This window comes from Cibotium barometz, chromosome 13 (genome assembly GCF_041138505.1).
Source record: "Cibotium barometz isolate CiBa-2024 chromosome 13, ASM4113850v1, whole genome shotgun sequence".
In the NCBI taxonomy this organism is placed as follows: domain Eukaryota; kingdom Viridiplantae; phylum Streptophyta; class Polypodiopsida; order Cyatheales; family Cibotiaceae; genus Cibotium; species Cibotium barometz.
In genome coordinates this window covers 4,898,657-4,970,745 of record NC_141058.1, presented here as the reverse complement: position 1 = coordinate 4,970,745, position 72,089 = coordinate 4,898,657, and the positions used below count along the sequence as shown (strand labels likewise).

The following is a 72,089-nucleotide window of genomic DNA, read 5'->3' as shown; positions in this document are numbered from 1 at the left end:
GGGCATTACCCACCTAAGTAGTTGTTGCGTGAGGACGAGGTGGGCTTTGTTGATGGCATTGCTTTGGTGGTGGCTTTCACCAGATGTTCTCCCTGACCATGTGGGTTTCGGGATGTACTGATGTGAGGTTCTTTCTGGCAGTGGCTTTATGGGTCGGGGCTTTTGAGGTTGCCAAGGTTTGAGGGGAAATGTGGGATCTTCGGGGGATCCATAGGGTGGTAGTACCCTCATAGTAACTATGTGCGACAAGGACCTTCTTGGGTACCCAATTGTTATATGTACATTATGTGTGCTATGTTATATACACATTATGTGTGCATATACTAGGAGGCTAACCCACATTAGGCTTGTGAGCATGGGAGCATGGGAACAAGCTCTAGTGGAGCATGAGTTAGGGCTAACCTTAAGGGTTAAGGTTAGGGTCAGGCATCCAAGGGTCACACATGGGAAATGGAGAGTCAAGAGTCACTTGAGGACCCTCCTATATAATAGGGACATGGGGCACACTCAAGGGGGCTTGGAGGTTTGGGCTCCATGAGGCCAAGGCTATGTTATGCTCTCTTGTGTAAAGGTTCATATCTACTCATCTACCATTTCACACTATAGCTACATGCTATTGGATTGGAGTTATACCTCTTGATGGTATGGGACATCAAGGTAGAGGTATGATGTATTTCATTTATTATTCATGTGTACATCCCTTGGGCTCGGGGGTGGTTGGGTGGTTGAGTTTATGCCTGATTTATGCATGTTTATGCATAACAATTATCTAGAGAGATCTTAGGGTCTTAACAGTGGTATCAGAGCAATCTCTATTTAATTGTTGTTGATTTTTTTAGTAAATTTTAATATTTACTAATAAAATGTTATTTTTTGTTGATTTGTGTTGATGAATTGCACGTGGATCATCGATTTGGTGATTGGAACGTGTGTAACTACAATTCAATGGACGAATCGACGTTGCGGGAAAATTCCGCGAGTTAATGCTATTTTTTCCTATTTTCTATGGTTAAAATCAAGCATTAATGGAATTTTTTACAAAAATAACATAAAGTTTATGGTGGATATTTTTGTAGAATGGATTCCTTGAATTTCTAGAATTTCTAGAAAATTTTCCTAAATTTTTAGGAATTTTTTGAGCATTTTTTTGATTTAAAATATATTTTTATACATTTTTTACGGGTTTTTTCCACGGAAATGTGATCAAATTTCTATCAATTTCTACTGAAATTCAGTAGGGGACAGCGTGTTGATGCATGAGATGCTCTCCCGTGTGCGTGGGACTCTCTCCCCCTCTCAAATCTGATTTTTCCTTCTTTTTTCCGTGAGAAAATCTCTTTAAAATGATTTTTTTAAAACATTAATCATAATTAATGATAATTATGATTAGAAAAAAGTTTAATTAAAAACTTAATCATGGATTAAGTTAATCTCTCTGATTAACAGAGAGAGAGAGAAGAGATTGGAGGAGAAGGATTGTAATGGAGAGGAAAGGAAGGAGAGAGGGGAGAAGAGAGAGTCCCTCTCTCTCTCAGATCTCTACGCGCAGGCGACGGGGAGGGGGGGAGCTGCTGCGCACAGCAGCCAGCGGAAAAAAACGCCCCCCCCCCTAAAAAAATCAAATTGATTATAAGCTGCAAAGAAAGCTTATTTTTCATTTTTTTTTCATTTTTTTAAAAAAAATGAGTTTTTTTATTAAAAAAAGCTTTTGAATTTATTTCAAAAAAAAAGCTTGAAAAAAGCCTGAAAAATATGGGATTTGAGCAAAAAAATCCCTGAAAATTTCTTCTTGAAAATTCTTGGCTTTCAACTTCCGGAAAACCTTTGGCTTTCCGTTTTCCCGAAACCTTTTGGCTTTTCGAATTCCAAAAAAACTTTTGACCTTCCGTATTCCGGAAACTTTTGACCTTTCACATTCCGATTTTTTTTTGTCTTCATTTTCCCAAAACTTTTGGCTTTCCGTATTCCGAGAAAACCGTTGGAATTCCGAAATTTTTTGACCGTTCGTATTCTAAATGCGTTCGGGGTAATTTAAAAATTTCAAAAAATTCCTGAAAATTAGTGGAAAATTAGACAAAGGTTATTTTAAATTTTGGAAAAATGTGGGGTTGGTGTTTGGCATGTGGTGTGTCCATTCGGGCGCCCGTCACCATTCAAATTCCTTTAAAATTATATTTTTTGACCCAGAAAATTAGAAAAATCCATTAAAATTATAAATTTTCATTGGATTTGAGAATTGTCGGGCGAAATTGGAAATTTCGTGAACGATGGGATTCTTGGGAAAAACTAGGAAATTTCTAGAAATTATTTTTTAGAAATCCTAAAAATTGGTATTTTTAAAATATCAATGGTATTTTGGTAAAATTAATTGCTAAAAATTTTCTGGAAAAATATAGGTTTGGAATGCCATGAGATAGGTTTGGTGGAATTCAAAATTATTATATTTTGAGACCCTATAAAATTAGAAAAAATTAAGAAAAAGTCATGATAATTCTTTTTCTCGAGAATTTAATATTTTTGAGGGTTATTTAATGTTGAAGTACGTTTTCTCGTGCTGACATTAGATAGATGCGAGTTATTCGCATATTATTAATACGATTATACCTCGTATTAATGGATATTTATGTTTGGATTAATTCTAAACGATGTATTCATGATTTTTTACCATTGTTTAGCCATTCTTTTTGGACATGTTTCTTAATTTCTTTTGATGGCTATAATTTGTGTTCAAAGTGTGTTTCACCTTTGACACTTTTCCTTGATAACTTATTTTGTACTTTTTTAAGTGTGGTTTGTGCTTAATTTCTTAAGCCTCTATCATGGGTTAGTTGATCAGTTTGTTTTGGTGGATTTTACTGGATGTTTTTCAAGTTTATATAGACTCATCAGGTGCTGCCTAGTTCACTTGTATCTAGGGGTTTTTTATTGAGTGCTACACACATGTGAACTTCACTTTCTTACTTTGGAGTTTTATTTGAATAACACAATGTTCATATACTCCGGATTGATGAGTTGGCCACCAATTTTAATGCTTCTTTTGGCATGATTTATGTCCATTAGATGGTATGCATTGATTTTTTATGATCAACTATGGTTTTTATGGATTCGAGGAGCTTCTATGCTTTTATCCATGGTTTTATAAGGATCTTTTGATCTTTTGGATAATATCATGTGCTTTGAAGGTAGCATTTGCCTTTGTTTTTTGCACATAATTTTGGAGTATATTTCTTATACTCTTGAATATATTCCAACTCGGATGCCTAGTTGCTTATATATCTAGGTGAGTTATTTTTCTACCCTAACTTTATTGTGTTTTGGGTAGTTATCATTAGAAAGGCGCCAATAATTCAATTTCTTTTCTAATGATGTACTCGGAAGGAGTTATTCCTTGATATAGTCTCAAGTATATAGAGACAGGTTTAGTATGTTAAAGTCTGGATAAGGCCATCTTATTCCTTTTATACAGGATTTTATTCATATTTTCCTAGATGGCATACTAGGGAGTTTCAAATTGTTAAGGTATATATGGGTGGCATCATGGTGGTATGGGACGCTAGTGATCCCTCACATATATTATCTTATGGGATAATTTGGGCTCAAGATTGTTGCTTTGCTTACATCACTTAGCATGTTGACCTCAATATTCAAAGACAATCTTATTTTCTAAATTCACTAGAAGTTATATTGTGGGCATTCTCTAGATAAATTTCCTTTATCTATAGCCTGCATGTTTTGATGAGGAAAATCTCGTCGGCATTTTCACTTGCTGAAATCTCTTTCTTTAGAGTTCAAACAAGTTTATCTTATTGTGTTTGGATAAGGAAATTTGAATTCTTCCTTTGTTGGCATTTCTTTCTCTAGTTCTGTACTTTAGGTGATTTACACAATCAACCTGATAAGTTTACGGATGGACATATGTAACTCATCGAGACGATGATTCTCTATGTTGATATGGGTAACTCGAGACGTCGATTATTCCATATGCAGATGTGGGTATGTTGGGGCGCCGATGAATCCCTGGTTTCTGCTGTTATAATGCCATGCTTTCCTACTTTATTCCGAATGGTTTACAACGAGGAAGTTACTTTGAATGTGAATTGCTTTGATCATCCGCACTCTGCTGGGAGTGTATGAACCAGATTGTAGAGTATATGCTTCGCGCATATGTCTCTAGAAAACCATCATATTGGAAAAAATATCTTCCAATGATGGAATTTGCCTATAAGTTCTAAATTTACGGCTATTATTTTTTAGTCCGTGCATACTTATGTATAGTGATGCATCGAGGGATTTCTTACAAGATATGCAGGAAATGCTGACCGAAGCTCGGGATTCTATCAGGAGTGCTCATGATAGGGTACGGTTTTATGCTGATAGGGGACGCTCATCTCGGTCTTTTGAACCAGGAGTGTCGGTTTATTTTAATGTTCCTAAAGATTTTCAGACTTTGTCAATGGAAAAATGCTCAAATTTATCTCCTAGATATTGTGGTCCATTTCGAGTTATGCATCGGATTGGCACGGTTGCGTAAGAACTAAAACTACCTCCAATTGTTAGAGTTCATCCAGTCTTTCATATCAATAGATTGAAAGGGAAACTGGGAGGTGAGGATAACAGAGTTACTCCTCAAGAACTCGTTGAAGTCGAAGATTTATCCTATGTTCCACATCAACCTGATATGGTACATGAATTCAGGGAAAGGAAACTTTGTAGTTGACTTATCCTTGAGGTTAAAATTAGGGAAATTGAGAATTCGACTTGGGAGTCGGTTGAGATTGTTCAGCGCAGTTCTCCTTCTTTTCATTGCAAGAGTGCAATGTTTTGAGAGAGGGAAAGTATGTTATATGTACATTATGTGTGCTATGTTATATACACATTATGTGTGCATATACTAGGAGGCTAACCCACATTAGGCTTGTGAGCATGGGAGCATGGGAACAAGCTCTAGTGGAGCATGGGTTAGGACTAACCTTAAGGGTTAAGGTTAGGGTCAGGCATCCAAGGGTCACACATGGGAAATGGAGAGTCAAGAGTCACTTGAGGACCCTCCTATATAATAGGGACATGGGGCACACTCAAGGGGGCTTGGAGGTTTGGGCTCCATGAGGCCAAGGCTATGTTATGCTCTCTTGTGTAGAGGTTCATATCTACTCATCTACCATTTCATACTATAGCTACATGCCATTGGATTGGAGGTATACCTCTTGATGGTATGGGACATCAAGGTAGAGGTATGATGTATTTCATTTATTATTCATGTGTGCATCCCTTGGGCTCGTCGGGGGTGGTTGGGTGGTTGAGTTTATGCCTAATTTATGCATGTTTATGCATAACAATTATCTAGAGAGATCTTAGGGTCTTAACACCAATAGTGAGTATGGGTGGAAGAGGTGTGAGATAATACTTGCTAGTAGTTAGTGGTGTTAGTAGTGTTAGCCGGGTTAGCAGGCAATGTTGGCGAGGTTTGACATGCTGCAGAGTTTAGCGGCACTGATGAGGATTTGTTGGATGGGGGATCTTCATAAAGGAAAGGCCTCTTCTTGGGTGGCACCATTCTATCTTTTGTAGTAATCAGGGGAGTTATGGTTGGTGAAAAGGGTTTTACACCTTGTGGAGGTGAGATTGGCGGCTCCAGCTCTTCATCTGTCATGAGGACAATAATTTGCCACATGAGGCTAAGTGTAGTGTTGCTATCTCCTTGCATCCCAATCAATGTGACACCAATTGTGGCCCATCCAACCTCTACCCATGAGGATTTCTTTTTGCATTATCCCTACAGGCATGACATAAAACTTTCCTTCCAAGGGGTTGTTTCCAATGTGAAATAAAATTATAACTGCACCTAAGCACTTAATAGAATGTGAAGCGACGGTAGTGATAGTGGTTATGGTGTGGAGTAAAGTTTGTCTCCCTAGAGAGTCCCATGTATCATAGGACGTTATATCTTTTGCGGTAATTAGGGGAGTTGTGGTTGGTGATAAAGGTTTACACCTTGTGGAGGTGAGATTGGCGGCTCCAGCTCTTTGTCTATCTCATGAGTGATGAGGACAATAACTTGCTGTGAGGCTAGTTGTAGTGTTGCTATCTCCTTGCATCCCAATCAATGTGACACCGATTGTGGCCCATCCAACCTCTGCCCATGAGGATTTCTTCTTGCATTATCCCTATAGGCATGACATAAAACTTTCCTTCCAAGGGGTTGTTTCCAATGTGAAATAAAATTATAACTACACCTAAGCACTTAACAGAATGTGAAGCGACGGTAGTGATAGTGGTTGGGGTGTGGAGTAAAGTTGGTCTCCCTAGAGAGTCCCACGTATCATAGGACATTAAATTATGGTTAGCACCCGTGTCTATAAGTGCTAACATTTGGGTGAAACTTGTCGGAGTGGTCATTCCTAACCATAAACGACAGGTTTAACTTCCCAATCCTCTTCTTCGAGATCCACTACCTGAGCCATGTTTACGAAGATTTGTTAGCCTCTAATTTTAGTTTGTTATTCCCTAGCTTCTCGTTGTGCTTCCTTTTTCATCTCATTTCGTTTTTGTTTTTCCTCCTTTTTGAGGCAAATTTCCTTCAAAGTGTTTTGCATGAGTGGTCCATAGTAGCAATTTGCTACCATTGAAATAATCTACCATCTCGACACCGTCGGGAGATTCAATGTGCACTGCGCCCTATGGGGTTATTTTGGTCACTACTAGGAAAGGTCTCAGCCCTCTATATTTAAGCTTTTTCTTGTGATTTTTTTTGCTATAAAGAAGGGCCATGTCCCCCTAATTCATCTCTTTGTACTTGAGCTGGTCATCCAAACCATTGTTTGCGCCTTAGGTTTTCGACAATCATACCATACACAACCTTTAGATGCGTTTCATCTAGTTTTTCTCAATCTCAAAGAGTCGGTCGCTAAAATATTGTCAGTGAGTCTTTCTTGTACAACTACCCTTAAGCTTGAAACCAAGAATTCCATAGGCATAACCGCTTCAGCAGTTCCATACGTTAGGCTAAAGGGTGCAGTGTTAATGGCCACTTTGTATGCTATGCGATAACCCCACAGTGCAGCTAGCAACTTCTATTCCCAATCATTTTGCGACTTGCCTCTACGGTCTTAGTCAAGATGGCGCATAGGGGCTTGTTAGTAGTTTTTGCTTGGCCATTAGCTTGGGGGTAGTAGGTTTACAATGCGTGACCAAGAATTCTTGTAGCAAGAATTGGATTACCTCATTTATTAAGTGGGTGTTATTGTCTCGCTAACAAGCTCAAGAGGAGACACCCAAAGCAAGTGATCACACACTCATGAAGGAATTTAGCCGTGGACCTTGCATCGGATTTTTTGGTGGCTTGAGCTTCAACCCATTTTATGTAGTAGTCTGTGTTGCTATGATATATCGGGCTTGGGTGTGTCGAGTAGCCGGGCTAATGGGACCCACAAAATTGATGCCCCATTTCTCAAATGCTTATAAGGACATGACGGGGTAGAGGGGCATCCTGTCCTTATTGTGTGGAATTGTCGTCCATTGGCATTCATCACATTTTTTGACATATTCGGCCGCATCTCTAAACAAGGTTGGCCACCATAAGCTTGCAAGAAGGATCTTCCGAGCATTGGTGTCTACTACAAAGTGTCCACCTGTGACCTCGAAGTGGGCTTGATCCAAAATAGAGACGTATTCATCCTCGTAGGACACCGCATCTTATTATTCCATATTTTCCTTGTTTGTAAAGTTGTCGTGCAATCAATTGATAAGAGGCATCTTTCTTGAGGCATCTTGCCCAATCCTTGTTGCTCGGCGCTTCGGTGGATAGGCCATTAGCTAGAAAATGTGCAACTTCCTCTCCCCATTCAGGAATCAAGCATAGTTGTAACAGGGGGGGTATCTAGCAACTCATAATCAACACCTACTGATGGTTCCCCATTAGGAATGCATGACATATGGTTGGCCAATACCATGAGAGTAAAATCGAATTCTAACATAATTAGGAGCCACCTGGTGATCCTACTCGTGGTGCAAGGTTTATTTACCAGATAAAGAAGAGCTTGATGGTCTACAAAGAAAATAATTTTGGTTGTCATGCCTAACCCTTCTCTTTCTGTGGTGTTGTAATTTCGCTCTACTTTGTTCAATTGGCACGACTGAAAAAGCTAACAAGGAAGTCCCTATTGTGTTCTCCAGGTTGAGCCAACACACAACCAATTGCAAAAGCATCTATGTGGAAATGAAATATGATTTCCAAATTGGGGGATCTTAAAATGGGAGCGAGTGCCAGTGCTTTTTTGAGGGTATCATACGCTTGTTGGCACTCCTTTGTCCATTCAAAAATAACTAGGAGCATGTAAAGGGGATGCGCTATGTTGGCATACATAAAGATGAAACGTCAATAATAACCAACATGTCCCATAAATTGCTGGACTCCTCCATAAAGACTTTAAGAAATTTTCGTAGATACTCCTTGTAAGCGGTGCACATCAGACGTTGGAAGGTGCATGCGGCATCGGTGAAACTGAACGGCATAACATAGTATGCATGTGAAGGGTTGTTGGTGGCCGGACAACTGCAAGCGGTCAGCCACCTTATCGGCTGAGTCAACTCAGTGTTGCTGGATGTCAAAGACGGTGGAATGTCAGAGAGTGGAACGATGCACTTTACTATAGAGCCAACGTGCCAGAGTTAGGTGTGCCCACCTACCTTATATTCAGGGTGCATTCAGATCATTCACGTTAGTTGTTGAGTTGTTTGAGTAGTTGGTAGAGTGTGTGTGTGCGGGCGCGTGCTTTATGAGAGATATTCACGATTATGGATTTTGGCTGAGCAGCAATGGAGACTCTCTCTCTTTGTTTTCTCTGTGTTTTTGTTCCTTTTTCCTGTTTCTTTTTGGTTTTCTTTGTCAGGGCAGAAATGCTGCTCACACTTTGGCGACCCACGATAGAGAACCCCACATTGCTAGCTGCAACACCTTGTTGGGGATGACGCTACGTGTGCAACACGAACCATGATCCATCGCTGTCCTTGCCTCACCTACAAAAAGGCTCAAGGGTATTAGTTGCCTCGCTTCCTCAGTGAAACTGAGGGGGTCGTGCGAAGGCGCTACCCATTCAATGGGGTCTGAGGGAGACCTTGCAAAGAGGCCCTCTATCCAGCCATTGGGCGCATAGGGCGAAGAGATTTCTTGGCCGATCAAATATCATGCCGGTTGATTGGCTCTCCGAAACAGGTAAAGGGGTTGTGTCAAGCACTTGATGCAACTCGAGGAGAGGAGAGAGCAGAGCATCAACACCTTCATATAAAGAGGCAAAACATGGTCAAGCCAGGCGAAGGGTGAGGAAGCCATCGCACCCCGGATCCTTGTCTGTTCATATTTTCCTGTGAGCATCTATCTGGCACACCTTGGAGCTCCTTTGATCCCAGAAGGATCTGCCAACTGGCAGGTGAGGTCGGGGTTTACTGAAGGTGGAACGGGCCCACCGCCACCCAGAAAGATACGCCACCCAGCAACATGCACCCGCCAACAATTCACAACCCAGAACCCGGATGACGACCTCGGATGCATGCATCCCAGACTGCCGTCCCCGCGTCCGCCACCCTATTGGTCCTTCCGCAACACACCTGGATTCCCTCCCGCCAACCACAGGGTGGGGATATAATTTCATGCTCTCCCCCTTGTGGTGTAGCGGCGGAGTGCATGAAACACTTTCCCTCAGCCGGGCTCATCCAAAAATGCTTTTTTGTCCTCCCAAAAAACAGCCCAAAACTAAAGAATAAAAAATTTAAAACTCTCTTGCCTCCCTTGCTCACTGTACACCTCTTTTATTTTAAAGGAAAAAAAAAGCCCACAACTCATCAAAAAAATGCTTTTTTTGTCCCCCCAAAAAACAGCCTAAAATTAAAGAATAAAAAATTCAAAACTCTCTTGCCTCCCTTGCTCTCTCAAACAGAGACCAAAAATGTATCAATGCTCTATCATATACACTCCAAACAAAGAAAAAAAAAAGCCTCAAAAGCATGCATTCACATGCCCCCATAGTCCCCACTAATTAATGAATGCTCGCCAAGGTTATTGCGATTAACAAAATATTTAGTAATACCCAATTAAGTCTCGTTCACATGTCCACATACACAATCGGCATAATACACAATCAATTGAGTCTTGTTCACATGCCCACATTCACAATCGGCATAATACACAATCGCCAAGGTGCTTTTTATAAGAAAGACTTTCCGATCAACATGCATCAATGCTATACATGGTTCAAAAAAGTTTATATCCATTAAAAGGAAGCTACTTGAAAAAAAGCACTAACGTAAGCATAATGAAGAACATAATTAAGCCCAAGTGTTTCATGTCACTAGCTACAATGATCACTCTGCATCCCCATCCAAAGCTTTGGCATCCAAAGTTGCTTGCATGGAGTGTTTTTTGGTAGCTGCGGGCCGTGGAAAAGGAAGAGCACTATTTTCTGTATATGCTTTTCTCCCAAGAGGACGCTCAATGAATGGTCTTGCTTGTTGTATAGAATTTCCAAAACCATCTTGTACAATTTGAAAATTCTCAGCACGATGCAATTCTCCATGCTCGTCCCTTGCTTGCACCTCTTGCATTTGAAGCAATAACCTTTGCTTGGTTTTCCTTCCACCATGTGTACAATGCGCTCATAGAAATCTATCGCATTAGGCTTCTTCGCATTTGGCTCTTGAGTACCCTGTTGAGAATAGTCTACATTCTCAATGCTATGAGTCTCCTCCATGACAGAAATACAATTTGAGCCAATACATGTGTCATGGCCATTGTCATACAACTCCAAACACTTACCAATGATAGTATTTAAATTAAAACCCTTTAGTAGCATGACCTTTACTTGGTGCTTACACATATTGCCCTTCATTGCCCATCCACAATTACAACAACCCCAATCACAATCGGCATTATACACAATGTAATGGATCTTGGCGCCCGAGGATTGACTTTTTACCTTTGCCATAACCCTTGTGCCTTCATTAAAAAATAGTACATCTCTATCTGGGATGCTATGAGCTCTTTCTAGTGAATGCTCAATCAATCTTTTTATGGCTTTATTTGTGACAAAGCCACCCTTCTTTGCCTCATCTATATACCAAAAATATGACAAACATGCCGTCATAAGTTTGTGCAAAAGCCAATCAATTCTACGTCCCCATATGTACTTCTTGTCACATAAGAAACGAGACTTTAAAGTAGCATGATATGACTCGATAGCTCCATTTGTATCTTGATTTGCATGTGGAAGCATCCTCATGCTTCTTGCCCCATCTCTACAAAAAGATAAGGCCCAAGTGGAGGCTTTTTTTCCCCTTTAAAATAAAAGAGGTGTACAGCGAGCAAGGGAGGCAAGAGAGTTTTGAATTTTTTATTCTTTAGTTTTGGGCTGTTTTTTGGGCGGACAGAAAAGCATTTTTGGATGAGGCCGCCGGCTGAGGGGGGGTCTAGGTGGAAAGTGTTTCACGCACTCCCCCACTACACGACAAGGGGACTCTAAAGCTTTTGATGCTAATCCAAAAGGTGACGATGGTTGCCATGATAATGCAGCCGATATGGCTGCAATTGACCATCCAAATGAAGAGCTTTTGGCTACCTGGAATGTCCTTAAAGAGCATGGTGGTGATCAGCAACAACACATTGATTATATCCCCCATGTTAAGTATGGTGCCTGGTGCCTGGCACATAAGTTGAATGAGCAGCCTGTCCCCCTTCCCGACGAGGATAATGCCGTATCACTTTCAGAAGAAGGCCATACCAATGATGAACCCAATGTATGGCATATGTTCTTGCCAAGCAGGGCAGTCGAGGTCATGAACCTGTGGGCTGAAATGTTTCCAGATTCCGGCATCCCCATGATCAAATTGGATTAGGTTTTGGCCAAGTATGGCCGGATGGACAAGGTTCCAATGTGGTGGAAGAAGATGTTGTACATGAGGATGACCATCTGCTGGCCAATAGCCCGTCAAAGCAAACTTTTCTGGAATCTCCATCATATGCACTGTTCATGGCGGAATTCTTGGATGATCTGGAAGAGAAAGCTCTTGCTGCAGATACACATGGTGTATCCGGAGAAGGCTTGACTTGGGATATTTTCAGTTTGGTTGATGATACCCAGATGGAAATGGTAGCCCATTTGGAAATGCCCCGGTTGCATGCAGTAGCGGCACATACTCATGATGCAGTTTATGGTGATTTGGCTAACTTGGTGATTAATCCGGAAGATGTGGTGCCCAAACAAAACGAAGCGGAATCAGTAAAATTTGTCTCTCCCGGATGCTCAAACATGGAAGAGAGAGGAGGAAGACGGAGATGTCCAGGCAGATACACTGTTAGTCTGGAAGGTAGTTTCTCACAATTCTTTGATCTCTGGATATGCTGATAAAGGGATAAGTAAGCAAGAATTGGATTGTTTGGAACACGTGCAATGTGCCATGATGGCGGAAGGAAGAGCAAAAGACAGACAATCAACAGAGAGAATTCCCAGAAGGTATGGCTGCCTTGAAGCAACATGAGAAGGTAGAATTTCCTGTATGGAAACTTGAACCTATTGAGGAGCAGCAAGCTCTTTGTAAGATAGAAGAAGATGCCGATCTAGATAAGTAGAGGTAGCTGGACATCCCCATGACACCAAAAAAAAAAGCTCAAAGACCAGCATATTTGCCCGAATGGCTACTCAAATGAAGAAGCAGGATACATATATGATGAATGCTCGCATGAATGAGCAAAATGTTCACTTTGAGGATGCTCGGATGGATGAGCAAGACAAGTTGAAGCATGCACCCATGGATGAGGAAGAGGGTGAAGCTGTGGAGGAGCTATGTGGATGAGAGAGCTCAGAAAAGTCCTCGCATGTCGAGAACCCTTAGATACATATGCCGGAGAGCATAGAGGAAACAGAGGAGCTATGTGGCCGATTGAGAGAGCTCGAAAAAGACTTCGCATGTTGAGAACCCTTAGATACATATGCCGGAGAGCATAGAGGCAACGGGCAAGCTCTATGGCCGAGATAGCCCAGAAAAGCACTCACATGCTGAGACCCCTCAGACGAATATGCCGAGCAACATGGAGGAAGATTGTTAATCCAGTTCTAGGATTAACGCAAGAGCTACTGCCATTATCTTACATCAAGGAGTTACGGTAGATACACCAAAGGGTCATACATTCATGATATGAAGCAATAGTGTCCAAAGCTACAACTTGGACGGGCGCCTGTAATGGTATGACGGAGTATTTATAGTGATTTCCGCTTCAATAACGTGTGGTAGCAAGATAGGATGAAGTCCTAAGTGATGTACTTCATGGATATATGATGAGAGTAGTCATTGTAATAGCATTAGGCCTCTTATGAACCTAAAGTGCCCGGTCGGCCATAGTTTAAGTGAGTGTGAACACTTATGGCCATGTATATAAGTGAATTTCTCTCATAATACAACATACTCTCCCATTGTGCAATTGAGTCTTGCTCTTGCTAATCTTCTTGCTAATCTCTCTCCCTAATGCATGGTAGTGAGTGTGTGTGAGTGAAGTGAGGTGAGAGGAGGGAGGAGGACCCGTAGTGTAATGCGACGGTATGACAACGCTCGCGGTAAGAGACGCGATGGAATTGCTTCTCAAGGAGTTGTAGAGCTTGGAGACCTCCAAGGTTACGAGCTCGGCCATTGGAAAGATCCTCACGACATTTGCGGTTCACTAAGTAATCTCTTTTTGGATGTGTTTTAAGGAGGGTTAGAGTGAGCCATAACATTTTTGGCGCTGCTGTCGGGGAGCCATCCCTTGGCTTTTTCCATTGTTTTGTCTCTAATCTATGCATAACTCATTATCTTGATTAGTAGTTTCCCATGAAAAAGATGTGGATTTGATGGTGATTTGTATGAGATTTGGCGTAGAATAGCTCTCTTTTTTGTTTTTGAAAAGAATGCTTTTTGCTTAATTTTTAGATTAATTTGTTGTTTTTATGATTTTTCATGTTCTTAGGGCTTGCACATAGTTTGTATTAGGCTTAGTTTGTATCCATTGCATCAAACAATGCAATTTTTAGTGAATGTTAGCTCGCTTAAGTTTAAACATAGATCTAAGATCATTAATTCTAGTTTAATTGTGTAATTTTTTGTTGAAATTACTTGGATTAGAGTGTTAGCAAGCATTAGGAGTAGCTTAATCTTTCAAAAAAAAATTTAAAATCATAAAAAAATCCTTGAATTTAACTAATTTCTCTTAATAGATTGGTTTTTGTCATTAAGGGTGATTAATCTTGTTTAAGAGGCTAAAAAATTAGAAAATGTATTAATTGGGATCTAAATTGATCATATGAGTAGTTGAAATTAGAGTTTTTGAGTGTTTTGAGAGCATCTAGATACATCAAAACACCTAATCACATCAATGTTTCCATCAATTGGAAAAATTTGACTCTCTTTACTTGATTTTGCCTTAAAGAGGAGACTCTAATTAAGAGTCTAATTAATCTTCTAATTTAAATTAATTTACACAATTATTGATGCACAAAGATTAGTTTTTTCTTGCTCTATCTAATGGTGTGCTCAATTGTGTGTATTAATTAGAGATTAGTGGTTAATTAGAGTCCTTGATTAGTATAAAAGAGAAAGATTAGTAAAAAGATTAATCTTAGATTAATCCTTAATCATCTTTTTACATAACTCATTAAGGCTAATGAGCACTCAATGAGAAGATGCTCATGAGTTGTGAATTTATCCATTTTGGGGGTCATTTATGAAGGGTATAAGGTGTGTCATTAAAGCGTTGACTTTTTTGATTCCACTTACCTTTTTTGAAAAAATGCCCATATCCCTTTCATTCTAAATTTAAAAAATATTTCCCTCAAAATTTTTTTTTGTATTTCCCACTAGTCTCTGAAAAAAATTAAAATTAAAATTAAAATAAAATAACGAAATTTAATTTCCGCGTGTAAAGTCCGGTTTACGCGTGAAAACCAGTTCACGGCATGAAACACTAGTTTACGATGCGGCCAAAAAAAAATTAAAAAAAATCAAAATTTAATTTATGCGTGAAGTCTGGTTCACGCGTGAAAATCGGTTCACGACGTGACACCAATTTCACGTGGGAAAAACAAGAGACTCTGGAAAACACCCCTATTTGGAGGCCCGTCTCCTAAACCGTATATCTGTTGAAGACGCTCTAGGGCTCATCGGAACGCTGACATCAAGCTCTTCGACTTTGGACCCGCTCATTCGAAGTCAAAATCGATCATTTTGGCCTCCGACCAGCAACCTCAAAATTCGACCCAAAAATCGAGACAAAAAACAACCCAAAAATCGAGGCAAAAACCCAAAAATCACGAAAAATCGTAAAAAACAACGCGAAAACGATGACGAGCCATATTTGGGTTACTTTATGAGGGTCTAAATGACAAAATCATGGACGACTCAAGAAAACAAAGTTGTAGTACTCCAAAAATAATACAACTCCCTTATACAAAGTTTTTTAAAATTCCTTTTGGAACACCCTAAAAAACGTGCTTCAAAACAGGGAAAAAATTCTCGAATTTTTTTTCCGTCTTGAGACAATGATGGAGAATAGGTTTTAGGACCTCCTCTTCCATCTGGGAAGTTCCTAGCATACGCTTTTTTTGAAAAAATATCTCAGGTCGTTCGTGCATATAGTGCCTAAGCTAATTACGGTAAACGGACACCCGTTTGATAAAACGAAGAGTATGCCAAGCCTCTTGAGACTGTAACGGGCTGAGGGAAAGTATAAAAGGTAAAAAAACAAGTGTAATTGCTCATTAAGGAGCATTTAGGCACTCCGACATGGCCACGATGAGGGATTGCTAGGGGTCACGCAAGGACTGAACCCAATGGTGGCTGACATCTTCGAGCCATTGAGATCCATGCCACAAATTCACCTCCCAATGCCATTGGCCATGCCTATAACAAGTGTGTCATCGGGTTTTACAACCCCTATGCCACCAGGCTTTGGTTCCTTGCCTAACATTCCTGCACATCCTATAAGTACCAACCCCTTCTTGGATGCCCATATCTTAGACATACTGACTAGTCTAGAAAGGGGGGTGGTCCAAGGACTCACTGAGTCTCTTTCAACAAGAGCACTCACATACGGCCTCAATGATTCATACTGAAATACGGCCATACAAATTTTCAAAATTATGGACAAATATGATGGAATAACAGACCCTGTTCAATTAATTCAAATATTTAAATAGAGATGTGGTCTTTGGAAATCCCAACTACCCTACTAAGGTACATGCATTGAACTTATGCTTAGAGGGAAAAGCTAGTCGATGGTTCATCACATTGATGCCGGCAATCAAGACCAACTTCAAAACCTTGAAATCAGCCTTTATACATGGCTTTTCCAGACAAGGTGATCGATGGAGTGTAGTAACAGAACTCTATTCAATTGAGCGTCAACCCAATGAATCCATTCGAGATTTTATCCTTCGGATAAAACTCTTAGACTCACGTTGTGAGTCATGGAAAAAGTTTAACGATGTTCAATTGAGGAGATGTTTTATGATGGGCTTGAAGAATAACAGCTTACACAACTTGATCATTGTATCCAATCCGGAAGCATTCGATCAATGTTGTAAAGAAGCAATACGTTTAGATGACAACATGCTAGAAGATGATTATGCTACGAGGTGTTTCTCATCTAAACCAGGCGAAGCAATGGCAAAAGAAAGATCAATCTCGAAATTAACATTCCTCGCATTTTTCGCAGCCTTGCTTAAAACCTTACAGCCAACATCTGTAAGAGAGGATGAAAACCTTCAAAACCACGAGCGAAATGCCTTGTGTTGAATGCAATCACTTCTATGACCATCCCAATCCTCATTGTGCATACAAGGCACCTGTCCTTCTATTGCATATATTGTAAAACCTTTGACCATGATACTAAAAAGTGTCCAGCTTCATCCACAATGGACTCAAAACCTCAAAGAGGCATGCACCAAACAGAAACAGTCCAAAGGGTAGAAATTGCTCAAGAAGTAGTTAATCGGACAGTTTAGTGTTTCTATTATCATGGACCTCACAAGGTGGTAGACTGCACAGTTTGGAATACTTCCATGTCCATAGTCATTGACACCTTGCGAGACAACCAATGTGTGAACGATGTGGCATTGATCACATGTTCCAAGATTTCCCAAGACGAGTTGCTTCAATGCAACTTGTCTCACAAAATACAACTCTTAACATCTTAAGTGTACAAAACGGGCAATTGTCTACGGTACCCTTGAATGTGCTTACACACTTACAAGCCAAGGCACAACAAACAGTCAAAAAGAATGTAAAAGACAATACCTCAACATGGGTAGAAGAATATGCTTTAAAATAGAACCCAAAAGAAGGAGCAAAACCTTCTAAAACCAAGAAAAACAAAGGATAAAAAACTATCGAAACTAAGGTCGAGTGAAAAGACAGGGAAAAGGAGTCTGTGAGACGGACTAAACCCAAATAGGGTCATAAACACAAAAGAACCAAAAGCTATACATGATGCAGAAGCATCCACATCAAAAGACACAACACGAACCACAACACCATATGTGCGACACAAGATATAAAAACCCAAAAGAAAACTCGATCTCGTCGCATGGGTAAACACAGTGAAAAACTGACAAACCAAAGAAAGTCACAGAATGAAACAAGTTCTAGTACATCACTAAGTGAGGATGAAACAAGTTCTTACTCTCCGCTCAGTGCGTTACATAGACCAATCAAGAAACTAGAATCCACCTAACCACCCTAAATGGATAATAATGATCACATGACATATACGAAACCTCATAGGGTCACCGGTTGTGATTGAGTCTCATAATGCTAATTCTAAAAGAACAACTAAGATTCAAACCCTAGAGGAGTACCGCTTCCCCTTTTCAAGAGGAAAACATACTTTCTATAGAAGATTCATTCAAAATAGACTGTACAACGAACTATAGGCTTGAGAAAGCACGTAAGAAATTCAATAATTCCCTTACAAGATTAAAATAGTCTCTCAAAACCTCATTTAGAGGAAGGCTCTTCTCTCATGAAAAAGCCAGAATCACATCAACACTTGCACCTTTAATGGCTCAACCTGAGTTATACAAGGACATAACGAACTACATAAAACAAGACTGTCAGGATTCGCAAGTTTCCAAATAGCCCTCATTAAGAATTGTCAAAGGGCCAAGTGTGCCATTGTATGCATTGGGTACTTTTGAAAAAGTTGAGACCCAAACAGAGGATGAAAGTGAATGGGAATATGAAACAGACATAGAATCTGAAGCTGAAACAATAACCGAAACACCCATGGTTCCTTTGGAAGATTCTATCATGGTATGGTTGGATTTCCCTATAGGCAATGATGTTCAGTGCAAACGCGCATTGATTAGCTCTCGAGCAAGCCATAACATCATGACAATAGACACTTGGGTGTCATTGGGACAACCTAAACTCACCCCGACAAGCAATAGTCTTGCAAAAGGAACCAATGAATAAAACATTGAAGTTCTTGGTTACTTTAGATACACTACTCGAGTGGCGATATGGAATTTACATTTCATGTCACCCTAGATTTCCTTGACATTGGCAGACCTTAGATAAGTGAATCATTGTATTCACTAGATGAATCCATGCAAATAGTCACCTTCAACACTCCTGCATGCAATGTACAATTGCTATTTACGGGAGAGAAACCTTGCAGGAGCCGGAACTTCCAACATATCTTACAGAAAAGATTCCTAGGATTCTGGTTGGATTGGAAATTGTGAATAAAATCACCACAGCTCAAGCATAGCTTTATTTAACACGAGAACACAATCTCATGACCCTCGAGCTATGGGATTTATTAGGTCAACCAACACTCACGGCACATCCTGAAAGGATTACCTTTACACAAGACTTGAACATGCCATGTTTGGGGTACTTTGAACATACAATGCATATTGAAACTAACCCCCTCACTTGTAAGTTTTTTGTGGTTGAGTAAGCAGATTTAATCTTGGGGCATAAATAGATTGTTGCTGCCCAAGCACCACTGTGCTTTGCTAGTGATAGAGTCATCATGATGGTCAACGACAAAAAGTTGACAGTACCATACTGTGAGGAAGAGGATCCAACTTTAATGGATATCTATGATACTGAACGCAAAAGGATACAAGCCTCTTCCACAAAAGCCTCTCTACACAATGACCTACCATCTGCGTCAACGACTGACTCGGATAAAGTATCTACTCCTTCAATCCCATCCTCACCTACAAAGTTCAATGCCAAGACCTCGCAATCAACATCTATTCCTGAAGAAATTCCACAGCCAAAACCATCTATCTCTAATAGGGAACTCAAAGGAAAGGTCCCGGATCCTATGCATCTTCATCGATAAACCTCATCAAAGGGGATAACCACATGCTGAAAGACCTCATCATCGACAGCCACTCCACAAGAGACTCTAACCTCATCATCATCAACAATGCCCATGAGTCTCAAACCCGCAGCCTCAGCGCTAGCCAAAGTCAAGGAGGGTCCCAAACCTTCGACATCACCCCAGAAGAAAACTCCACCACGACAACCATAATCAAGATATCTTAATAGTATCAAAATGTGGGTGGAGAAGTAGCTACTTGTAGCTCAAGGCTACTACTAAGATGCCAATCAAATTTGGGTGCCTCGACAATCAAAACCTCTTCCTCAATATAGCCCTCGGAAGCCAAGGAAGAAGAAGAGTACTCCACAACATCGTCCACAAGAGCCTATGCGAGTTCCTTAAAGAACTCCACCAATGCAACAAGTGTGGGTACCAAAAACACTGCTGCAAGCACAAGGGTACTACCAAAGAAATACCAAAGCTTGGGTCTCCAAGCGCATCACAAAGTCCCCTAAGCAAAGTCCCCTAAGCTTGCACAAAGAAGAAAGCCTCAACACCAAGCACATCGGCAACCAAATTATAGTGTTCGTCAAAGATGGGTGCATGTGCATGTACTTCAACAACAAGGATACTATGATGGTAATTCCATTATATGGTTGCCAAAATCGAACAATGTGAAGAAAACCTCACCACCACTGACTTCAACCCCAACAACTTCACCTATAGTACGACAAGAAATGGAGGCCCAAGAAACAGTAAGCAAATCACTCAACCACTCTCGTGCATTCAGCACCAACACAAGAGCTTGTATGTTCAAGCAAATAATCAATAGTTTTTCCTACTGCCTCGACAGCATTTCAGCAATAAATTCAAGATCAAATATGAAGATTTAACAGCACATCAAGAACAAAATAACAATGCTCTTATCACTCCTCTTGGGAATGAGAAATGAGCGCACAAGAAGCTGTTTGCAAATCATGACCTAGAATTTTTTTTAAAAAAAAAGGAGAGAAAAGAAAATAAAAGAGGGTCAAAATTTGTAAATTCACGGAATCCCATCTCACGGAATTACAATTCAAGGAGTTCCAACTCACGGCTTAAGAACTTGCACTTTCACGATTTAAGCCTCATCACCGATTAAGCCATATCACACAATAGCCACTATATATTTGTTAAGCTTATTGTTTACTATTCTTTTGGATAAATTAATGTAGCAGCTGCTCCATGAGTACATATCCATACTCATGCACTAGAGAACATTTGCACCAAAGCCTCACCATTGACAACTTCCAGATACATCTCTCGATGGGGGGGCCATGGTGGGCGAAAGCTTGGCCAATATGGTACAACCCATCGCCTGGAATTTTCCTACAAATTACAAAAACCTCCAAACGATGCCACTGCATGAAGAATTGCCAACATCTCTTGACCATAGACATGCATAACCATCTCTTTCTCATCAAGCTTTTAGCTCTCAAATGTAATTACTCCATGTTCTTGGAACAAAACAGTCCAAATGCCTCTTCCACATACATCGGCTTGAACCAAAAATGGATTCATGAAGTTCCGGCATACAAGTAAAGTGGTTGATGTGAGCGTTTTCTTGAGCTCTTGGATGCTATTATTGGCTATGGCATCCCAAAAGAAATCCTCTTTCTTAAGCTATTTGTAAGAGGAGCTGTGATATCAGCACATTACTTGATAAACCCCCTATAGAATGATGACAAGCCCAAGAATCCCCTCAATTGAGTGGAATTTATGGGCTTAGGCCAATTTTTAACACATTCCACCTTCTTTGGATCTACCATAATGCCTTACTTGTTCAATATGTGTCCAAGATACTCCACCTTTTATGCCATAAAGTGGACTCACTCTCCTTTACATACAATTTATTGGCTCTTAAAGCATCCAAAACAGATCTTACATGCATCTTTCTTGCTATATATTAAGATGTCGTCAAAGAACATAAGCACCCGTTTATAAAGGAGAGTTCTAAGCACTTTGTTCATTAATGCTTGAAATGTGGCTGGTGCATTGCACAATCTAAACAACATAACCAAGTAGTGGTAGAGACCCCTCTCGGTTTGAAAAGCCATCTTGTACTCTTCACTCTCTTTGATTCTCAATTGGTGATACCCCGATCTCAAATCAATATTGGAGAAGAAACATGCACCCTTCAACTCATCAAGTAGGTCATTAATCCTTGGAATATGTAATCTATTCTTGATTATTGTGACTTATTCAAACCCCTATAGTCTACACACATGCGAAAAGTGCCATCCTTCTTATCGACCAAGAGTACAAGTGATGCAAAAGGTGATTGACTAGGATTAATCCATCCCATGTCCACGAGGTCTTGCACTTGCTTCGCTACTTCATCATTTTCCACTTTTGACAACTTATAAGGTGGTTTGTTGATGGGTTAAGTATGTAGCTCAAGCTCTATCCTATGATCTAGCTCTCGTTTTGGCGGTAAGCACTTTGGCATGGAACACATCTTCATACTCCCTTAACAATTCCTTCATACCTTTATGCATAACTTCACCCTTTTCCCCATTGCTCTCTTCCTTGCAAAGTTGTAATACATATATGCATCCCATTTTCTTTAGCTCTCTCTTGAGTTGTGTTGTATTGATCATCTTGATACTTGACACATGCATTCCGGTCAATGTAACCTCATCATTTCCATGCATGAAACTCATATACCCTTGCTGTAAATTTATGGTAAATAACCCAAGAGTTGCCAACCAACACGATGTCAATGGGACTCGTATCTAAGATAAGTAATCACATTCCAACACGATGTCAATGGGATCCATATCTAAGACAAGAAAATCAGCCTTACATGCATAATCCTTTGTAAGTACCAAACCCACATCTTTGCATACTAATGTGCAATCCATTTTTGCCCCATTAGCTACTTGAACTTGATGCCATGAGGGTAAGGCTAAAGGCCGTAATTTAAGACTGTACATGTGTTCACCTAAAAGAGCATTCTCCTTGCATGAGAGAGGGAGGGGAGAAGAGAAGAGAGAAGATGTCATCGAGAACATGCACTTAGCCAACCTAAGAGGTTTAACTCCTCGATGGTGAAGCCGCTAGGGGCTCACACCACCACTTATGTCACCCAAGTGGAGCTTTTCATGAGCTAGGTAGAGAGCAATGAGAGAAGGAGCTATGGAAAGTTCAACTCCTATCTTAGTGCCTTCATGTGTGCAAGATGGAGGGAAAGATAGATGAAAAAGAAGAAGAAGATGGAGAGAGAGTAGGGAGCACCACTTACAAGCACACATTCACAATCAAGAAAGCAAGCAAGCATGCGCCAACACACAAGCTCACCACCATAGCCACAAGAGAGCAAGAGGGAAGAAGAAGAAGACTCAATTGTGATAATGGGATTGTATCCTTTTCATATTTCATTAAGCCACTTATATATATGAGCTCTTTTTTTATAATAGTCGACCACCCATTAACAAAATCGGGGGCCCAAAACTGGTTCTCTAGCTCTATGTACACCTAGGCTCTGTAGCTTATGGCTAGCATTACACATGTTGTAAGCTCGGTCATCCAATATCTTTTTATATAAAGCGCTTACTGCGGTTTTGCATAAAAATAAATTACATAAAGCGTAACAACGCTTGATAAAAAATGGTAGGAGTAATGTTAACCATTGTGGTTAACATAGCCCCCTCCCTAATTCGGGTTCGTCCTTGGAACCGGCAAGAAAGCTTAGTGGTGGTAGTAGAGGGAGTAGGTGTGGAAAAAATCGTACCTCAATGTTGGGTATTGGGGGAATAATGGAAAGCTTTGTAGCTTGTCCAGAAAGTTGTCATCCACTAGATGCACTCGTAGTAGCCAAATAGTTTCTTGAGTGTGGGGCCTTTGTGGTGATGTCAAAGGCGAGGCCTTGGCTCCTTCATCATAGTAGTGCCAAGTAGGAAATTCTACCAAGAGGGTGATGATCAGGTGGAGGAATTGAATGGTGGGGATTCGGGCACCTGCTCATACTTGGCGTTGAATGCGTGCATCCGAGTGATCATGCTTTCTTCTGTGTATGTATTGCCAAAAGTGGAAGAAAAGAACCAAGGGAAGTTAAACTGAAGCTTCGGGTTCTGCACTGTTGTAGAATAGGTCCCATGCTAGAAGTGGAAATGATAAACCAAGGGAAGTTAAATTGAAGCTTCGGGTTCTGCGCTGTTGTAGAATAGGTCCCATGCCCATCGAGACGGGCAGTTTGGGAGATATATTAGGTTGATACGGAGATGGCATGGGGCCTTGTAGTATTCTGCCCAGATGTGAGGCTTAAGGAAGAAGAGGCACTGCCAAGCAGGCTGTTCGCCCATAAGGTCGAATGTGATAGGTCAGGTGTCTGGGTTGGGACGTATGTAGCCTCCGCATTGTCGATGCGGGTGTTGTCTTTTCCAGGCATCCTGCTTGGCATCAATGTAAAGTCGAAGGACATAAATGTCCATGCAAGAAGTGACTTTCATCAAATGCATTTATTGGAGTTGTCGACCAAGAAGGTTTCGGATTGCTTAGTCAAATTCAGTGTGGTCCAGAGGGTCATGCTAGTTGAGGGGATCATCCTTTTCTTGTGGGGGTGGGGAGCGGGGGGGGGGATTTCGCCTTCCTCCAAGGGAATAGGAGTAGGGAGGTCGGAGGGTTAGGGATCTTGGTGGGGAGGGGTTTTCAATGTAGAGGGTGTGGTACCGAGCGAGGCATCAAGGAGGGGTGGTGGGCGCACTGACAAAGAAAGTTAGTCATGAGGGAGTAGTGACGGGCCCAATCCAAGATGGAGGGAGGAAGGTGGTGAGGGTGGCATTAGAGAAGGGGGAGGTGAGGGTACACGAGGCGGGGTGGTATGTGGTGAGGGGAATGGGGGAAGGGTGGTCGGGGAGGAGGTGGGATGGGGGAAGCTGGTGCCGAAGAGTTTGGCGTGGAGAGTGGGGGGTTTGAGGCGATGTTCATGGGCACCAGTTGGCACAGTGGGTTGGGTGGCAGGGGGAGCCTCCATGGGGAACGAGGAGGGTGCTAGGGGTGAGGTTGCAAGGCATGTGGGTCACCACGGGTGGGGGGATTATCGTTGTCATCGTCATCATCATCACTATCATCTTCATCATCTCTCACGAGGGTTGCACAGGTCGTTTGGAGAAGAAGAAGGCTTTGGTTACTATCGAGCCTATTCAATGGTGAAATCTTGGGGGAAAGCCACATGTGAGTCATCAAATTGGATGATGGTGTTGGCTTCTATGATTTCCAATTGATGGTAGATCCGGCTGTACAATACAAGGAGGCCTTGGGAGGAGTATGGTTCGATGGCACGGTGAAGAAGGGCTTTGTAGGCCATGTAGATGTGGGGCCATCATTGCCGTTCCATGTAGGTGAGGGTAGTAACTAACTTGGAGGAAGCTTATGGGTATCGAAAGAGGCTAGGGGGTACAGTGAGCTCAATGGTGTGTCGGCGTCTGTGGCTTGTCTGTACTCTAGGAGATGGGCCCAAGTGGAGAGGTTGGCAGTGAGAGGATGGATGGGGAGGGTGAAGAGGATTGTGGGAGATTTGGCTCTAGAGGAAGAGGGTGACAAGTAAGTTAATGGAGTGTGGAGGGATTTTGGTGATGAGGTAGGAGAGGGTGGAGACGATGATGGGCTCATTGAGAAAGAGATTGTGTTGGAGAAGGTTTAGCTGCAGGGCTCGGAAGTTGAGCTCGAGGATGTGGGTGGGGGAATAGGAGAGGGTGGGCAGCTCGGTCGCAGCATCCATCAAGGTGTTGACCTTGTATTCTGTTGCGAGGAATACCTACCCCGGAGCTGTGGGCTATGCTTGGCTAGCGTGTTCCTCAGTTGCCCACAGTTGTGCATCATTTTCTACCATTGTCTTATCCGTGACATGTTTGTAGGCCTTGAAGGATGTGTGGATCTAGTCGCAACCATCTTGGGGATTTGGGCAATTCGGCACATCTCTTGTGCTTCCCACCGAGCGAGACAGCAGTCACCGTGGGCTGACTTGGCTTGTTTTTGGGCTGTGCATGTAGACAATCTACAACATTCAGGGCTTTGGCAAGGCTTCGCTCTCCGTCTACAAGAAGCGAGGCTTGCATTTGGGCATTGGCATGTAGAGCGGCCTGGAGGTCCTACTGGCTTTGGATGAGATCGGCCTAGGCTAGGAGCATGGCCGATTGCATGTCGAAGTGTTGACACTTGGACGGAGGAGTGGTGGGAGGAGGTTTGGGCTCACGGATGGGGTGAGGAATAGGGGTGTCTCCCTGTATAAATGGATGGGCTTGGGAAACTCTTCCCAACCTGCCAGCATGATATAAGACTTTGGTGAGTAGGGAGGAGGCTATCAACTTGCCTTGTGGGTTTAAACAGATGGCATGGAGCTCCTTGTGCAGATACTCTACCCATTGATGGGTGCACCTTGATAGACTCTGGTAAGGGTGGAGAGGTGGTAGCAATTGGAACGATCCACCCAACAATGTAAAAATCGTACCTGAATGTTGGGTATTGGGGGGATAATGGAAAGCTTTGTAGCTTGTCCAGAAAGCTGTCATCCACTAGATGCACTCATAGTAGCTAAATAGTTTCTTGACTGTGGGACCTTTGGGTTGATGTCGAAGGCGAGGCCTTGGGCTCCTTCATCATAGTAGTGCCAAGTAGGGAATTCTACCAAGAGGGTGATGATCAGGTGGAGGAATTGAATGGTGGCGATTCGGGCACCTGCTCATACTTGGCGTTGAATGCATGCATCCGAGTGATCATGCTTTCTTCTATGTATGTATTGCCAAAAGTGGAAGGGATGAACCAAGGGAAGTTAAACTGAAGCTTCGGGTTCTGTGCTGTTGTAGAATAGGTCCCATGCTAGAAGTGGAAATGATAAACCAAGGGAAGTTAAATTGAAGCTTCAGGTTCTGCGCTGTTGTAGAATAGGTCCCATGCCCATCGACGGGCAGTTTGGGAGATATGTTAGGTTGATACAGAGATGGCATGGGGCCTTGCAGTATTCTGCCCAGATGTGAGGCTTAAGGAAGAAGGGGCACTGCCAGGCAGGCTGTTCACCCATAAGGTCGAATGTGATAGGTTGGGTGTCTGGGTTGGGACGCATGTAGCCTCCGCATTGTCGATGTGGGTGTTGTCTTTTCCAGGCATCCTGCTTGGCATCAATGTAAAGTCGAAGGACATAAATGTCCATGCAAGCAGTGACTTTCATCAAATGCATTTATTGGAGTCGGCGACCAAGAAGGTTTCGGATTGCTTGGTCAAATTCAGTGCGGTCCAGAGGGTCATGCTAGTTGAGGGGATCATCCTTTTCTTGTGGGGGTGGGGGGGGGGATTTTGCCTTCCTCCAAGGGAATAGGAGTAGGGAGGTCGGAGGGTTATGGATCTTGGTGGGGAGGGGTTTTCAATGTAGAGGGTGTGGTACCGAGCGAGGCATCAAGGAGGGGTGGTGGGCGCACTGACAAAGAAAGTTAGTCATGAGGGAGTAGTGACGGGCCCAATCCAAGATGGAGGGAGGAAGGTGGTGAGGGTGGCATTAGAGAAGGGGGAGGTGAGGGTACAGGAGGCGGGGTGGTATGTGGTGAGGGGAATGGGGGAAGGGTGGTCGGGGAGGAGGTGGAATGGGGGAAGCTGGTGCCGAAGCGTTTGGCGTGGAGGGTGGGGGGTTTGAGGTGATGTTCATGGGCACCAGTTGGCACAGTGGGTTGGGTGGCAGGGGGAGCCTCCATGGTTGTGGAAGCGTGGGGAATGAGGAGGGTGCTAGGGGTGAGGTTGCAAGGCATGTGGGTCACCACGGGTGGGGGGATCATCGTTGTCATCATCATCATCATCACTATCATCTTCGTCATCCCTCACGAGGGTTGCACAGGTCGTTTGGAGAAGAAGAAGGCTTTGGCCTACTATCGAGCCTATTCAATGGTGAAATCTTGGGGGAAAGCCACATGTGAGTCATCAATTGGATTATGGTGGTGGCTTCTATGATTTCCAATTAATGGTAGATCCGGCTATACAATACAAGGAGGCCTTGGGGGGAGTATGGTTCGATGGCACGGTGAAGAAGGGCTTTGTAGGCCATGTAGATGTGGGGCCATCATTGCCGTTCCATGTAGGCGAGGGTAGTAACTAACTTGGAGGAAGCTTATGGGTATCGAAAGAGGCTAGGGGGTACAGTGAGCTCCATGGTGTGTCGGCGTCTGTGGCTTGTTTGTACTCTAGGAGATGGGCCCAAGTGGAGAGGTTGGCAGTGAGAGGATGGATGGGGAGGGTGAAGAGGATTGTGGGAGATTTGGCTCTAGCGGAACAGGGTGACAAGTAAGTTAATGGAGTGGGGAGGGATTTTGGTGATGAGGTAGGAGAGGGTAGAGACAATGATGGGCTCATTGAGAAAGAGATTGTGTCGGAGAAGGTTTATGGGAGATTTGGCTCTAGCGGAAGAGGGTGACAAGTAAGTTAATGGAGTGGGGAGAGATTTTGGTGATGAGGTAGGAGAGGGTAAGACAATGATGGGCTCATTGAGAAAGAGATTGTGTCGGAGAAGGTTTAGCTGGAGGGCTCGGATGTTGAGCTCGAGGATGCGGGTGGGGGAATAGGAGAGGGTGGGCAGCTCGGTCGCAGCATCCATCAAGGTGTTGACCTTGTATTCTGTTGCGAGGAATACCTACCCTGGAGTTGTGGGCTATGCTTGGCTAGCATGTTCCTCAGTTGCCCACAGTTGTGCATCATTTTGTACCATTGTCTTATCCGTAACATGTTTGTAGGCCTTGAAGGATGTGTGGATCTAGTCGCAGCCATCTTGGGGATTTGGGCAATTCGGCACATCTCTTGTGCTTCCCATTGAGCGAGGGAGCAGTCACCGTGGGCTGACTTGGCTTGTTTTTGGGCTGTGCATGTAGACAATCTACAACATTCAGGGCTTTGGCAAGGCTTCGCTCTCGGTCTATAAGCGAGGCTTGCATTTGGGCATTGGCATGTAGAGCGGCCTGGAGGTCCTACTGGCTTTGGATGAGATCGGCCTAGGCTAGGAGCATGGCCAATTGCATGACATGATCGTGTTGGCGCTGCGTATAATCTATCATGGAAGTAAGGAGCTATTGGCTAGGTTGGAGAAGCATGCTACAAAGTTTGCGAGAGCACCCTGGGAGGAGTGGATACCTTCAAAAAAGGTGTGTTAGGAGCGGAAAATCTAGCTTGACCCAACGGAATGTATCCATGGTATGGCATTGAGATGCATAGGGTGAGGCAGAGGGGCCTTTGTTGAGACAAGCTGGTGAGGGTGAGGGGAGGGGTTGGGCACTTGGGGTGCTGGGTGTGGAGTGGTGTAGGGTCTCCTCCAAGAACTAGGAGGTCTTGCGAAGCTCCTCCTCTTTGACAGCTTTGCATCGTGCTTCTTCCTTCTGAGTGTCGAAGTGTTGACACTTGGACGGAGGAGTGGTGGGAGGAGGTTTGGGCTCACGGATGGGGTGAGGAATAGGGGTGTCTCCCTGGGGCCTGTATAAATGGATGGGCTTGGGAAACTCTTCCCAACCTACGAGCATGATATAAAACTTTGGTGAGTAGGGAGGAGGCTATCAACTTGCCTTGTGGGTTTAAACAGATGGCATGGAGCTCCTTATGCAGATACTCTGCCCATTGATGGGTACACCTTGATAGACTCTAGTAAGGGTGGAGAGGTGGTAGCAATTGAAACGATCCACCCAACATGTGGTGAGGAGGAAGAAAAGGGCTCGTGGTGGCATCACCAATCCCTGGCGGTGGGTGATGTTGTGCCATTCCATGCCATCCTTGGTCATGGGGCCCTGGAAAGTGTCGCACACATGCCTCATGACATGGTTATGGTGCACATAGGGCGGCTCTATTCTGGGGAGTTGGAGTGCATCTTGGACCAAATCTAGACTGAGGTGCATTGTGAGGGGAACTCCTTCCGAGTCTAGAACCTGCCCTGTTGCTTGGCCTATGTTGCAAGGCTCGATCAAGTAGAGGCAATTTAGGAGGTTGGGTCCCCAAGGCTCCATTGTGGACAAATTGCCGAGCCCGATTTATTCTAGGTGTGTGACCACTGCAACCTCTACACAATGGCATGGTAGCACGGCTTTGTGTAGTAGTAGAGCAGCTTGTACTCCACTGTGAGTGTTCTTCATGGGGCTATGAATGGCATGGCCCTCTCGACCCGCTTCATAAGTGCCTCACCCAGATGAGAGAGCTGGGTGGGGTGCTTGCCATGTTCCTCAAATCAATGGCGCCTGCCGTCTCTTCTTCTGGGGAGTGTGGGCAACGACCTTGAGAGAGGAGTCGAAGTGCTCGGCAGTCGCCATTGCAAGAGGTGAGGAGGTGACAGGAAGGCAAGAGGCTGCTAAAAATCAAAAGAAAAAAGGGCAAGAGTTTGGCTAGAGAGCAAGAAGAAAAGTGGAAAAAATGAGTTGTGGTGGACCCTTATATAGATTTATTGGGGAGGTATGCCCGCGGCTTTGCCTAAGAACAGCTGTGGATTGATGGAGTGAACGACCGTGGTGGCTGCATTAAAAGAAAAGGAACGGTCGTGGCTTTGTGGTGAACGACCGTGGCTTGATGGAGTGAGCGGCCATGGCTCGATGGAGTGAATGGCCATTCGTTTGCCCTTGGTGTTTGTTTTTTGGGCACCCTGATTATAGGTTTTGTACCCTTTGATTAGGTGGTCAGCACCCCATTGTGGGTTTTGTACCGACTCCTTACCTGATTTGCAATGGCTATAAGTCGAGTCCACTTGGGTTTTGGCAAGGTTTGCAACTCTTCTTCGGGTTGTGCCACTACATGGTAGGGGGCTGCTTGACAGTTAGCGATTCGAGAGATGAGAAACTTAGTAGGGGTGAATTCGGGAGTCACGTGATGAGGGTAGGTGGGGCGGCTGAGGTGGAGGGAATATCACCGAGGAACTCCATTGTTGTAATAGTCATTTCCTTGGCACCCTCATGCACTTTCTCTTTCTTTTTTTTGTTGGCAGGGCTGTGGGTGTGACATGTGTGTTTAGCTTTGGCCACCATTGGCAGTGTTGGGGTGCAACGTGTGTGTGGGACTAGATGTTGTGCATCGGCAACTTGGGTATCCATACCTTTCTATTGCAAACTTTTGGACTGTTAGTAAATCTTTAGGGATCCATCTTTGTGTGGTTGTGGTTTGAGGACGAGGTGGGCCTTTCGGATTTAGGCCAGACATTATAAGTTCAAACTTGGCAATTATGGACATGCATTGATTGGAACACTCCATGTTAACCAAATGGCTTTTAACATAATTGAATTTCCTAGGACCTGCTGTAGACATGGTTCTCCCAACAATCCTTACAGTACAACTTCTGGGATTGCCCAAAGACACAGTAAGTTTGATGGTGTATTCTTTCCCTTTTTACGATGGACATAGAGTGGTAGTTCCCAAGCATAGCATCTTGGCATATGCTATGAGGCTACAGAGAGCATGGCCATACCCACAACAACAACCATTTGCTTCATCTAGATAGAAATCATTCACCCTTCCATGCTGGTGGGTGCACCTACAAGGTGAATCAAAGATTTTGCATGAGAATTAAGAATCATTTCTCCGCACTTCGAGCTCAACTCCCAAGGCGATGACAATATTGTTTGGCACTACAATCCCTAATGTGGCTTTCTGGACTTCCCTGGCTACTCTTTTTCCACACGGACAACCTCTTGACATTGATGAAGGTAGACCACCCACATTCCACCTCCAAGAGAGTCGTAATCTACTTTAGAGAAAATAATCTTTCCTAGAAGAAAATAAAGTATAGATGAAAACAACCAACTTAAAAACGATCATAGTGATTTCCATCAAGAATCCTTGTTACATGTACTCTCCCACTTTCTTCTCAATCACATGTTCACACTCTCATTTTACATAAGGTGAAGATATTATCACGAGATGTGAGAACTAATAGTCGATCATTTTGCAAGCAATCAAATCAAATGTTTAAATTAGTAGAACTTGAACCTTTTACTCAGCTAGAAATGAGAGGTTTTGACGCCTCTGTGTAGCAAGCATCTCATTTAACCCATGCATACCAAGCATTCAATCTCATCATGGATTGCAGTGATTTCTTAGTTTGTACAGTGAGTCTGTTCTCCGTAAATTGTGTTTATGAGTTCATCTATCAAGTGAGGGCCCATGAATAGGAGACAACACAAACACCACATTCATAGGGATTGATAAAAATTCAGCAATATGGACATGCCTCGACTTTTCCAAGGGTGTCACAAGCATAGGCTTCTAGAGGATGCAAATATAATACATTGAGAATGTGCAAAAAATAGAGGAGGCAAATAATACATTAAATGTGCAAGAAATAAAATTGAAGAATCCCACTTGCCTGGCAACAGGAGTGAACACGCATAAGAAGTTTACATTATCAGCTGGATTTTGTAACTTGTATATCAAGCACCCACAAGTACAGATTGTGCCCCTCAATTGTATACGAAGCGCACAAAAATAGAAAATATGTCGAGCTGCCTCACATTATAGCTTCCACCCAAAGGTCAAGGTTCACTGGCACAAGGTTATCCCTCCTTACTACTGAGTTTGAGTGTACAGCATTTCTTATCTTGAAAGATTCCCATCATAAGGTCAAATTAGCAAAAACAGCCATTGCATCTCCTGCTCATGGATAACGAGGCCCCCAAACCCGATGCCATAGTTGTCTGCAAGACTCGTACTGCACCTCAGGTACATAAAAACTGACATGAAATGAGACGGCATACGATACAATATCTAGGATGATTTTTTTCCATGATAGTTTCGCTGCTGCCATACGATTCGTTTTGTACCGGATTGTTTCGTTTCGCACCTGGCTGGTATGGTACGATCACAAATAACAATTTTTCGGATGTTTTTTTTGGGCCATTTTTTCTCACCATTTTTGCTGACCGTTTTTGGCCGCCGCCTCTCTCCTTCAGCCTGCCATTCTCTATTGCCTGGTGTACCACCCACCCTTCGCTCAGGCCCCCAAGGCAGCAAGGCAGCCCTCTTGGGCTCCATCTCTCTCTTTTCTCTCTCTCTCTCAAGCTCTCTAGGGCCTGTTGTTGAAATATGCAAGTGAATAGGGTGTGTACGGGAACAAGCCTTTAGCAAGAGGCTGTAAAAGAGAATCTGTAAATGAGAGAGAAGCTGTGAAAAGGTGAGAGGTATCTACTGGGAGAGAATAAAGGGTAGCATGAGAAGAGGTGGAGAGAATCAAGCAGAGGTGGAGAGAATCAAGCAAAAGAGGTTTGAACTCTAAGGCGCCCCAGATCTGGACTCACCGCATACTCTGTTTTCTGCACACAAAACAGAGGATTATTTTGTTAATTAGTGATTAATCATCACTGTATTTTGATGCAATTGAGGGTTCAAATTAACCATTGGGTATCTGATACACATCCTGTAACTTCAGATTGCAATTCGGAGATGGTTTGATACTCCAACCATTCAGTACAGATTTGTTATCCTTGGCTTTATGTAATTTTTGGTGAATTTATGCTGATAAATCTGTTGTAATCATCACCTAAATACCAGATTGAGTTGTAAAAGGGTAGACACTGCCCTTGAATCTTGAAATTGGATCAAGAGGTAAGACCCCCTTCACATCATCATGAGCATGGCACAAGAGATAGCCAAATTTAATGGAGAGCAGTTTTATACATGGCAAACAAAAACCATGTATTTGCTTATGAGGAAAAATCTGTGGAGGCTAGTTGAGGAAAGAGATGAATGCCCAGAGGTAATGGGAAAAATGAGTGGAAGAGCAGGAATGAGAAAGCATTAGGCACTCAGTTTAAATAATGAAATCATTCATCACATCACAAGGATACAATGGGCAAAAGATGCATGGGATGAACTCAATAAATTATTTGGCACTCACGCAAAAAATTCGATTTAATGCAATTCTACAAATTGGATATGAAGGGAAGTGAACCTTTAATCACACACTTGAAGCATTAAGCAACAACTGGCAACCATTGGCAAGAAGGTAGAAGATGATGAGGCACTAGCAGTGCTTCTAAAGAGTGTGGACAAAGGTGAATATGAAAACATTGTAGCAACCTTAAAGAATGTACCTGAATTAAAGCTGCACGAGATAGAAGGAGCTCTACTAAAGCAAGAGACCAAGGTCAAAGAGAAGAAATGGCTAGACTCAACAACTGGAGAGGAAAAAGCATTCTTCACCCAAGGAGGATTCTCACGAGGACGAGGAAGAGGCAGAGTAGGAGGAAGGACCTTCACTTGCCACAACTGTGGAAAGCCAAGACACATGGCAAGAGACTGCTACAACAAACCCAGTGGAGAAGGAACGGCATCGACAAACTTCATGGAGGCTCCTAAGGAAGTGGAGTCAGATCATCCTTTTTTTGAGAGAGAGAGAAACCCCACAACCCAATGTAACCTGCTCCAACAGAGTAAAACCACCTCTGAGCCACCGATGATGTAGGCCATGTGGTAGATGTATGTGTGAGCACTTTACTCAAGGTCACGGGCACTTGTAGTAGCCTTGGACACAGAGAGAGAGAGTGTCAAGGACTATGAGTTTAGGGACTTGAGGCACTGGGGTTGCGGACTACCAAGTAAGAGGGAAACTTGGTATAGGGTCCAGGAGTGCTAGGATTATTCACTTGAGGGGAGTGTTGAAATATACAAGTGAATAGGGTGTGTGCGGGAACAAGCTCTTATCAAGAGGCTGTAAAAGAGAATCTGTAAATGAGAGAGAAGCTCTGAAAAGGTGAGAGGTATCTACTGGGAGCGAATAAAGGGTAGCATGAGAAGATTTAGGATGTGTGGAGATATTCTGGGAAGAGGTGGAGAGAATCAAGCAAAAGAGGTGGAGTGAATCAAGGAGAAATCAGTGGGATTAGATGCTTGGATGTAAACTCTATAAATTGAGGCATTGGCCTAATGAGAATTTGCTGGTTTTTGATTATCCATGCCTACATTAAGCTATCAGTTAATTGCTTACTAATCTCATCTTAATCATTGTCTAATCTCTTTGTTAATGATGTTGATTCTAGCATTTGATCCACCATAGCTCATCACATTGCTGCAAATTTAGCACCTACTACCTAGGATCTCTCTGTCTCTCTCTCAAGCTCTTTAGAGACTCCTACCTAGGCTCTCTCTCTCTCTCTCTCTCTCTCTTTAGATTGTCACTTATATTCAGCATGTATACACACTTGACAGAGATCGCCTCCCACGCCTAGCACTAGAGTCCTGTATGCGATTATACTGCGAGAGGGACAGGGAGCGATAGAGATGAGCTGCACTGCCCTCCTCCTCAGTGACACGGCCACCACCATTACCGACACATGCATGGTACTCTGAGGTAGTCCAGTGGTTTCATGCACATGGCATACAGATGGACCATCTCCCCCCGTTTCAGTATAGCTTGGATTCCCCCTACCTTGATCTCTCACGACAGGAGATCAACCGGATCATCCAATTAGATCTACTTGGGCTACACATACACTAGATATGGGTGTCTTCGTCAGAGATTGGTAAGAAGTGTGAGTTCTACAGAGATCACTTCTTGGGACTCTCCGAGGATGGATTCTTTGAGATACCGGTGTTAGGTATTTTTTGGTAATATTTTCTTGGCATGTGTACACACTCATGCATGGCATTTACAAATAAAGGGTGTCCATCTCCAAGGGCTAAAGGGGGTATAAGGCCACATGTGGACGGATCTAACAAAAATATGCAATGTGTACAGTTAGTTGTTGGTTTACCTTGATAAATGGGAAATAAAAGGGGTGTGAGATGAGAATCAGTTTCACAAGGTAGATTTTAGCACTATCATATGTGGACAAGGTTGTTGACAAATAATGTAAGCATGCAGAGCACTATTTTTTTAAAGCTGGACAGGGACCCGTTAGAGGAGGTCAGCTACAGTACCGGTCCTTGGCATTTCATGGGAAACAAAGGTATGTGTGGTGCAAAGTCTTCCTTGAATGCAAGTCACCTTGGGATTTAATACAAGGCTTGCTAAAAATAGAAGGTGGCCTTGGATTGCTTCAAAGAAATCGTCAACTAGCCTCGATTGTCAAAGAAGCGCCGAATGGAGGTGGGGGTGAGCTCTCTGGCAACCTGACATCCTTGGAGTATTATGAATAGTATAATGTTTCTTTTTTTTTTGGTTGAACGGGCAGCGCAGCCCATGTGTATAAGAGAAGGTGCGCAGCCCATATGTATAAGTGTGATAGGGAGAGCTCATTGCTCTAATGCTCTCAGAGAGCCTGCGTAGCCAGTAAGGGGAGAAGCGCAGACATGTATACAAGAGAAGCTGCGCAGTACTTTGTATGGTTGTGTGTAGGAGGGGAGGAGAAGCTGCAACGCCACTTGTATGAATGAAGAGAAGGTGCCACGCATAAAGAATGCGGCTCTCTGTCATGATGACAGCCCATGCAATGTAAGTGACGGCTGGCCAGTTTTTTTGTTCTCTTTTTTGTGAAATAACTCATATATATATTAGGAATCACCAATTTGTGGCTTTGGAAAACCCATGTATATGATAACCAGCTCTCTGATTTTGTGGAAAGCTCATGTGTATGAGAAAGACAGCCCTCTGGTTTTGCTTGAGAGAATATGTATGTATGGTGGTACGCTTCTTCAACAGACAGAGTGAAGACCATAAAGTGATTGTGTCTCCTAGTCACACACTGCTTGCCAGGTTGGGAGAATTGAAGTTCCTTACTGACGTTGTCTTTTCTTGGGAAACTGAAGTTTTGCAGAAAGCTCATACTTGATGGAATGTAACCTTGTTTATGTCAAGTGGTTCTCTCACCATTTCTCTGTGGTGATCATTTTGCTTATGGCTGTGAGCCTATTTCATAATAAGGGTGCACCCCTATATGCATATGAATCAATTGAGTAAAGGGTGGCAGATGTTGATGTGCCCATCTCCCCTTGCATGTCTTGATCAAATGTATGTAGGCTTCCTCCAGTTGCTTAGAAAATTGAATGAGGGTAGAGACAAGGTTTCATGCTTAAGATGTTAAATGTTGTGTCAGCTCACTGAGTAGTTGACTGGTGCCCCTTTTTCTTGATGTTGGTGTGTACTCCGAACTGTGGAAAGGCATTGCTATAGAGGTGTTCCGTGTCTCTCCGCCTCCCTTCACAGTTTTTGGTGCCCCCACTGAGGAGCATTCCAAGAACCTTCAGTTTACAAGACTGAAAACATGTGCATGTGATTAATCTCAGTGAATGACTGCTGTGCCAGGACAATTGTGTGACAGATGCCTTCTAAATTTGTGCTATATTAGCTTGATTTGACAGCCAACTGAAGTATGGTTTACAGGCTGAAATTCTTGGGATTGGTGCCGTTTCACAGTTGATGTGTTGCCTAAAAATTCTGGTAGAATTGGGAAATTAGCCAGTCGTGCCTCTTGGGAGTTGGATGGCCACTCTCAATGGATAATCACAATGGACCTCAATTTACTCCTTTCCATTTTACCCAAAGAATTCAGATAAATGTTCATGTGGACAGAAAAATTTTCTTTCAACAGCGTATGGCATATATGTTTGGGCCAGAAAGACTGAGGGAAATATTGGAGTCTCCTTTGCCTGTGGTAATCCCGATGATTAACTATGCAAATTCGTTTGATGTGCATGTGTTCATCCTCTTCTAAACCTGAAGTGTTTTGAAGTTTTTTTCTGAGAATTGAGTTAGTAGAGGGTTTTGTTTTTGCATCCGTGTCAAAAGGGTTTTTTTATCATAGATTGGGTAGCAATGGCTTTCCCTTATCCAGAGTTTCATGGAAAAAGTGATGAGAATGTGGAAGATTCTTAGAAAACATGGAAGTTGCGTGCATAAGCAACCATATCCAGATACCCGCTCAAATGTTACGCCTTTTGTAAATCTGTTTGAAGGGTGATGCACGGAGCTGGTGTAAGGGTTACGAGGAGGAGTTGCAGAGGGCTGATCCACCTATGCCATTGACATGGGATAATGTCCGACATGCTTTAACAGCACAGTTTGTGAAGGTGAAAGATCCAGACAAAGTTTGGCATGAAATACAGGAATTGAGACAAAGAAAAGCGGAGCCCATTGATGATTACATCAAAAAGTTTTCCATATTATGGGAGAGCTTGTGTCAAGCCTTGCAGCCACAAGTGCCCCCACCAGATATGATGAAGAAGGATCGGTTCTTGGTTGGCCTCAAGGAAAACCTGCGTTGGAGGGTAGAATTGAAGAAGCCAAGAACATACGAGGATGCATTGGAGGTGGCAAGGAACAAAGAGTGGAAGTTGAATAGATTAACTCAATTGGGAGTGAGCTCACTACCTATGGTGTCAGAGATGAAGCAAATGGATTCCATGCAAAGTCGGGTTCCAGAGGAGGTTCATCCGGCAGATGCGGTTTCAGTAGCCACTCAAGTTGTGCCAGCAATGGTCACTACTGCAGCACAAGATGATGAACTGAGGCAGGACTTGAGGCAAGTGGTTGATTTGATGAAGAATCTCAGCCTAAATATGTTAGGTAATGTGGGAAATAATCGAGGTCGTGTGAGACTTGCAAATCAGCCAGGAGGTGAAGGACAATCAAAGAATGGTTTTGGTGGACAGAACAACGGCAGGGGTTGGAGGCAGTTGCCCACATGCTATAACTGTGGAGAGCTGGGCCACATCAGCCCACAATGTGATAAACCACCAAGAATGGGTGGAGATATGTATCCATTGCCCGCACAGTTGCTGAACCGGTCAAATGATTATGGCATTGAGATTAAGGGTGAGGCAGGACCTAGTGGACTGACCAAGGAGGACAAGGGAAAGACAAGTGTTAAGTGTGGTCACCTTGGAGAAGGCAGCAATGTTGGAAGATACATTAGTAATGCCTATTGGGAAGAGAACCACAGAGGATAAAGAAGGAAGAAATGAAGCAGGTCCCAATAGGAAGAAAGGGAAGAGTCATGAGGGTGAAGATGTGAAAGCTAAAAGGAAAAGGAGAGCCCGCCGAAAATTTCACGTCTCAGATTTTCCATTAGGGGAAGGGCAGGATAGCTACGACTTGAAACAGGACCTGATCAGTAGGAAGGCAGACGTGACCTTTGGACAACTAGTGGAAATGATACCAAAGCTGAAGCGCCAATGGAAGAAACTAGTCAGCCCGCTGGGGAAGGAACCCAACAGAGGGTCAGTGAGAGTGTTGGCCATTGATGAGTCTTCAGACATTTGTCCCATAGTGGATGTTTGGCACAAGAGGAAGAATCTTGGGCAGGGATACGTGGATGGTGGTGCACAAATTTGTGTAATCACTCAAACATGTGTAGAAAAGATGGGCCTGACAGTAGAAGGAGTTTCAGGATTCCGCATACGACTGGCAAACCATCAAAAGATCAAGTGTCTAGGGGTAGTAAAGAGCTTGGAAATCAAAGCTTATGCAGTCAAAACGGTAGTAGATTTCCATGTAATGCCAGCAGGATTAGGGGCTTATCCTATCATCCTTGGAAGACCATGGCTACGCGCCGTGCGGGCCGTTCAAGATTGGAGACACGGTACAATCAGCTTATATGGGGAGACAGGGGGCAAAAGATTATTTGACATGAGTAGCAGGAAGCCACTAGATGAAGATTATGAAGAAGGGGAGAATTCAAGTGGTGAAGAGTCTTCCACTGTGTCAGATGGGGACAGTGGCACCACCACTAGTAGTGAGGGAGAGGTAAATGTGGCATTTCTGATGGTGGACAGGGTCTTTGAACAGACCAGCATAGTCGCATCCATGAAGAGGATTGAAGATGAGTCTAAGGGCCCATATGAGGTGATTGAAGAGCTAATGCAACCCCAGGTGAAGCCGCACGAGAAACACGAATTGATGGCCAGGATGATTAGCACAGATCTCTCAGTCGTGGAGAAGGAGAAGTATTTAAAGATGTTGTCAACATATCCAGATTTATTCATCACATCTTATGAAGAAGTTCGGGGCTTCAAAGGGGAAGATTTGCACATAGAGCTAAAGGAAGGAGCCAAGCCAGTACGTCAAAGATTAAGGAGAATGGGTCCAGAACAGATGAAGGCTTTGCGAGAAGAGGTGGACAAACTACTAAAGGCTGGTTTTATATGCCCTGTGGAGACAACAGAGTGGGTGAGCCCAGTCGTGGTCACTCCAAAAAAGGACGAAAAATGGAGGGTTTGTGTGGATTTCAAACCTTTGAATGCAGCCACAAAGAAGGATCCATACCCACTACCTTTCATTGATCAAATCCTGGATTCAGTGGCGGGTCATGAAAGATACAATGTGTGTGATGGGTTTTCAGGCTATTTCCAGTTGAAGATTGCTCCAGAGGATCAGAAGAAAACTACTTTCATTACGCCATGGGGCTGCTTTTGCTATACAGTACTACCATTTGGGCTAACAAATGGTCCAGCTCACTATCAAAAGAGAGCAAATTGGGCGCTTCTGCCATTCATTGGAAAATGTGTACAGGATTTCATTGATGATTTTTGTGTCTATAGCACACGAATGGATCACTGTGAAAAGCTGGAAATGGTGCTGGAACGATATAATGATTGTGGTGGCCAACTCAATCCCAAGAAGTGTTTCTTTGCAAAACCAAGGGTAAAATTGTTGGGTCATATGGTGTCAGAAAATGGCATTGAGGCTGATCCAGACAAGGTCAAGGCAATCATGCTTCTTCCTTCCCCAGAGTCTACAAAACAGTTGGCAACATTCATTCAGAAGGTAAAGTACATGGCAAGATTCATTTCATTGTCCTCACAGCTTTTATATCCATTACAACAGGTGGCAAAGCATGATCCTTTGCAATGGGATGACAAGTGTGAAGAGGAGTTTCGGAGAGTCAAAGAAGTTTTAGGGGAAATGACAGCGGTGCAGGCTCCAAATTGGGAACAGGTTTTTTATGTGAATCCTTCAGTAGGAGAGGATGCTATTGGTGCCATGTTGCTGCAAAAAGGGAAGGGGAGCCAATATATGCACCCCGTCTATTGTGCTAGTAGGGTAAAGTCAGTAGCAGAGAGGGAACTGTCAGAAATAGAGTTGGTAATGGTAAGTGTGGTGTTTTGCTTGCCGACGGTTTCGCCAACATCTTTTGACAAAGCCATTTGTATTCCTAACTAGCTACACATTCTTGCCTCAGCTCATCAATGGTGTAAACATGTCTAAGGCAGTGAAAAAGTGGGTGATTGAATTACAGGAGTTCGAGTTCTCTTTCTTGGTGGAAGAAAGCAACAGAGCTACTTTGGCAGACTTGTTAACTTATAAGGAAAACCCTCTGCTTGTCAAAGAGGAAAGTGTTAAAAAGGTAGAAAATGTGGCAGAAGTAAGCAATGCTCATGTTTTGTTCTTTGATGGTTCATACAGGAAGAGCCATGATGCAGCTTCTGGTGGTATAGCTCTTTATGACCAGCAAGGTAAGCTGATTTGTAAAAAGGGATTCAAAGTTGATGCTCATACTAACAATGAAGCAGAGTATTCTACATTGGAAGCAGGGCTAAACATTTGCATTAAGCATGGTGTAAAGAGACTATGCATAAGAGGTGATTCTCTACTGGTGGTAAAGCCAAATACTAGGAGTATGGAAGAGCAAAAACCCTGCATTGAGGAACAAGTGTTTCAAGATCAAGAGCTTGTTGAAGGAGTTTGAAGCATGGGGCATTCGGCATGTGGAGCGTTCTCTTAATACAGAAGCACATGAAGCAGCACAGGGAATGATTGGCGAGCTATATGTGTTAAAAGCAGATCTGCCACTTTATCGGGGTCGTGAAAGTCTGACACTGGAAGAAGAGTTTTTGTTGACAGGAGTCATTCCCAAGGACATTGAGAAGGCAAAGAAATATGGGTTTGTACGCAGAGCTTGCAAATACAAGCTCATTGGTGACACCTTATACATGCAAGGGGCTGACTTGGTGTTAAGGCGTGTACCATGGAAGGAAGAGCTGTACATAGTGCTTGAGGAGAATCATGAAGGAGCATGCGGTGGCCACTTTGCATTTAAAATCACATTGCACAAAATCTTACAGGAGGGTTACATATGGCCAAGTATACAAAAAGATGTGCATCACTGGTGTAGCTCATGCAAAAGGTGCCAGGCATTTGGGAAACGAGTTTTAAAACCAGAGTTGCGCAAGACAATTTTGGCCTTTGACATTTTTGAGAAGAGGGGAATTGATGCAGTAGGACCCTTACCCATTACCAGCAGGGGGAAGAGTTATATTTTGACAGCTGTGGATTATCTTTCTAGGTGGGCAGAAGCTAGAGCAGTGAAGCAAATTACTGCAAGAGATGTTGCAAAGTTTGTTTATGAAGATATCTGCTGTAAATTTGGAGTGCCCTTGGAGCTTCTTTCTGATCAAGGGCCTGGTTTTAGAGCTGACTTGCTAGAATACTTGTGTGCCAAAATGCGGATTAAGCATAATTTTACTACTCCTTATTACCCGCAGTGCAACGGTTTGAATGAAAGATTCAATGGTGAACTTGTACACATTCTTGCAAAGGTGACAGAACATCAGGGCAAGAATTGGGATCTGGAGCTGTTCAGTGCTTTATGGGCTTATCGTACATCAGTGAAAACAAGCACAGGTTTTACACCTTTTCACTTAGTGTATGGCAAAGAAGCTTTGTTACCTCTGGAAGTTGAGTTGCCTGCAGTTAAAATGTTAGAAAAGCTGCTAGGGCCTTCTAGCAACACATTTAAAGAGAGACTCTTACAGTTGCAAGAGGTTCAGCTGGACAGGATGAGTGCCTTGGAACATTATGAGAAGATGCAAAATAGAGCATTGACAAAGATAAATGAGAAGATTAAGAAGAAGGGTATTGAGGAAGGTGATTTGGTGCTACGCTATAATAGTAAGCTAGATAAAACCTTTCAAAAGAAGTTCCAAGGAAAATGGGAGGGGCCCTTCAGAGTGATGAATTGCTTTGCTAATGGCACATATCAATTGGCTGACCTTGATGGGACCCCACATGTATCAAGGGTGAATGGTTTGCGTCTCAAGCTATATCATGCACGACTGATGATGGTGGACAAGGATGAAAGAATTGAAGTAGTGAAAAACAGTGTCTTTGAGAACATGGCAATATCAGATGCATTGAGTCTCACGACACTGTTTTCTGCTGACCATGAATGATCTAGCAGGCTAGGGGATGGGCAAACTATGTTAGGTATTTTTTGGTAATATTTTCTTGGCATGTGTACACACTCATGCATGGCATTTACAAATAAAGGGTGTCCATCTCCAAGGGCTAAAGGGGGTATAAGGCCACATGTGGACGGATCTAACAAAAATATGCAATGTGTACAGTTAGTTGTTGGTTTACCTTGATAAATGGGAAATAAAAGGGGTGTGAGATGAGAATCAGTTTCACAAGGTAGGTTTTAGCACTATCATATGTGGACAAGGTTGTTGACAAATAATGTGAGCATGCAGAGCACTATTTTTTTAAAGCTGGACAGGGACCCGTTAGAGGAGGTCAGCTACAGTACCGGTCCTTGGCATTTCATGGGAAACAAAGGTATGTGTGGTGCAAAGTCTTCCTTGAATGCAAGAGTCACCTTGGGATTTAATACAAGGCTTGCTAAAAATAGAAGGTGGCCTTGGATTGCTTCAAAGAAATCGTCAACTAGCCTCGATTGTCAAAGAAGCGCCGAATGGAGGTGGGGGTGAGCTCTCTGGCAACCTGACATCCTTGGAGTATTATGAATAGTATAATGTTTCTTTTTTTTTTGGTTGAACGGGCAGCGCAGCCCATGTGTATAAGAGAAGGTGCGCAGCCCATATGTATAAGTGTGATAGGGAGAGCTCATTGCTCTAATGCTCTCAGAGAGCCTGTGTAGCCAATGTGAGTAAGGGGAGAAGCGCAGACATGTATACAAGAGAAGCTGCGCAGTACTTTGTATGGTTGTGTGTAGGAGGGGAGGAGAAGCTGCAACGCCACTTGTATGAATGAAGAGAAGATGCCACGCATAAAGAATGCGGCTCTCTGTCATGATGACAGCCCATGCAATGTAAGTGACGGCTGGCCAGTTTTTTTGTTCTCTTTTTTGTGAAATAACTCATATATATATGAGGAATCACCAATTTGTGGCTTTGGAAAACCCATGTATATGATAACCAGCTCTCTGATTTTGTGGAAAGCTCATGTGTATGAGAAAGACAGCCCTCTGGTTTTGCTTGAGAGAATATGTATGTATGGTGGTACGCTTCTTCAACAGACAGAGTGAAGACCATAAAGTGATTGTGTCTCCTAGTCACACACTGCTTGCCAGGTTGGGAGAATTGAAGTTCCTTACTGACGTTGTCTTTTCTTGGGAAACTGAAGTTTTGCAGAAAGCTCATACTTGATGGAATGTAACCTTGTTTATGTCAAGTGGTTCTCTCACCATTTCTCTGTGGTGATCATTTTGCTTATGGCTGTGAGCCTATTTCATAATAAGGGTGCACCCCTATATGCATATGAATCAATTGAGTAAAGGGTGGCAGATGTTGATGTGCCCATCTCCCCTTGCATGTCTTGATCAAATGTATGTAGGCTTCCTCCAGTTGCTTAGAAAATTGAATGAGGGTAGAGACAAGGTTTCATGCTTAAGATGTTAAATGTTGTGTCAGCTCACTGAGTAGTTGACTGGTGCCCCTTTTTCTTGATGTTGGTGTGTACTCCGAACTGTGGAAAGGCATTGCTATAGAGGTGTTCCGTGTCTCTCCGCCTCCCTTCACACCGGGATACATACAGATACACATGTCACATGCGTATCACGATCGGCCAGCTCAGGGTATCCTCCCACCGCCTCAGGGTAGAGACTGGTAGAGCTGAGGATATCCCACATGAGGAGAGGACATGCACAATGTGCATCATAGGAGCAGTAGAGGATGAGGCCCATTATATGTTCAGTTGCTCGGCTTACTATGAGATACAGGGGAGATTCCACTGCCTCTTTCGAGAGGGATTCGGACCACTCACATGGGTGATACAGTTTGAGGATCAGAGGTGCTTGGGCATGTACTTGATGGAGCTCAGACGACATAGCGATATAGTGTTGAAGCAGCATGCTGAGATGGCCCCGGTCCGACAAGACACCTCATAGAGAGCCATCATAGATTTCTTTGTGGTACACTGTAAACGGAAGGGCAACTGTACACGGAAAATCTTATCAATCATGAAATCTGAAAATACACATAAGCATGCCAAATAAAACAAGATGACAAATCTGCATAATACACCACACTAGGGGCTAGAAGATGGCCTGACCCCCCCCCCCCCTTTTATGGTTAGATTACCAAAAAGGAGTCTGCTTCCAATACAACTTTGCGGGTGCCCAGGGTTCACCACTGGCTGCACCTGTTTCTTCCAATACAATATGAAAACAAGAAAACATAACATACACTGAATTTGCTGACAATTCTCACAAGTGAGCATTCCCGGCATCAAGCACATGCAGGACAACTATGGACAGCCCATAGCACTCCCACATCAGCCCGGGACAACTCAACATCATCGTCTTCTTCCTGTCTAGCTCATGAGCAAGTCGACCAGCCCTTAAAGGCTGTTTACAGCAGTCAACCAGCCCTCAGTAACCACAGAAGAAATCGACCACAGCAGTACACAAGGCTGCAAGCCCTAGGTCAGAAGGAAACTTGTCCAGATCACAAGCAGCTCCTCCTCCCTGTTTTTATCCCCTGTCCAGCCTTTGTTCAGGCTGTGAAACCAGCCAGCTAGCAATAGAAGACACACAGAAAGAGTTGGCCAGCTTCTCCCATGCACTCGATGAACTTCAGTCGCAATGGATCGCTGTAGAAGCTTGCCAACAGGCTGAAAAACCAGCCGACCATCCCTCATGCACCACTGAAAAGCATGTGCCCCCCTCCAATCTGGAGTTTTTTTTTTCAATAATAGAGGCTCCCCGCCAAAAATAGCTCACTCGTGTGCTTTTTGGTCGGAGGCGCCTACTTGAAGAAGGCCCAAATATTGTCCAGTGCCCAGCTTTTGGCCACTACGTGTATTAAATAAGTCCTGCTCAATGTGTACTCACTTATAAGTTGTCCGGTCACTTATAAGTGAGTGTGAACCTGCACCAATAATTATTAGCATGTGAACTTATAAAGCTGTAAATTGAGTTTTTGGGGATACTTACCACCTGCAAAACACATGTAGACCACCTGTCAGTCCCAAACAAGTGTGCACATACACGTCCACATGGTGCCCAAGCGTCCCCGACCCCATGGACAACGCAGGCAGAAATCTCAAGCATTGTCTAGGCAAACAATACAAGTCATCCAAAGATAAAATCAAAGTCATGCACACACGCGTGCAGCTAGACTGGAAGAAACACCCATCTGCTCAGTTGTATCTGATAAAATGTCCAGAGCTCATGATCCTTCTTCCGGAACCTTCCCAGAACATAAATACAAAAGGTCTCCAAGATAGCTAGTCCCAGAGAATTACATCATGTCAGGCTCCATGAGCCATACATGTACACCATGTCAGGCCCACAAGCCACACATGTACTATCATGTCAGGCCCACAAGCCACACATGTACTATCATGTCAGGCTACACTAGCCATAAATGTACTGTCATGTTAGGCTCCATATGCCACACAGACACACCATGTCAGGCTACACCAGCTATACATGTATGTCATGTCAGGCTCCACATGCCACACATGAACAATAGAAAAATAGAAGTTGTAAGAAATTTTGTGACATACACATCCACATCGGAATCCACTACCCACAACAGTTCCTCTACTACGACATCAGAGCCCACCATCCACACCCACGCTCCAGCTCCACGCCCCAAAGGAGTTCTTAGCGAGAGAGCTCGATCCATTTTTCGAGCTAGACGTCCTCGACCCAGAGCATCAAGACCCTCCACCACACAGAAACGGATTCGTGAGGTTCTCTGCTGACATGACACGCTCCCATCACAGAGGCCTGACATTCACTAGACCATAAGATCGGTTTTGGCCAAGGTGGGTATCGTCATTAGCTGATCACAACATATCTCACTCTACACAGGACCATTTGTTGATCACATGACTATCAGATGTTTTCATTTTACTTTTCCTTTCAGTTTTCCATGGCTCAGTATATCCATGGTACCATTGTATTACTTTTGGTCTCACAGACCCTTGGGGTCTTCCGTAGACGTTAATATAACTTTCTTTCTTTCTTTCTCTCTCTCTCTCTCTCCCCCCCCTCTCTCAAGCTCTCTATACTAGGCTCTCTCTCTCTCTCTCTCTCTCTCTCTCTCTCTCGTCTCAAGCTCTCTCTCTTTGGCAATTAGGTCCAGACTCCACAGGAAAGGAAAAGCATGAGGCTTTTGCCTTATATACCACCATGGGCGAGAAACCTTCCGGTAATTCCGGGTCATGGAAATGGACGAGAGCAATGTGCTTAGTGATTGAAGTTTTGGGTTGGCCACTGATGATGGGAGCACATTCCTTCCCCTAGTGATTCATCCGAGGAGGAGGACTAGATCTAGTCTAGACATTTTTGTACTTAGTGCTGTGACTAGTCACTACACAATTTTTTGTATTTACTATTGCAAGCCGTGAGCCATGGCTCTTATTTACGGCATGCCGCACATATATGTTCACCATTCATGTCTCTTTGTACTAATGTTTTAACTTGTTTCTAGAATCTAGTTTATGATAACTTCTCTAGACTTCCCATCTCTAAATGTGTACAAATATCTATTTTTCAAGTGTTTTTTAAAGTGGACTGTGCCTCAATTGAACTTATTTTTCAAAATGTAAAAGTTCCGTACCAGTACCGTTTTTTCGTACCTTCGTTTCGTACTTGACAACTATGCCCGACACTACAGTATCCACAAAGGAAGGCCAGAAAACTTCAGGTGTCATTATTGAGAATCTGTAGTGCAATTAATACAAGCACAACAGATTTAAGTCCTCTGAAGTGTAGTGTGCATGGCCACAAAACCAGCTTACCCACCAAACACTTGACAAGAATACACAGACTCCTTCATGGCCCTGCTTTTGTAGCTGAAAACCAGCATCTTATAATTGAATGAGCACCCAAAGGGCAACATTTTTTACACATTACATCATGTACACACATGTTCACTGCTATGCAAGCAGGCCTGTATATTGAAAGAACCCCAAGATTACAGAGGATTCAAGGATATTTGAGTAGTGGTTTCTGATCTGTTTCTTTGCTGCTTAGTATTTGTTTAACTATGAGTTCCACTGACTCCATGTCTGTCAAGATAGTACTGTGTGTTTTACCTTCCAATCTTATAACCTTAAATTTCTGACCTTTTACAGCTTTCCATTGATCTGCAACAGCAGAAAGGCTGCACAGGTTGACGGTTCCATCTCCATCTCCATTGACCAGTTTTGGTTGCTCATCAAAACCGTTTTTCCCATAGACAAGCTTTTGAGGAGTATCAATCCCGCTACTGAAGACCAATGTTACAGGAATGCGAGGAGCTTCAAGGCTAGTTGTAAGAGGTGGAATGCGAGAATTATACAAGGAAACACCTTCAGAATACCCTATGTCAACTAGAAACTTCGGTATATCAAAGGCCGAATAAGTCTCTTGTTTAGTTGACACCAACTTCTGGTCTCCAAAGACAGCAGGAACTGGAAGAAGCCATAAATTGCTCTCAGAACTTCTTTGCTCCGACCGTAGCACTAATGGATTGATGAAAGGTGCCCCTTCTGCATATCCTGATGCATAGGTCCTCATATTCTGGACAGTTCCACCCCAGGGTGCCGACACTGGTATGAAATGTCCTACATACTTCTGACGCCAAGAAAGTGTTTGCTGGTTCAAGAAATGGAGTGCCCAAAGGCCTCCTAAACTATGAGACAGTAGGACCACTGGCTGTTCTCCATTACTCACATATGCTTCCTCTATAAGTTTTCTCAAATCCACTAGGAAAGAAGCTGCAACAGGTGCTGCATACTTGCCAGGTGCATACCGAAAATCATACGGTGCTCCAAATAAAGATTTTCCATCAACATACCCCTGGGCTTCCAATGCTGTCACCAAAACTGCCATATATACTGACAGTTTTCTACAAACATGAAAATCATATCAAAAAAATCGAAGCCTGCAAAGGGAATGCATTATGTTTTGCAATAGATCAAACAAACCACCATAGTGAAAACTCAGACCAATAGAACTTCAGGTTCTATGTGAGCCATTACCCATTATATTTGAATTTTGGTTGCTTCTAATTCTAGTTGCCTTTTCACACTTCCTTTCTTTGACTGCTTAGTGCTCCCACTTGGGTCTTCCCATTGGGAGAATCTAACTAGAGCCATGGAAGCTATTTTGGGTGTGAGAAGCCAGAAGGTTACACACTTCTTTTGGCTGATAGCCCATGATGAACTTCCTGTCAATCAATGGAGATCAAAGACAATTTCAGCTCCTAATTGTCCCCAGAAACACTGCACCATCTGTGACACACCTCACCTATGTACACACCTCTGGGCATTGTGCGAAGGCTGCAGCAGCATATTCTGGCCATGCAGGTGCCACATGGCAGTGGCAGGCACATGTGAGTCCGGCAGGCAGGGGCAAGTCGGTTAAGCCTGAAATGGTTGTGGGTGTCATGGGAAGGAGGCCGACCAGCACATTAGTGCATATATATATGCAAATTGGAAAATCGTCAATTTCATTTCCAATTCTCAATGCTAGTCTCCCTGCAGAGTGTTTCTCTCAGAGCGTGGGCTGGCCAAGGAGATCTTCAACGATGTTGGGCTACGAGTTGTTACTAACATGGGTGCTTGTAGAAGCGGTTTATGAATTGATTGATTGCAATTAGCACCTAATCAGAGACTTAAAACCAATGCACAACAAATTGCTTCGTCTTCATGCCTAGAAAGAGATGACCCTAATCTACCATGTATTAATGAAGTATATACAACACTGAATAGAGATACTCAATGGTAGCACTAGCACTGCTCTTGAATTCTCAATGACTCAATGATAACTAACTTGTAACAGGCCTTTCTAAGGGCTGTGGCTAGCTTATCTTCAACAAATTCATGGGCAAAACCTTGAGAAAATTTGAAAATAAACATAAGAGAGAGAAGACACCACACTAGGGGTCGGAATAGCCTTGGGCCCACCCCCCCTCTCCAAGTTATATTAGATAACACCTCTTGGAGGAGTCTTGAGTACAAGTTCTTAGAGCTAGAGAGCTCTCTTGTCTCAACAATGAGAGAATATAGTTCTTGCCCCAAAAGCACTTGGGAAAAGCGCTTAAAAACTCACTTATAGCCCAAAAAGCATCTTTTTAATAATAAAAGCTCTCCTCTTTTTAGTATTTAAAAAGCTTTTAATCCTTTGCTTTCCAAAAGCTAGTCGCATCATTCCAAGCCTGTAAGGTTGCTGTGCACTGCTATCCTGCCACGTCGACTTTTTGAAGTGTAACACGCGGAAGCTATGAGAGTCTTCTTTCAACCATCTGATGCAAAACGCAGATATAGAGAGGGAGTAGAGAGAGAGAGATGTGCTGGAAATTCAGTAAATTCATATGGTACAAAAAGGTACCCTACATCTACAGCCCTAGGCTGCCTTCATGAAAAGGTGTATATCACCAAAACAAATCCTAGTCTAAGACCCAACTCAAAGGAGTTGAATGAATAACACAATGAGCAAACTGCCTATTTATAGGCTTCTTGGGCTTCATGGAGTGCTGGCCGACCAGCACTCGGCCAGCCGATTGGACATATCATCTACTTAAGTGATGCGCCTGTAGCCGCCTTGGTTCTGATCATAGTCACAGGGGACGGAGGGGACGGAGGCTTGGAACGCCGGGACGGCGAATTGGGACGGCGCAGGGATGGGGACGGACGTCCCCCACGAAACGTTTCTCACAGGGGACGGCAACGGGGACGGCGCAGGGACGGGGACAACGGTCGGGGACGGCAGAGAGCCGTTGCGCCTGCCGTTTTTTGGCCGTTGCGCCTGCCCGTTTCTAGCCGTTTATGGCTGTTGGCTCTTTGAGGCTTGGCCCTCTCTCTCTCTCTTGCCCTTGAGGCTTTCCTCTCTCTCTTGCCTATCTATATAAGAACAAGCCTCTACAAGGCTACAAGCACACACAAGTTCACAACTCTCAAGGCTCAAGCTTTAAGGTTCAACTTCTTCTCTCTTCGAACGTCCAAGTTCCAAGCTCTAGGGCCTAGGCTCTCACCTCTCCCTCAAGCCTCTTGAGTCTTGACTCTTCCAACTTCCAAGCCTCTAGGCTCTCTCTCTCTCTCTCTCTCTCTCTCTCATGATTGGCCATATATTGGCCAAACTATACGGGGCAGTTTTGGAGGCAGAGCTGAGCACTCATGCAGAGGTTGGGGGATTGAGAGCAGCAGGCCAGGCAGGCTTCCGTCGAGCCTTCTCGACCATCGACCACATTTTTACATTGAGGTGCCTGATTGATCAGGCCAAGGCACGGAGGCAACGGCTCTATTGTTGCTTTGTGGATTTCCGCAAGGCATTTGATACTGTGCCCAGAGAGCGCCTCTTTCGGCGACTACAGACACTAGGCATACCTTCAGACATGATGTGGGGTATATACAGGCTATATGAGCAGGTCTTTGGGAGAGTCCGATGCCCAGGAGGCTTGTCCGACACAGTTGCTAGCACCATTGGTGTGAAGCAGGGGTGCCCGCTCTCCCCCACGCTCTTTGGGCTCTATATTGATGAGGTGGTCGATTACATCACACAGGGAGGAGGCTCTGGGGTTGAGCTATCAGGTATTACTGTCCATGTTATGCTTTATGCTGATGACATCGTCTTGGTATCCGACACGCAGGTTGGGCTTCAAAGACACCTTGTGGCTCTTGATGACTTCTGCGCACAGCAGGGGCTCACAGTGAACCTTGGGAAAACCAAGGTTATGATCTTCCACACTTCACCCGCAGTTAGGAGCCACACTACTCTCACATTAGCAGGAGGGCGGGTCGAGGTGGTGAGCTCTTATGTTTACCTTGGCATCACATTTACTAGCTTAGCTGGACGCTTCTCCATGGCTCAGGCAGTCCGAGACAGAGTGACCCGGGGGTATGCAGCTCTTGCTGGCCTTGAGCGTCAGTGTCATCAGGCACATTTTCAGGAACCCCGCACGAAGGGGTGGCTCTTTGATACATTAGTGACACCAGCCTTGATGTATGCAGCAGCGGTTTGGGCACCAGGGCTTGCAGCCTCCACATGGGTACAACTGGAGAGACCACAGATCTTGATGCTCTCGAGGATGATACGCAGCAAACCATCCGTCCCGCACGACATTGCTCGAGCTGAGTTTGTTGCACCACCTATGGCAGTGGAGGCACTGTTCCAGACGATCTCCTTTATATACAGGATGAGGGAGATGCCCATGGAGAGATTATCCCGCCGAGCTTTTGAGGCATCCAGACAGCTGGCCGAGGCTGGACACACTGGATCTTGGTATGCACAGATGCTACAGTGGTTCTCACATCATGGTATAGACATTGAGCGGTTGCCACCTTTTCAGTATGATCAGTCTGCTCCACGGGGTTACCTCTCTCTCAATGAGAGGAACAGAGTGATGAGACAAGACATATGGCAGCACTACATACAGGAGACATGGACAGCACCAGAGAGCCCACTACCACCGAAGATGCTGTATTACAGAGACCACTTTACGAGCATCTCAGGGGATGGGTTTATACATCGACCGTGGTACATGGATGTATACATGCCACACAGCTCTCGCGTTGCTATTGGACAGCTACGAGTCTCATCACATCAGCTAGAGATAGAGGCTGGGAGAGCGGCACGGGTTCCTAGAGCTGAGCGGATATGCAGATTGTGCCCCGAGGAGGTGGAGACTGAGGATCACTTTGTATGTAGATGTAGAGCCCACCAGGGGGTCAGAGATAGATATGCAGGATTGTTTGAGGAGCACTCTTCACTACATCAATTGATGGAGGCCTCGGACCAGCGACAGCTTGGCAGACTACTACTAGAGCTTCATAGTTCTCGAGAGAGACTCCTCGAGACACCCGCTCCCACTAGGGATGGGAGACAGTCCCAGCTCACAGATTTCTTCCAAAGAGCTATGCCAGTGCCAGCTGATGTACCACATGGGGTGACCACATAGAGAGCAGAGGAATTGAGAGCCAGGAGGAGACCTAGACAGACCGGACATAGAGCACCCCGACTCCGTCACCGAGAGATAGCAGCTATCCGAATGAGACACCAGATGGAGACACAGGAGAGGCTAGCTCGCTTTCATTCAGACTCAGGGTACATCTTCATGCCATTCACAGCCTCCGCATCGGCGATGTATGATATCTTATATCCCTCTTATGGCACTGGATGGAGTTAGACATAGATCTGCATAGCATGCTTGTACTACCCCTTCAGCATATAGAGATGCATCTTGCCTTAGCACTCCATCCACATCCCCACCCCCCTTATATTGTTTGTATATGGGCTCCACCGATCCATGATGATTCACAGTTGTATCCAGACACATGCACACTTTTTCTTTGGTTTCTTTTCTTCCGATGACCGGAAGAACACAGTTGTATTATTTTTTGTCTCATAGGCCGACTTTGGCCTCTCATAGACGTTAATATATCTTTCTTTCTTTCTTTCTTTCTTTCTCTCTCATTCCTCAAGGCTCTCTCTCTCTCTCTCTCTCTCTCTCATTCCTCAAGGCTCTCTCTCTCTCTCTCTCTCTCTCATTCCTCAAGGCTCAAGAGTCAAGCCATCTTCAACCATGGCATCCTCCTCACGTGCCGGGGCTTCTCGTAGAAGGACAACGGGATGGACATGGTGGGAGGAGGTTAACTACACCACATCCGTTCATGGAGGCGGTTCTCGGCCATGGGTATGCAAGCTTTGCCCGTACCGGCGAACGGGTGGTGCCGACAAAGTGCGAGTCCACCTCTTGCATGAGAGTGGGCATGAGGTGAGGTTTTGCACGAATGTCACGCCCGAGAAGAGACGGGAACTTCTTGACAAGCTTAGCGTCTACAAAGCGGTCGAAGCGACAAGGACACCACGAGTGGCCGTGGATCCCGCGACGATGGGGAGAGGAACTCAAGCCTCTACAATGGAGTCATGTGGTGGATCGGGATCATGCACACCATCACCTTCACCATCAAGTCGGAATGTTACTCCATCCACGACACCGGCACCCTCCATCTCCACGGCCTCTCAATCATTACGTGGCCCACGGCGACAATCTACACTTGGGGAGAATTGGAACCCCAAGTTGAAGGAGGAGGTGGATATGGCGGTGGGCCGCTTCTTCTTCCACGACCACATTGCCTTTCAAGCGGCTAGGTAAGTGCAATCGATCATTGCCAATTCATCATTCCTGTTTTCATCATCCTAGTCCCCTTCTCATTAGTAAATTACTTTCTTGAATAGGTCGGAATACTTCAAGGTCATGGTTAAGAAGATTGGGGAGTATGGCTCAACCTATACGTTCCCCTCATCCGAGAGCTTGCGCACTACATTGCTCAAGAAGGAGAAGCGCATTGTAGAGCAAGCGACCGACAACACAAAGCGGCAATGGGAGAGGAACGGAGTCTCCCTCATTGTGGATGGATGGGGTGACACCCGCAAGAGGAGTATTCACGGCATGGTTGCATATTCCCGTGGAGAGATGTACTTCATCTCATCTCATGATGCATCCGGCACTGGGAAGAGCACGGATGTGCTTGCGGCGGAGTGGGCTACCACCATGGAGATCGTTGGCCCCGAGCATGTAGTGGGCTTTGTTGCGGATGGGGAGTCTTCCAATAGGGCGGCGGGAGCTATTCTCCAAGGTATGTATGGACATGTCATGGTGTCCTTTTGTATGGCTCATTGCCTAAACAACCTCCTCAAGGACATCGGGGCATTACCATGGATCAGCCCGCTCATTGAGGCCAACACCATGGTCTCCTTTGTCCTCAACCACCAAAGACTTCGGCATGAGTTCAACAAGAGGTCCTGTCTCTCTCTCCTTAAATATTCCGACACCCGGTTTGCCTACAACTTTCTCATGTTGGGCCAGTTGAAGGATTGTAGCGGTGCTTTGAGGGGGCTTTTCCTTAGCGACGAGTTTGTCGCCATGCAAGAGTCCCATACAAACACTGGCCAAGAGTGTAGGCTACGGGCGGATGACGCCTCTTGGTGGGAGCGCGTGAAGACCACAGATGCTATGGTGAGGCCCATAGTCCACCTATTGAGGATTGTAGACGCTATGCAACCATGCATAGGCAAGGTCTACGAGGCCATGGATCGCATGATAGAGAAGTTGAAAGACTTCGTGCCTGAGACGAAGACAGATACGAGGAGATCCATGCCTTGTGTCTAGGAAGGTGGAATTCCTACTACTCTCCATTGCATGCAGCAGCTTATGTGGTGGACCCAGAATTCCAAGGCAACAAGCAGGAGAGCGACCGGGAGGTGAGCGCTGGATGGAGGGTCATCTTGGATCGTCTTGTGCCTGATGCATCGGTTAGGCGCAAGATCAGGGACCAGCTTTCGATGTACAGGTCATTTCATGGCTCCTATGGCTGTCATGATGCACAGGTTGACCGCTCCAAAGTTGGTGCTGCTCTATGGTGGGAGGACTTTGGTTCAGATGGACCGGAGCTGCAGCAGCTTGCCATCCGCATACTTAGCCAGGCCGTCAGCTCCTCTTGCTTGGAGCAACTTTGGAGTACCTACAGGCACATTGCCTCTAGAAAGAGGAGCCGACTCGGGATAGAGCGTGCCAATGACCTTGTCTTCGTCAGCGCGAACTTGCGAATGCTTTGCAAGAGCGTGACCAAGAAGGCAGATTCCTTCACCGAGTGGGAGATGAGTCAACAAGAAGAGCAACAAGAGGATGAGGTGCAGGAGCAGCATGCCAGTGAGGATGAGACTGAGGATGAGCTTGATGCTTCTTTGGCACAAGCTACCCATGACCATGAGGCGAGCACTTCACGTGGATGATCATTCATGGATCATGATTCATGGGCCTTACTACTTAGCTCTAGCCTCTAGCCTCTAGTCTTCAGTACTTTTTTGTCATTGACTCATTTGAGTCCGTCCATGTATTTTGCCTCCTTAAGGCTTAGTCCTGACTCCTGAGTCCTGACTCTTGAGTCATGACTCATTTTGTATCTACTTAATTATTAATATGACTCAAAAGCTTACCATTTTAGTGTAAATTTGTGCTCATTTTGATGTACTTCCGAAGTAGAATAAGTGTAGAGTAGAAAAATTAAAAAAAAAAAGTATTTTTTGAGTGCCGTTCCCTCCCCTGTCCCCGTTCCCTACTTATGGCCGTCCCCCGTCCCTCCGAAGTAGTGTAAATTTGTGCTCATTTTGATGTACTTCCGAAGTAGAATAAGTGTAGAGTAGAAAAATTAAAAAAAAAAGTATTTTTTGAGTGCCGTTCCCTCCCCTGTCCCCTGTCCCCGTTCCCTACTTATGGCCGTCCCCCATCCCGTCCCCGTCCTCGTCCCCCGTCACCGTCCCCTGTCCCTTGTGACTATGGTTCTGATTCAGCCGACAGCTCCTGCTCTTCTCTGGTACAGCTGATAAGGATCCAAGTCCTTCTCCAAGTCCAACAGTGGCTCCAAACTGTAGCTTGCTCCTAACTCTGGTCTTTTTCTAGCTGCCCCTTTTGGACTAGCTCCAGAGAATGTCCATGGCATTTTCATGCACATGACATGAAGGCAGCCATGGGCTAGCCAAGAATGTACCTTTTTGTACTATAGAATATACCGAATACTCAGCTATCTCTCTCTTTCTTCTCTCCATCTCTTACTTGCATTTGCATCAAGTTGTTCCAAGATGGTATCTACGGCTGAAAGAAGACTCCTAGAGCTTCCGCATGTGACATTGGTATCAGAGCTTTAGGTTGGTTTTGAGATATTGTTGTTGCCGATGTCGCATCCACCCTTACTGCATCGCGCATGGATGAAACCATCGCTCGTGTCTTGATCTTTTGGTGGTGTGGGGACCAAGCAACATTGTTTCAGCATCAGTCTAAGCAAGGCTAAACATTGATTCAGTCCAAGATGAATGTGCACAGGTCCAAGGTATAGGAAAGTGCACAGGTACGAGGCCCAAGGGAAGAAACACAAGACATGGAAGAAATTCCCAGGAGGTTGGTTGGTGGTGTTCCACAAGACGCAAGGGGAATGGCGGTCCTATGAGTCGGATGCCACTTAGGGCACAGCAAGAAAGGCTTTTAGGCAACGGTTCCAAGGGAGGATGATCCTCCAAGGGGTGGAGTGAGAGTGCCAGACTCAATACTCGGGAAAAGAAGACCAGAGAAAGTGTTCAGGGAGAGGGTGTTGGAAATAATCCAAACATAAAGCCAAGATTAAAGCCCAAGGTTCAAAGGTTATTATCCATGTAACTTTAGCATTGTAAAAGGCACAAGATTCTAGCCAAAGAAGTGAAAAGAGGGTGCCCTCCTCTGTAGAGAATCAAGGAGAAAAATGAGGGCAGTGCCCATCTACATTCACTCCACCTCTCCTACATTCACTCCACCTCTCCACATTCCTCTCCATCTCTCCTAAAATCAAGCCACCTCTCCTATATTCAAGGATGTACTCTTGGCCTATAAAAAGGCACCTTTGGGAATGAGAAATCAGTTCATGTGTTTTGATTCATATCCTCTTCATGCTTGTGTGATTAGCTTAATCTCATCTTAATCATCCACTAGTAATGGTATATATGTGCTTTTATCCACCATAAATACATCATTATTTCCATTTTCTTTCATGGGATCAGAGCTCCAGATCCATGCCCAGCATGTCTTAGCCCATCATCAAGTGTTTTATTCACCTCATTAGCCCATAATCATAATTATAAGCACTAATCTTCTCTCTTCTACATAGCCAAGCTGCACCCCCAGCTGAAGAAAGCATCCATGCTCCTAAACCCCTTCACCATTCATCAAACCCTTTGAGAGGGCTCCTCATCAGGTCAGAGCGATCTCCATCGCCAGTTCATGGGGTCTACATCGTGTGCAGGCCGACGTATTCTGTGTTTCCCCCAAATCCAGTCAGAATCTCTTCAAACGTTAAATACACGCTACTGCAACCAAATCAGAGCTCAAGAGAACATTCCTAGGGCTTTTCCAACGCTGCGAACACGCCTGTGTGGTCAAAATCACGTAAAATCGTCACCAGCAACCAGTTTCAGCTCTGTGGTACTCACAGAAAGTAGTTTTGGTAATCTTAAGATTAAGCATTGATTATTATTGCTAATCTTGAGTTTATTGTGCTTAAAGTAATGCTAACCCACTGCTAAATCTTGCCCTAGCTCCACATTTAAAAAAATCCTTAGGCATCATTGAGATTTTGGTGCACAAAGTTACATCATTTTCACATGCTCATTTTTTAGTGTTTTAGGGTTTTGAACTTCATTGTACTTGCTTGATCTCATTAAGGGGAGATTTAAGGAGTAATAAGCTCATGCTTTAGTATGATGTACCAACCCATTGCATATCATCATCATCATGTATATCACTACATGCTTACACTTCATGCAAGTGAGCTAGACACTGCCATTGCTTTCATGCAATCAGTAAGACCTCTCACATCTCTCATGGCACTCTTCATTGATGAAAATGTACTTCGTGCATCATGGTCATTGAGGCAACCATTGGCCTTCAAGTTCCATTTTGGAAACAATGGATTTGGGCTCTCAATAGCCTTCATGTTTATCATGGAAATATTGATCATGCTTGTGCAAATGATACAAGCACACTTTACCATGAACCCAATTGAGAACTTCATCAAACAAAGAGGAGAAGAAGCAAAGGAGAGGAGCCATCGACAAGCTCTTCAAAGCTACATCAAGAACAAAGAAGAAGATGAGCCACCTCATCAAGAAGAATCTGCTCCAAAGGATCATCATTCAAGAAGAAACCAACCTTGCTCAAGTGTGTGAAGATGTAGATGACTCTTATGCCTTTTAAAGCATTATCCAAGTCATATTTGGCTATGCCTTATGTTTGTGGGAACACTAGTTGTTGAGTAAGCCTTGTTGTGTTGTTAGCTTAACTCTTTATTGTGTATACCCACTTGTTGTTAATCCATACCTTGAAGTTTGTAAGAGAAGAGTACACATACCCTATGTTGTGCTTAAGGGGGGACTCTATCTCAATGTATCAAGGAGGATTTGTTGTTAGGCAAAGTCAGTCATAAGTCATTGTGTTCATGTTTGGCTTATAGGGGGGTGTTGGAAATAATCCAAACATAAAGCCAAGATTAAAGCCCAAGGTTCAAAGGTTATTATCCATGTAACTTCAGCATTGTAAAAGGCACAAGATTCTAGCCAAAGAGGTGAAAAGCGGGCGCCTCCTCTGTAGAGAATCAAGGAGAAAAATGAGGGCAATGCACACCTACATTCACTCCACCTCTCCTACAATCACTCCACCTCTCCACATTCCTCTCCATCTCTCCTAAAATCAAGCCACCTCTCTTATATTCAAGGATGTACTCTTGGCCTATAAAAAGGCACCTTTGGGAATGAGAAATCCGTTCATGTGTTTTGATTCATACCCTCTTCATGCTTGTGTGATTAGCTTAATCTCATCTTAATCATATTCTTAATCATCCACTAGTAATGGCATACATATGCTTTGATCCACCATAAATACATCATTATTTCCATTTTCTTTCAGAGGACATGAAGGGATAGGGGACATGATGGAACAGACGCATAGATCTTCATCAGAGTTGGAGTAGATTTGGAGATCGGGCCGGGTTTTCAGTGAAAAAGGTTGCCAAGAAGGGAAGGATGATAGGTCTGGGACTCCACAGAATAGAAGTTGGAATCCCGTCATTAAGTTTAGTAGAGGGGGATATCATGTGTAAGACATGTGCAAGCTGATCCCAAGGCTGACCCTTGAGGGGCACAGTGTTGCCAGGCGTTTCTGAAACGGCAGGTATGAAACGGGTTTCATACGTTTTGAAACGTTTCATAAAAGGTAAGAAACGGGTACAAAAAGGTTTCATACAAAATAGAAAAAGCATGTATATTTTTAACTTGAAATATACAAAAGAAAAAACTGTTGACATAACTTATAAGAGACCACATTGAATTCATTTCAATAAAAACAAAATACATGTAAGATATGATGATATCACAAATCACGTGGGTGATCACTGATGACTAACCAGAAATCAAAAGGATCACCACGTGGGTGATGAGTCATGACTCAAAATCCAAGATCAAAATAAATAACATGTCCAAAGTTAAAACTAAATAACATGTCCAAATAAAATGATACTGGCAGCTAGCTACTATCTGCATCCTCATGCTCATCCTCATCTGCATCTTTTGCCTCTGCAGCCTCACTCTCAAGGTCACTGCCGGTAGCCGAGTCCTCAAATGCCTTATCCTCTAGAGGTGCAGGTGCACCACTAGTACTAGCCTCTCGAGAAGATCATGTAGTGCGAGCCGGAGCCATGATCTTCTCATAGAGCATAGAATAGATGTCTCTCTCCTCTTGAGGAATGTCGGGAATCTCCTTGCACTTCATGATATCAATCTTATCTGGATTCACTTGGCGAGGCTCAATGGGATGACCCTTTTGTTCTAGCAATCGGAGATCGCAATGACAAAAGACAAGCCTCTCCAATTGTGCTGTGGAGAGTCTATTTCTCTTTTTCGTGTGAAAAAGAGCCCATGTACTCCAGTTCCTCTCACAAGGCCCTGAACTGCAATCCTGGGAGAGAACTCTCAATGCAATCCGTCTCTACATTGTACAAAAAAGAATGTTAAGTTAGAGTCAAAAAGAGAGTAGCATTTGAATGTAGATTTTGAAAGAATAGGAGACAAAGATACAAGATTCAAGAATCAAAAAAACCTTACCAAGTTGCGTGTCCCAATACCGTATTTCTCCCACCAAGACACTGGCTCCAACTGTGTCTCCCTGAGCAATGTAGTAGCTCGCCCAAACATATGACTACCGTTGCGGTAAATGAGAAGCTCATCCTGGAGCTTTCTCATAAGCTGTATATCACCTCCCACTCTCACCAACTTGGTAATGTACTCGATCCATCCTGACTCTAGCTCCTCATTGAGGTATTGCTCGTCATTCCTCCAAAGGGGATGCAAAATGTGAGCAACAGCATGGATTGGCCTATGAAACCAATCCCAACGCCGATTCCAGATCTCCTTAATATCTTGAACTCTACATGTGACATACATAAGAGATCAAGATTTATAAAATAACTTATAGGAAGACTCAAGAGAAAGACTCAAAGACTAAAGTTAAAGCCCAAGGGTGAGCACCTGTCACGCGACAAGGTAGTGAAATCATTGAGAGCTTCACCAATTCTGTCCATGAACTCATAAAGCAGCCCAATGGTACTCCCCTTGTCTGAGCCGAAGGACACTATAAATGGGCTGAAGTTCCTTCACAAGTCCCTCTGCATCCTGCCACCAAGTATCTCTCATGACCATACGAGAGAATGCTATAGACTTGGGCTCATCCTTGTCCTCCCATGCGGTCCATTCACGACACACAATAGTACGTAATAAGCCATGTCGCACTCTCACTAGTCTCTCCACCACAATAAACATATATGCAAACCGAGTTTTGGAGGGCTTTAGAAGCTCAAGATCACTATTGGCCCTGTACATGCTCAAAACCTTTGGCCTCTTTGTGACAAAGTTCACCATGGTAGATACAGCTGAAAATACATGGCTCACCCAATCAAGCTTCCCCACATCCTCAATCATCAAGTCAAGGCTGTGTGCTGCACAAGGTGTCCACACAATCTTGGGGAACTCCTCCTCTAACATCCTGCCCATGGATACACAATTGGAGCCATTGTCCGTGATCACCTGCACAATGTTATCAGGCCCAATTTCATTGATTGCCTGGCGCATGTGGGACATAATGAACTCCCCTGTAACCACTATCCCTGGCACCGATGCATCTATGGCACGAATGAACATTGTGCCTTTGCAGGAGGACACAAGAATGTTGTACACATTTCTCTTCCGCACATCTGTCCATCCATCACAAAGCAAAGTACAACCATACTTTGCCCAAGTGGCCTTCAGAGGCTCCATCTCCATCTCCACAGCCAGTTGCTCCTTGCGAAGCTCAGTAGTGCGCAATGTCTCGTAGGAGGGGCCATCCCACTCACACCCAATGCGGGAGATAGCTCTCATTGCCTTCTTCCATCGAGGAGTCCTGACAATGTGGAAGGATAATCCACATTGAATAAACAACTTCATCAACTCCCTCGTTGCCTCTTTCATGGCAGCCTTTTGCATCCCTGCCTGCACATGTCCTTTCTTGAACACTAGAAGACTAGTTCTTTTGGCTCGAGGTGCCGAGCTAGAACCACCTGCAACCTCACCACTGGTATCGTCCTCTCTGATACGAGTCCTCTTGGAGACACTTTGACGTGCTTCAGGCTCTCCCGGACTGGGGATATCCTCAAGGGGGATACCTAGCTGCATGGCCTTCCAAGCCTTGAGGCTATCATAGATTTCTTGTGACACATGCTTACATGGCCCGATGCCAAAACCCTTTGTTTGTGACAAATGTGCCTTCAGCCTAGTGACAAATAGAGCAAGGGTGGACCGTGGAAGATATGCCATAAATATTGATGGAAGAGAAAAAAGTGTGCTGCTTTGTGAGTTGTGTAGAGAAAACCAACATAAAGCTAAACATGACATTACCCCTTTGGAAGATCTCCACAAGGCCCAAGGACACCAAGGAGCAGGCGGGCTGACACGACTCACGAGCGATGGCAAGCTGGCACACAAATCGGCGAAAAGTCACAAGCGGCCGCCACTGGGAAATGCGAACGAAAGTGCGCCGTACATACGAAACGATTCGTTTTTTAGGTTTTTAAAATATGCATGATGAAAAAACGCGTTTCGTACAAGACGAAACGTTTCAAAACGTTTCGTACGTTTCGAACCTGTATGAAACGCGTTTCTATGCAACTGTGGAGAGGCAACAGATAAAAGATAGGATTAGAAGTAGATTTTGGAGCATATATTACTGGTGTGGACAGGGAAAGTCTTGTGGAGGATTTATGAGGCTGTTGGCCAGCGCATGACAAAGAGTAAGACCAGTCAGTTGTGCAACAAGTTGGCATTAATTTGTCCAAGACCTGGCTGACAGCAAGTCGGCCAGTCCACCGGGTTTTCCAAAGCCTATTTAAGGCAATTCTTGCTCATCATTTTGGTGATTCAGTCCTTCCTTGGACTGGGTCATAGATTTAGGATTAGCTTAGGTATTTTCTACCTTTTCAAGGCAACGTACGGGCTGCAAGATTTGTACATCTTTTTTGTACTACACTGAATACTCAGCTATCTCTCTCCCTCTCTCTCCTCTTATCTTCTGTATGCGTTTGCATCAAGCATGTGTTTAGGGCTGAAAGAAGACTCCCAAAGCTTCCGCATGTGACACACATGGTCTTGTGGCATCCAATGCCTGTCCCCATTGTGTACCGAATTCCTCGGAATCCACATACGTGTGCTTCATATCATCTAGTCCCGTACCAACAAGGTCTAGTCTAGTATTCTGAATCAAATCACTGTTCCCTTCTTGCTCAAAGCATCGGCCACTAGATTGACCTTTCTAGAAAGGTATTCGATCATGCCACCAAATTGCTGGAAAATTTGGCTCCAACGGTATTGACGGCCACTCCACTGTGCAGTTGGCATTGTGTGAATCTAGTGCAATGCCTGATGGTCAGTGCGAACCTCAAATTCTCGCCCATAAAAGAAATGCTTCCAATATTTCAGAGCTTGAATTACTGCTAGGAGTTTTTGATCATGGATAGAGTAATTCTTTTCTGCAGGTAGTAACTTACGAGACATATAATCATTATGTTGTAAAACAATTCCAATCGTGATGTTACTCGCATTAGTGATTACTTGGAATGGCTCGTCCCACGAGGCCAGCGGTAGACAAGGAGCTTCTGGCAAAGCCACCTTGAGGTTCTTGAATGCTGGATCCGCTGCCCTCTAGTCTTGACACCCTTTAGCAGATTTGACTTGTCAATGTGGGTGGAATATGATTGGCTTATGCCCACAAAGGATCAGATATTGTAAGCTGTCTGTGGTAGCTCCCAATTGACTATCTTGGCCAGGTCAAGCCTCAGCATTGATTATGTATCCAAGGTAATGAACCTTGGTCAAATAAAACTTTGACTTCTTCTCATTGACATAGAGCTTGCTGCTTTCCAGCAACTTCAAAACTTTCACTGCATCAATGTCATGCTGCTCAATCATAGCTGAGAACATAAGTATATTATCCAAAAATATAAACACACACTTTCCAATCAAGTCTCAAAATATCCGCATCCTCATGTGGTTGAATGTGGTTGGGGCATTCGTCAAGCCAAAAGGCATGACCACAAATTCATAGTGGACCCGTTCCGTATGGAAGGCTACCTGCTCAACAATCCGAACCTGGTGGTACCCACTTTTCAAATCTAGTTTCGAGAGCACCTTGGCTCCATTCAACCTATCTAAGATGTAATCTATTTGAGGCATTGGGAACTTGCTTTTTACAAGTAGCTTATTGAGAACACGATAATCTACAGCTTGCATGTGGCTTATGAGAGAAAAGTTTGGGATCCATAGCTCACACTTAATGACTACTAGGGCTTTGGACACATTTCGGGTAATCTGAAAAGTGTGCCTGTCCCAATCAATGTCTAGCTGGAACTTGTGAAACCATTAAATTCCTAAAATAATGTCTACTCCTGCAAGAGGAGCAACCATAAAGCCTCGCACAAACTCAATGCCCTGAATCATTAGCTTAGCACCTTGAGCTTCAAACTTGATGCTCGTTGTCATACCTATGCTAAAACCTTCAACCTTCTTGTCTACTGAAGTCAAGATCGCCGAGCGGCCTATTCCATTACCACAACCTCCGTGTTGCCGTTGTCAAACAAGACGACGACTCTCTAGCCACCTATCCAGCTAAACATCTTGAGCAATTCTTTATGCTCATACTCCTGGTCTTGGGCACTCTTCTACTCATCTTCGAGCTCCCAACTAGACCGAAGAACTTGGATCCGAAAAACTAGGGACGACTGCTAGGGTCTGTGTCGGGGACGGGAAGTCGTAGAGGCTGGGGTGGTAGTGTATGGAGTGGTAGTCTTCTTTGGACAATCCCTAGAAATGTGCCCTTTTGTATGACAAAAGAAACACCTACCCTCCTCCTTCTTGTATTGAGTTGTCTCTTCTAAACTCAATTTCCCACTGGTCTTGCCTGCCTGAGCTTTCTGGTCTTGAGTAAGCTTGTATACATTAGTCGAGTTCTTGGAGCCAGAGGCTCCCATGCTCTATCCTAGGGAAGATCCTGTTTGGTTCTGGACTTTTTTCCCCGAGGCGGGTGCCTTGGGAGTGGAAGGCTCGAAAGTCTTGGGCTTTCTGCCATTGAACTTCATCTCAACACTTTGCACAAGTGAGAGTGCATCCTTGAAGGTGGCTGGCTCAAACATACGCACCTCCCACTAGAATTGTGTGTCAAGGCCATAAAGGAACTGCTCTTTCTTGCAAACATAAGTTTGAGATTTTGTTGGCAAACTGTAGGACTGGTTGCGCGTTTTGACGCGCCCCCCTGAACTCATCTCCGAGTCGCTCAAGCTCGTCCTAGACATAAGCTGCCATATCTAATCTGGTGTGGGCATGAGCCCACTGAGTCCACCATGGAATGGCCTTGCCCTCTAAATACCAACTAGCCAAGATCACTCTGTCAATATCATTTTTTCTTACAGTAGCAAAATAAGCTTCAAATTGATGCAACTGGGAATAAAGGCTCGTAGGATCGAGTTTATCATTATTCTTACTGAGGTTCATCCTCTCGGGAGGATGACTCGAGGAAGAAGCTAGTGTTGCTCTTGCGTCTAAAGCCGCATGAAATCTTTCGTGCTCCACGCGTTGCCTGGCGTCTTCTTGTGTAGAAGCATAGGATGCTGCCGCACGGTCTTCCATCAATTGAATCTCCAATACTAGCATCTGCAACTCGAGTATCGAACTCGGCTACGGTAGTAACCCTCCAGAGGGGTTATTCGAAAGAGGATCTACTACCAGGTTTTGGGAAAGAGAAGGAGAGAGAGGAGGAGACAGAGAAAAAGGGGTTGGAGTACGGGTTCTTTCTTCCAGGGCCAAGATCAGCGCCTTCTACTCTTCCAACTTAGTGCTCTGGTTTGCAATTGCTCGCATCATCGTTTGGCATTCTCTCTCTTCATCGAAGCTCGCCATAATGGGAATATGCACTTCCTTTCCCGGAACGCTATAAAACCATCCACTATGCGTGTGGAAGACTCTCTAGAGGCTAAAAACCATTCTAGGGACAGGAGTCACACCAAAAGGGGTGGTCCTCCGGAGTCTAGAAACCAAGCACACAAGCGCAAAAAAAAATAATCTTTTTTTTCTGGTTTTCTGGCTGAATCTTACATGTGGAAGCTTGATCGGTAACTTCAATGGACAGAATTCAGCAATCTTTCATGACGAAGATAACGCACAAGATAGAGAGACAAGTGCAGAAATAGAGAGAGAGAAAAAATGAAATGAAATGAAATGAAATGTTATATTAACGTCTTCAAAAGGCCATAATGACCTATGAGACCAAAAGTTACATCATGGTGGATCTGATACAATGTCTGGATAAAAAAACCCAGAAAATGAAAAATAAAGATGATACTACTGGCACCTAGAAAATGAAACTGGAACTGGAATATAGCGAGGGGGGGGTACGCTATGGAGGTGAGTGGAATATAGTGAGAGGATACAATATCATGTGGGACGGAGGGGTACACTATGGAGGTGCCTCCATCTCATAATATGTGCCGCATCGGACACTGGCGGATCTCCTCAATATCCTCTGTGGTCAGCACCCTGACTGGGTGTCCCGCATGCCTCGCAAGAATAATCCGAATCTGCCGCTGCAACCTCCGTCTATGCTGGGATGCCCCCCTCCGTAGTCGTGGGCGTCTTGACCACCCAAGCTCAATCGCACGATCAATCAGTGTACCCCTGGTGTGGGCGGTATCCATGTCCTGCTGTGCTGCTATGGTCCATCTGGCGCAGTGATGGCTGGACTAAAGAAATCTGTAATGTGCCTCTGAGTCTGGCTCTCTGTGCGCCTAAGCAGGCTATCTCTATGTCTCCGCAGCTCAAGCAAGAACAATCCCAAACACCTCTGGTCCTGGTATCCCATGACTCTGGAAAGTGGTCCAAAACCCTCTCTGAATAAACAGTGGAAACGACCACGTATCTCATAGTATGCAGTACAATGGCATATATAATGCAGCTCTGTCTCTGGCTCCCCATGGCATACTCGGCATATCCTGGCCTCAGCTGGTACACCTCTATATCGGCCAATCTCAATCTCAAGCTGGTGTGAGGATGTGCGAATCTGACCAATAGCACATCGTACTGCATGAGACAAGTGTACATCCATGTAACTGGGTCTGATCACAAAACCATCTGCTGTGAGCTGAAGAAAATGCTCTGTAGAAAGCCATCTTCGTGCCCAGCTCCTCAGTCGGCTGTATCCATGTCCTCCTAATGTCCAGCTGAACTAAATCCCGACGGATGAGTCTGGTAATCTCTGTCCGTGTGAGAGTGAGAGAGGGTGCCTCCAGAGAATACTGGAAGGGAGGCAATCTGTCCATGCTAAAACCATGTGCCTGGAACCAAGATGTCATCTGTCCATACCAACAAGCCGTGTCTCCCTGTAAAGCTAACTATCGGGAGGACTCCAGGGCGAGGCGTGCATATCTGTCTCGGGGGAGATCCCACAAGCCATGTATGTAGGAGACTGATCTCGTAAGAGCCTCAATCACCAGAGGGGCAGCCGCCGGCTCTGCTCGAATAATCTCATGAGGTACCACGGCCTTGGCTCTAATAATCCTAGCAATCATAGATACCAAAGGCCTCTCCATACCTCTCCACCCGCCTGCGCTGTGATGGCCCACTGAAGGTCCCCATATCTGCACTCCATAAAGCATAGCTGATGTCACTAGAGTGTCAAAAAGCCAAAGTTTCGTTCGAGGTTCCTGAAACTGAACCTGCGAACACATCCTCTCCAAACCACCCAGGGCTGCATGTGCTCTAGTCAATCTAGTCTCTGCTGCTCTCCTCATCGAAAACATTGGCCCACTGAATACTACCCCAAGATATGTATATGCATCTGTATACTCCACAATCTCTTGCCCATATGTAAATGTGGAAGCTGATCGCCTAACCCACTGTGGCGTGGTGTTAAACACCATAACCTTGGTTTTGCCAAGGTTGACAGACAATCCACTATCATGTGCAAACTCATGTAAAGCATCCAGATGACGTTGCATACCCTCAGGGGAATCAGAGATCAACACAATATCATCAGCATATAACAATAGTGGGATCCATGTACCTGCTAGCTGGGCTCCTCTGTCCCCCAATCTCTCAATGTAGTCAGAAGCCTCATCCACATACATACCAAACAGTGAAGGAGATAACGGGCAACCTTGCTTCACTCCTATAGTGGAGTGAACCAAAGTAGAGACCCCCTCTGGGGTGCGTACCTGTCCTGCAACTGATCTATATAAAGCCATAATCCCCCATATGAGCTCTGTGGGTACCCCCATCTCCTGTAATCGCCTCATCAATCTGGCTCTGGGCACTGTATCAAATGCTTTGCGGAAGTCCACAAAGCTACAATAAATCCGTCGCCCATGCGACCTGCCCTCCTCAATAATGGCCCGGAGAGTCAAGATGTGGTCAAGAGTAGAGAAACCTCTCCTGAACCCTGCCTGTCCCTCTGCTCGAATGCCAACTCTCTCTGCCCATCTACTCAACTGCTGCTCAAGAATGGATGCATACAATCGTGCTAGTGTGTGACCAATCATAATAGTGCGATAATTCCCTGGCTCCATAGGGTCCCCTGACTTGAAGATAGGCACGATGGTGGACCTACTCCAAGTCTCGGGTAAGCCTTCGCACATAGCACGATTGAACATCACTGCTAGAAGCTCTGCCAGCATGTCTCTCGCATGAATAAAGTGCTCAGCGACCAATCCATCATGATCATATGCTCTCCCAGTCTTCATCCTATCAATGGCCTTCCTTACCATCTCTGCGGTAAAGAAAGTACATGTCTGTGGGCATGGTGCTGGCGGGTCAAGAAAAGGTGTCTGTCCAGGAACTGTATATAGAGATGCTGCATAACTACCCCAGACCTCTGTAGAAGTGATGGCCAAAGCAGGGGAGGACTCATGAAACAGACGCCAAGCCTCCCTCGAATCCTGGCTCAAGAATAGCTGGTATAATTCCTGCTCTAGCTGAGCAAGGCCGGCCCGCTTCTTCCTTCGCACAAGACGTCGGAAGGCAATACGTGACTGTCGGTGAGTAGTGACTCCCAAAGCAACCTCCCGCTGCAATCGGGCTCTGGTCTCTCTGCACTCCTCATCATACCAGCTGTTCTGGGGCATACATCTAGAACGCTGTCTCTGTCCAGGCTGAGTATGTGGATATGCCTCTCTCGCTGCATCATGTAAAGTCTCTGTCAGTATATGGGTCAACTCCTCCAAAGGTCTCCCTGGCTCCTCTGTGTACAGACGTTTGTAAATCCCATCTGTGTAGATGGCATCAGTCTCTGAGGTAAAAGTATATCGAGTGTGATCTGCCCCTCGTGTCCTCTGAGCTGTGGTAAAGTGAAAAGAGATAGTCAATGTCAACAATGCATGATCCACTACTACCCCAATGGGCCGAGATCCAACTGTGAAGTCCTCAATGCATGAAACAAAGCTGGGCATAGCCATAACATAATCCATTGTGCTAGCACCATGTCTATGTGGAAAGCAAGTAAATCCAGCTGCTGACGGAAACCTCTGCAAGCCATTAAGTATGGCCAACCCATGTGCAGTCCCCATATCTACCAAATATCTCCCATACTCTGTGCACTCCACATCCTGTGAGCGTCTGTCTAATCCCATATCTAGAGTGTCCAGCTCTCTCAGCATCTCCTCCGAGGTATCATAAAAGGCTGTCTGGCGGTTGCCCGTCCGGGCATTAAAGTCCCCTAACAGGATGATGTCTCCATCCCTAGAGAACTCCCATATGTCATCATCTAGCACAGAGAAAGGAGACTGCCCTCTAGGTGCTGCATATGTCGATGTACTAGGAGCAAAATAGCATATGGCAATATACAAGAATCTGCCTGTGTCGGCCCTCAGTCTCACCCACATATATCTGGCCTGATCATCTCTCCGAACGAGAGAGAGGCAGTCGGACATAGTATTGGGTCCCGAATACCCTCTGTAGGGCCCCCACCACGAATGGTGTATTTTCTTTATTAGAATGATGCAAATCTGTAAACAATATTCGAGTTCTTGACCTTTCACTTTCACCTTGGCTGTCCTGGCTCCTTGGAAGACTCCCCTTTGGTGCTTTCCAGAGCAATGTATGAGGCCACTTTTGGGGGGACCAGACCTAGGAGCAGAGAATTGGAGGAGGATCAAGAGGTTACAGGTGATGACATTCTCATGTATGATCAGGGGAGAGTCTTATGTGCCACATGATATTGTCTTAGCACAGTTTGGGGCAACCCCCTCCCTCTTCCAGCCTATCACCTACATTTATCACATATATACACTGGATGGTGGCTGCAGAGGGGCATAGTCGCTCTTGGTATTCTCGGGTTGTCCATTGGTTTGATTCACACGGCCTTTAGATGGACCTCACCCCCCACCCTTTTAGCCTCAGCCCCCTGCATTTGGATCCCTCCCGGTTAGAGATCAATCATCTTTTCCAACTGGATTTCACAAGACTCTATACAAGCTGGACCTGGGTGTCTCCATTTGAGTTTCCCACAACGGAGAATGGGTTCATTGAGAGCCCCGGATACCTCCATAGACACATGTCAGATGCCATGAGGATTACCATTGGCCGGCTAAGGGTATCATCTCATCGTAGCTGATTTAAGCTAAGAGTATCATCGCATTGTAACTGATTAAATGGGCGTGATCTGTCCAACGACATGACTAGTAGTGAATGTGAGTGGCATGATCACATAAGATGCAGACTTTGGGGGGATGGCATCCTACCCACATTATCTTTACCCAAAAGTAAGTGTTAAGGGCATATGCATCTTAGTACTGACATCTCTTAGATTGCACCACTTAAACATAGAAAATTTGACTCAATTAAAATAGAGGGGAGAAGGGACAGGGCGGGGAGTCAGAACCTGAAAGAAGGGTCCACGTAAGCCATGCCCTTGGTGGAGCCAAAGTAAGGCACTCGCGAGTCCACACCGGGCGCATTTTCGCAAGTTTTCGTGTCCGGGTTGTAGACGAGGCTTATTCTTTCGGCAAAGCAGGGGGTGAAGGGGGGAAGGATGCCCGGCACGTCCAGCCACAGCCGGAAGTAGCCCTCGTCCTTCTTGTTTGACCACCACCAGTGGCCTGTACGGCACAGCAGCCTTCCTGGTCTGTAGGCATCCGTGAGCTTCACTTCTAGCTGGTTTCCCCCTGCGCCCGGGATAATGACCACTGGAGGCAGGCTCCCGTGTGGCTCGAAGACGCCATACGCACAGTGGTGGTGCAACGTTGCACTGACCCATACGCTCATTGTTTTGCATGGACGGCACCACCCACCTGCGGAAAGCCAATTTGCTCTCTAACAATTACAGGTAAAATATATGCACCTAAATATTTTTTGCCTTCCCATTAAATATATTCTACCATATTTTAAAGAATAAGAGTGTTTTTCTAAGGTTTTATTTTAGTATGTAATAATTAATGCTTGAAAAAGTAAATAAAATGATGACTCTCCATATGCTTTCCATTTGCATACATTCATCCCTCAGTGTCCTCTCTATTTAAGGCAATGAAATCATGCCCCCCATATGCTTTCTATTTGCATGCATGCCCCCCATATGCTTTCTATTTGCATGCATATTCACCCATACCCTTTCTATTTCCATTGATTCACCCATACCCTTTCTATTTAAGGTCTCACAATTCTCTATAATAAAAGGCCATTAAGGGCTCATTTGACAAGTAAAGGGAGGGAGAGAGAAGGAAGAGAGGGAGGGGGTAGCCGTGGGGGAACTCATGCCTAAGGTTGTATTAATTAAATGCCATGTCAGTGGCATTTAATTAATAAAGTACAAAAAAAGTCTGAATATACAGTACAAAAAATAAGGCACCGAAATCTTTTTTTTTCTAGGAGAGCACTTTAATTAATTAATAGATATAGGTATATTCAAGGATAAGTATTTTAATTACGTGGATATATTCCAAGGTTGGACAATGTCGAGGCTCTTTTTGGCAACATATCTTGCTTAATTTTCTTTCTGTGGTAATATGTGTACGTGTCTCCAAGCTCTTTGTATGTGGCAGCTTTTAGGGGTGGAAATGCGATGCAACTTTTCTCTCTTTCTTCTTTCAAACGGTGCATGTTGTCGCCCTAGGGTGGTGATAAGAAAGCGAGTGTGTCGTCTGTCACCTTCACGTGCACAGTGTGCCATTCTGCATGGTTTCATTTTTGTTGTTTTCAATGTGGGTGCTTTTCGTGCGATGGCCATGGGAAGCTTCTAGCTGATGCCATGGTGGTCATCCGATTGTGGCGAGTGCGTCATCTATCACCTTCACGCGCATAGTATGGCATTCGGCATGGTTTCTATTCTGTTGTTTTGCATGTGGGTGCTTTCCATGCAATGGCCATGGGAAGCGTCTAGCTGATGCCACGGTGGGTCATTGGATTGTCAAGTCCTGTATGTATCCGCTTTTCCAGGGATGACCATTTGATTCTATATGGATCGCCATGATGTTTTGCTTCTATATAGCTGACGTTGAGTGTTCTACAGCATG

General features: G+C 44.3%; 2 protein-coding genes across 3 annotated transcripts; both read right to left on the bottom strand.

Annotated features, from left to right (window-relative positions):
- Window positions 1-31,354: 31,354 nt before the first annotated feature.
- Window positions 31,355-70,885, bottom strand: LOC147632295 (lecithin-cholesterol acyltransferase-like 1). Of its 2 annotated transcripts, none has more exons than XM_086807109.1 (2): window positions 70,463-70,885; window positions 31,355-32,039 (listed from the first exon to the last, which is right to left on the bottom strand). In XM_086807109.1, exons 1-2 carry the CDS (start codon window positions 70,843-70,845, stop codon window positions 31,952-31,954), a joined length of 471 nt encoding a protein of 156 aa, XP_086663235.1. In that variant the 5' UTR covers window positions 70,846-70,885; the 3' UTR covers window positions 31,355-31,951. The 2 variants fall into 2 exon arrangements, with proteins under 2 accessions (XP_086663235.1, XP_086663233.1); XM_086807107.1 differs by lacking the exon at window positions 31,355-32,039 and adding an exon at window positions 46,973-47,175.
- LOC147632296 (uncharacterized) lies at window positions 59,417-63,831 on the bottom strand. Its single transcript, XM_086807833.1, has 4 exons — window positions 63,673-63,831; window positions 63,409-63,498; window positions 60,118-60,258; window positions 59,417-60,001 (listed from the first exon to the last, which is right to left on the bottom strand). Exons 1-4 carry the CDS (start codon window positions 63,829-63,831, stop codon window positions 59,690-59,692), a joined length of 702 nt encoding a protein of 233 aa, XP_086663959.1. The 3' UTR covers window positions 59,417-59,689.
- Window positions 70,886-72,089: the final 1,204 nt, after the last annotated feature.

Excerpts from the sequence above, each read along its gene's own strand:
- LOC147632295 (XM_086807107.1), bottom strand. The coding sequence starts at position 70,845 with ATGAGCGTATGGGTCAGTGCAACGTTGCACCACCACTGTGCGTATGGC. Across the intron at positions 47,176-70,462 it reads TACGTGGACCCTTCTTTCAG|ATTCTCAATAATGACACCTG; the intron begins GTTCTGACTCCC and ends ATTGCACTACAG.
- LOC147632296 (XM_086807833.1), bottom strand. The coding sequence starts at position 63,831 with ATGCAAGCTGTAGATTATCGTGTTCTCAATAAGCTACTTGTAAAAAGC. Across the intron at positions 60,259-63,408 it reads CAAAGTTTTATTTGACCAAG|CTTATGAGAAAGCTCCAGGA; the intron begins GTTCATTACCTT and ends GGTGATATACAG. Across the intron at positions 60,002-60,117 it reads GTATTGGGACACGCAACTTG|AGACGGATTGCATTGAGAGT; the intron begins GTAAGGTTTTTT and ends TGTACAATGTAG.